Consider the following 72,089-nt stretch of genomic DNA (forward strand, 5'->3'; position numbering starts at 1 on the left):
TCAAGTACTAATCCGTCTGTTCTTTTGCCCCCGTTCACCGCGTCTATTGCTCGAACAGATGATAGTGAGTCAGGTGCAAACTATGATATTATTTTCGTCTATTTCATTAATAAACTGCAATGCTTTATATATTGCAAGCATTTCTGCGTTGTACGAGGAAAATGTGCTGTTTAATTTTGTACAATTTTTGCTATGCCGTGTTGAGGTATATAGAAGGCAATGCCCACGCCTCTAGTAGTCTTTGATGCATCCGTAAATACTTGTAAACAATGACCAAATTTTAGGTTAAGCATTTCATTGACTAATTTGTCTCAGATAGGTTATGTTTGTTTTCCTTTTTACTTTGATTATAATTTTCTAAGGTTGAGATACATTTAACTATTTTGTCTGTCATAAATAAGGGCAAGTCAAAATCCCAATATGTTTGTGTTGTTGTCCATAGTGTGTATATTAGGGTTATCTTGTTCTATATTGTTGTAAGAATTTATATACAGTGGTTGTTTCTTATGTATCCAGTATTGTGAATGAGTGCAGAGTAGATTTAGATAACTAATGCTGTTGAAAATAGGATGGTTTTTTTCTGTGACAATCTTGTATACAAGTCTATCTGTAAGCATTTGTCTTCTCAAGTTTAATGGCATGAGGGAGGATTCGATTTCTAGTGCAACAATTGGTGTAGATGTAAAAGCACCCAATGAAATTCTCATAGCCTGATTTTGTATAAAATTGAGTTTTTTCAATTCACTATAAGGTAGGTTACCATAAATAAAACAACAGTAGTCTAGTTTGGACCTTATTAAACTTTTGTATATTTGTAGGGCAAAATCTGGGTGTGCACCGTATCTACCACCTGTTATTGATTTAATTATATTTAGGTCTTTTAAACACTTTTTGAATACATTGTTAATTTGGGGTTTAAAAGTAAAAGCTTTATCCACTATAATGCCTAGTATCCTTAGACTGTCTACAATGGGCACTTTTTCGGTGTGAATAAGGAAAGGCGTTCTCAATTCATTATTTCTTTTTCTGGAAATTATGGATGGTATTACTTTTACTAGCATTAAATTCAAGGCCAATGCTTTTCAAAGTTAGTACACATGTTATTTAGGGTGCATTGCATTATTTCATGTAATATATCATTATTCTTACCGCAAGAATATATTACAATATCATCTGCGTATTGTAAGCACTTTACGTTTCTTTCAATTGTAACATTGTATGTCCGCTACATAAATAGAAAATAATAGAGGACTTAAACACGCTTCCTTGGGGTAAGCCCCTACATGTTTGTCTTGTAAAATTGGCTTTTGGCGTAATCATCTGTATTTGTCTATCCATCAGCCATTTCTGACAGTACGTCACAAATCTTTTTGGAATCCCAACTTTTGTTCATTTTATTTAATAATGTTGGTATATAAACTTTGTCATAGGCATTAGATATATCTAACGATGTTACAACTATATTTTCATTATGTGACAAAGCTATGTTGATGTCGCATATAAGATTATAAGAATGTAATCGTTACAGCCTCGTTTTTTTTTCTAAACCCATATTGGAAACTGGGTATAATGTTGTGCTTTTCAACTAACCATTCTAGTCTGTTTTTTACCATAGTATTAAATATTTTCATCATGCAAGGTATGAGTGATATCGGTCTGTATGAAGTGGATAAATGTTTTTCTTTATTTGGTTTTAACAGGGCTATTACTTTAAATTTTTTCCATACCTCTGGGATGTTACATTGTTCATTCCAAATCATATTGTATATATTAAGTAAATATTTTAACGCTATTAAAGGCATATGTCTTAACATGCTATATGTAATGCCATCTGGTCCTGGGGCCGTATCTTTATTTTTGGAATTTATAGCTATTTGTAATTCTTTTAATAGTAAAGTTAACTTCCAGATTATTATTTTGGTTTGTATTCCAATTTATTTTGGGCTTAAGTTCGGTTTCATGCGGACATAGTCTTGTATTATATTTTTCATAAAACTATTACATAGTTTCCTCATTATATTGTATATCTGACATGTTAATAGCAAAGTTTATTGTTACTTTTTAGTTTTTTAATTATTTGCCATGTATAAGAGGTGGTATTTTTTTCACTAATTAAATTACATATGTTTTTGCCATGCAGTTTGTTTTGCTAATCTAATTGTTTCTCTGGTGGTATACTGGGCATATTGATAATTTTGAAAATTCAGTGGTGTCATGTTGTGTTTGAATTTTAGAAAATGTTAATCTTCTGTGAGCGACAGCCCGGGAACAGTCTTCATTCCACCAAGGTTTTGGTGAGGACTTTCCACTTTTTATTTTAAATTTGGGAATGGCTAAATTAGCTGCATCTTCTAAAATGTTATATAAAATTTTAATACAAGGATCTTGTACATTTTCTAACACTTCTTTAAATTGTTTTTGAATAACTTCAGTATATAGTTCCCAATTGGCTTTTTTTCATATTTCTTTTATTATTTGTTACCCAAGTGTAGTGGGGGTTTTCGGTTACGATAGCTGAAGTTTGAAATGTTATAAAAATTGGTAAATGGTTGCTTCCTACAGAATCTGTTCCAACTTCCCAGTTTTTTGAGAATTGCATGTAATTTAGGTGATGCAAATGTTAAGTCAATAGTCGAAGACTGTTGATTATAGTGGGAATTGTTGTATGTAAATTATTATTTTTAATAAATAAATGCTGAGTTTGAATATGCATTGAAGATATCATTACCCCTTTTGTTTGCCTTTTTATCACTCCAATATGGATGGTGGGCATTAAAATCCCCACATAAGACAGTGAGAACCATTATCATTATTTAAATATGTGATCATTCCATAAATCAGGTGTTATCTTTTTGTCTGTAGCATATATATTAAATATTTGTATTGGATGATCATAGTTGTTGATTTTTATTGCTAAAACTTGTATTACATTGTCATTGTATGAATAGATTTTTGTAATGGATATTGATTTGTGTATTATAAATGCTACACCGCCATAGTTATCATTCCTACACAAGTTTGTTAGTTTTATAATTGTTGTCATTTAAATTGTCATTTTCGTTCATCCAGGTTTCCTGAATGACTCCAATGTGTATGTTATTTTTATTTAAAATATTTATCAATTCAAGGAATTTTTGGTTTTAAAGATCTGGCATTCCACTGTAATATTTTTAATTCATTTGGTTTTACCTGAGACATTTCTGTCAACTGTTTAAACCATGAGTAGAGTTTTTACTACTAGATGTTTTCATATTTTTATCAGTTGATTTGTTTTTTAGAAAGTATTTCCTGGTCCATGTACGGTATTAATATTTCTACCATTTGTTTTTTTTAAGGTGGCAGATAATGTTGTGCTGTTAATTTTGTAACGTATTTCAGCTAATTTTTCATGTAAGAGATTCTTAAAATGTTCTCTAATTTGAGGGTCAAGTTTGTAATCTGGCTTGTGTAAATTTTGTAGTGAAGTGGTTTTTATAGACTTTTTCTTGTGTTTTATTGGTAGTTTGGGGTCTACTTATGCTACTGTGAAATTTATCAAATTGTTTTGTTTGGGATTACTAAGTAATTTGTTATAAGTTTGATGCGGGCTGATTATTTTCAGATGTTACTTGGATTTTCATTAGAGGTGAGTATTTATTGTAATTAGGTAGGCCTGATTTGTGAGTTTGTAAAGGGTCACATGGGTGTATTGAGTTTTCAGGTAATCTAGGGAAAAAATTTTCATCCAAGTTAGTTCTGGTTATTTGAGCATATGATGGGTTTTTGTTATACTTTATGGATTTATAAGTAATGGGATACAAAAATACTAGCCGTATTGAAGTCTTCCTTAAATAGACTCATGCGGGTTTTTATTTTTCTCTGTCTGATATACTCAGGGCATTGTTTAGAGTTACTGCAGTGATCTGCAAAGCAGTAAATACATTTTATGGGATTTTCACATTGATCGGAATGATACTTATCTCCACAGCTGCGACAAAAGGCGCTGTCTCTCACACGGTGCACTTGCTACGTGCCCATATGCAAAGCAGCGGTAGCATTGTTTTACTGGAATTATATATGTTTCTACTTTAAGCCTTAGATAATTCATATAAACTACCTCTGGTAGTTCATCTGTATCAAATGTTTACTTTAACAAATTGACTATTGATCAGATCTTTACCTACTTTCTTTTTAATTCTTTGCACCGATAAGATGTCACATTCAGTTACCAAATCTGTCAAAATGTCATTTTCGGTTATATCCGAGTCTATGTTTTAAAACTCCTATGGAGGTTATTTTGTTTGAGGGTACAAAAACATTGTATTCAGGAAGATAAGGTGAGTTAACCAATTCATTGGCAGAAGTATAATTCTTACAGATAACTGATAAATTTTTACCTGAGCGGTTACTATATTCTATGTCATTATGATGGGTAATTAGAATTTTACCTACTTGAAATGGATTTATCTTTTTTTTATCTTTACGTTGAACTATTACTTCAAATGGTCCTTTATGTTCGGGTTTGTAAACACGTTGGATGTGTATTCGTTTAGTGTCTGGTGAGGGGGTTTTGTCATTATTAGAGGAATGTGTTTTTTCATTGTTAAGTGGCTAATGCTGTACGCTTTCGGTTTTGTGTTGGGGTTTGGTCTAAATGTTTAGGGTTGATTGTGTCTGTTTTCCATATTTGTATTCTGATTTAATTCAGCATTTAATGTTAATGATTCTGAATTGTCATCATTTGTACAATAATTATGTTCTATTATGGAGTTAATGGCTATTTCTGTTTCCCTAATGAGGGCAGTATCCTGTCCCGCCATGGCTAGACCTGTTGCTGTGCAATCAGGTCCAGCCTTACGGAAGCGAGGTGTGGGTTTGTATTAAATTGGATAAATGTTACTGTATGTCTAATAAAATGTATTTGTTTTACTTACGGTTTTTTTTTACACCACCTAACTTTACCAGGTTAGTTTTACATAATTACAAATTAGTTACAAATTACAGTGTAAGTTATAAAATTGCGTGCTGATACCGGTTAAAACACACTTTGATTATTCAACCACAGATGTCTATTCAACGAGGTACACTACGCGACTGCAGATTCAGCTTTCCAAATTGCAGTTCAAGCAAAGTAAACATTACGCACGTCATGCCCCAACACCTTTTTTAGTTGTTTTGTTATAAGTAACAGACAATAGGAGAATAGATTCCATTCTAAATTGATGTAATATATATATAAGGCTATTGCATTTATAAAATTTAATGTAAATAAAAGTCGTTTGACAGGTATTTGGTCTTCCGATCATATGTTAGTTTGCTTATTTAAACGCATATGTGACAGATACGGCCAAATACAAAATAATTGAATCGGAAAAAGTAAGCGCTCTATATATATTACAACAATTTAGAATGGAATCTATTACTTAGTATGTTAATTATTAGTATATCTATGAAATAAATTTATATTTGTTCTGTAGTGTAATGTTACTTACTTTATAGCAGGACATTAGGACTCAAAGATACGGTAAGTATGTAATATTATTTATGAAGGTTAAAGAAAGCTTCTCTACAAAGGCCCCTTAGTCCTTCCTATGTTATCCCGAAGAGAACGGCCACAAATAAAGAACCATTTTCCAGGCAATACATATGTTATCTATTCATGTCCTACTGTATGGCCTATCTTGTACTAAATATATTTCTTTATATGGTATATTCTTTAAAAAGATTTAATGCAGTGGGACTGTAATATTTTAATTACATTTCATATTTATCGCAATCGCAATCTCTGTTTGGTAAGTTTAAAACTTTGGATTCTAGCATATTCAAATTCTAAGCAGTTTATCTGAGGTGAAACAGCAGATAAAAATGTTGAGATCTTGAAAGATATTTCATATCGCGAGGTACAGTAAGGTTATGGATAAACGTTGACTTATACAACCGCGCGTGATGTCTAAGTTATCTCTACTACTAGCATGCGTTGTTTGTTACTGTCATGGACTGATCGTGTTCTGCATTAATTCATGGACTGATTACTGCATTAATGGCAAATTTATATTAATTATTTGGCGCGTTTTTTATTGAATTCTCCAATTATTTTTTAAAAGACAGTTATTTCTAACTCTGTATATTTAAAGCAATATTTATTTTCTCATCGTCGAATTGGATCTTTTCTTTTATTTTTTTATTTTAATTATTATACTTATACATTACGTGCAAAATGTTTCACTGTAATATTTGTTTAAAATCACTCTGTAATGTTAAAGCGAAAGTTTTTTGTGTTGATTGCAAAAATGGTTACCATGGTAAATGTGTTAATCTGAGCCCCGAGGATATTAATTATCTAACTGAACAGGGCGATGTGTGGCTTTGTGACCCTTGCTCCAAAACACGGCGTAAAAGTATGGTTCTCGAGACAAAAAGTAACGTTTCCTTACTTAGGAACGACTGAAAGTGGAAGCAAATCTTGAAGCCTCATTGAATACTTGTCATGAGGAACTCGCAGAGACAAAAGCAATGGTCAGCAAGCAGAGAGATGAGTTGGTTGCGTGGATGGAGACTGTTGAGAATCTGAGACAAGAGAATTCTACTCTACGTAAACAGGAGGACTTGGAGTTGCAACTGGAGGATATTGAACAATATTCTCGTATTAACACACTAGAGATCCACGGCATTCCGATTCAGAAAGGTGAGAATGTTGTCACTGTGGTCAAGGCTGTGGTACGGGCGCTTCACTACCCGGTTGACGACACGATGTTTGACGCTTATCATCGGCTTCGCGCTAGAGATGGAACGGGGTAGCCTCCTGGGATAGTCGTCAAGATGGTCCGGAGGCTGGACGCCGAGGCGCTGCTACAAAAACGACGAGTCAAACGCAATATCAACACCCACGACATCGGTTTGACATCGGCACCGGCGGAAGTTGAGTATGTGAATGAGTGCGACTCTTCAGCCAGGCGTAGACTTCTTCACGCGGCTCGACAAGTTAAAAAGGAAAAGGGATACACTTATCTTTGGATAAGGGGCGGAAAGATTCTTCTGAGAAAGGACCAAGGGGCGAAGGTAAAGGTTGTCTTGTCAACGGCGGACTTAAACAATTTGTAAGTGCATCTGTTTATTTTATCTACAGGTATTTGTATCATTTAAATTCAGGATAAGATATTTTGATTTGTATTTCCGTTTTGACCGCTATAAATAAGTTTTAGTAGTGACTAAAAATTCAGTTTTATTTATTTAATGATTTAAATTAAATAGTATTTAATTTATATTATTATAATTCTTTTATTAATTAATTACAGCATGTACGGATATTATAAATATGCCTAATAAATTCTAAAAATCATAACCTATTTTGATTTAATATTAAACTGAGGGAGATTTCACACAACTACATTACATTACATTAAATTTTACAATTCTTTATTTAATTTTATCATTTCAATTATTTGTTTATGCATGTTTTCACTACTTATTTACACACTTAATTCAAATCAAGAAATGTATCTATTCTAATTGCATTAAATATTGATGTATGTCACAAATGTGTTATTTTTACTTATATTAATTACTAGAAATATGTCTTATATAATGATTAAAATACAAATGTTTCGGTATAATACTTCTAAGTCAATGTCCAGTTTCTAAAGGGTTATTTTATTTTTCCATTACTGTCAATGTTTCCGTTAGAAAATTGTCAAACAACTATCATTATGAAATATTCATTTAATTTTTGTAATATTTCATCCAAGTTAACTTTTTAATATATTGTTGTCTAAGTTTCGATTTTATTTCATAAGAGCTATAAATGTTTTTGCAACTGAAAGTTGGTTGGAATTGTCTGATATCTATATGCATGTTCACGGAAAATTTTAGTAGTTTTGGAATTTCGTAATTTTCAAATATGTAAATGAAAATTCGTCTAACGGAATATGTTTTGTTATTTATATTTGCTGTGACTTCTGATGGCCACTATTAACAATCTCACCTGTTTCTTGGAAAATGACAGTTTAGTATTTTTTTCTTTTTTTTATCAAAATATACGAAGTATGCGGCAAAATTTTGAAATTTTAGTGGGTAAACTAAATTAATGATATTTAACATACGAGGAACAAGTAACTTTGAATATGATGTATACTATCATCACTTTACGTGCTCTGCGAGTAACGTTTGTAATTTTAAAAAGATTGAAAAAGTGGACGGATATAAATACCTTGGGTTTACCGTTGACTCAAATTTATCTTGGAAAAGTCATATAAATTCATTGAAGAAAGAGTTTTATAGAAGTTTGGGAAGCTTTTTATATATTGTGTGATGTATGTCCTACAAGCTTGATACTGAATGTTTACCACGCTTTAATAACACTCCAGACTAAGTTATGGGCTTGTATGCTGGGGAGGTACGTATATATCCACGCTGTATCCTCATTACATTTCAAAAACCATTTATCCGAATTATTACTAAATCAAATAATACTAATCATTCCTGGAAACTATTTTTAAATTAAAAAATATTCTCCTTGCGAAATCTTTAAATATATATGGTATTAAAACTATTTTTCATAAGAAGCTCAAACCCGGCCCTCACACGTAATATTAGATATAATTTCAGAAGTTTGCTTGTTCCGGTTCCAAAGCTTAATATAACTGTTTTCAAACATGTTTTTACTTTTAATGCTCCAAGATTGTTTAATCTTATTTCCGTTAAATTAGATCATTTAGCACGATTAAATCGTTTTTTTAGTTTAAAAATGTTTTTATTTTCGTTGGATAATTGCGAGTGCTTTCTGAAAATTGTTGAATGAAATAATGAATAATGTGTACATTTTATTATTATGTGTGTTTTTATCACCTTTTATCATTCAAATTAATCTTTTTATTTTTACGTCCATGACTTGTTTTATAAATGTTGTATGGTTTTCTTATTAATATATTATTTATGTAGCGGTTTCATTTCTTCTTGGAGTTTAGTTTTATTATGTTAGTTTAATCTGATGTGCATCCTTCATCGGGCCTTTGCCTATTGGATGCTCTATTTTATATCACAATAATTATCAAGTTTTGTTTTTTTTCTGTAAGTTCTTTTTGATTGTTTTCTACTTTTAATTTGTTTCAAAGATTACATATTTAATTATATTTAAGTTTGTAAATATTTCAATATAGGTAGTTTTATATTGTTTGTTGTTTTTGTTTTGTATAAATCTATTGTAAAGTTTGTAAATACTGTGAAATAAAATCTTTTTGAAATGAAATAATTCTCAATATAGGTATCTGTAAAAAATTGCGAAAATCACGATGTTAATTGAGTATGTCTGCGTGCGTATACTTATCCCGATTGATAAATAACTATATCGTCCATTTAAATTAAATGTTATATATTGCAAAGCTGTTTGCCTTCTTTGACGCAGCACTATAAATAATTATATAATAATCTATATCATGGAAAATAAAGTTTTATACAACTAAAGTATCCAATGTATAGCATATTACCAAATTATTGTATATTAATCATTTTAACGTTAAATTTAATTATTTACTTGCTCTGGGTACATGTACATCTGGAAGGCTATACGCGGCCTACACTCGTTATACAATTATTATCGAATGATTCGATATGTTATGAAACTTCGATATCCCATAATAATCGTACGTAACAGTAGTTATAATACATTAAAAACAAGAATAATACATTACAATTTTAATAACGTAAATTTAACAATAGCATTAACAAATAACAAAACCAACTATGACCTACATATCAGACAAACGTTACAATACTTACAGCCTGCCCGTGAGCAACTTCTTATGTGAAATAGAGGAAATTAGTCTCCCCATGTATAAACCAGGGGAGACTATATATATACCGGCAAGTGAGAGATCCGGGTTCGACTCCCAGCGGAGCAAGTACTTTTTGCGATTCAATGTTTATTGAAATTAATTAAGGCAATTGCCATTTATACAATTTAATGTAAATAAAAGTCGTTTGACAGGTATTTGGTCTTCCGATCATATGTTAGTTTGCTTATTTAAACGCATATGTGACAGATACGGCCAAATACAAAATAATTGAATCGGAAAAAGTGAGCGCTCTGTGGTGTAATGGTAGCACATTCACCCGTCAAGTGAGAGATCCGGGTTCGACTCTCGGCGGAGCAAGTACTTTTTGCGATTCAATGTTTATTGAAATTAAATAAGGCAATTGCCATTTATACAATTATACAATATATATATAGTACAATATTACATACAACTCTATCACAACTGTCTGTAATTTGTTAGTATATGATTGCAAATCAGCTGTTCTTTCTCAAAGCAGAAAAGAACTAGCAGAAACAATCTTCGTCTTTTTCTATTCATTGTCACAATGGCGACGTTAAGGTTATTCAATGTTTGTAAAAGTGGACAAAGTTTCTTGAAACCAGTGATTTGCAGTCATGTTGGTCAGGTGAGAACTAATTTCAAAAATGTTGGTTATAAAGAGCCAAGCATGGAATGGAATGATATTACTGATAGGGCAGCTGTCACAATGTTTTGGACCGAATTAGTTAGGGGCTTGGGTATGACTCTAGGGCATATGTTTAAAGAGCCAGCAACTATCAATTATCCATTTGAGAAAGGTCCACTGAGCCCTAGATTTAGAGGTGAGCATGCTCTAAGACGCTATCCTTCAGGTGAAGAGCGTTGTATTGCCTGTAAGTTGTGTGAAGCTATCTGTCCAGCTCAGGCTATAACCATTGAAGCAGAAGAAAGAGCAGATGGAAGCAGGCGAACAACTCGCTATGATATTGATATGACAAAATGTATTTATTGTGGATTCTGTCAGGAAGCATGTCCAGTTGATGCCATTGTCGAAGGACCAAACTTCGAATTTTCAACAGAGACCCACGAAGAGCTATTGTACAACAAGGAAAAACTTTTGAATAATGGTGACAAGTGGGAGTCGGAAATAGCATCTAACATCCATGCAGATCATCTGTACCGTTAAAAGTAACTGTAATAGTCTTGTCTAGAAACTATGTAGATAAAACAAGTACCTTCTTTAAGCTATATTTCATTTGTTAAAGAAAATTGTCTATACACTACTAGATCATTTTTCAGCTAGACTTTGGAATTTAACGGATAGCTCACCATTACAACAAAATATTAATTAGTAGATTTTTAATTTTTAAGTAAATGTTGTATTATATTAGCCGCAAAAGAAAATTTGTTATGATTTTGGAATGAGTTTACTATAAACTTTGTTAAATTGTCTTTTAATTGTTATTTAAACATTTATTTATTCCATTATAACTTAACCTTACAAAGATAGGCCTTCATATTTAACTTGTGTTTATGGATGAATTACTCTAATAAATGATTGGAGTATAAAATTGGTTTGTTTTACACCTATATACAACATTGCCTATGTTTATTTTCTATATGGTGGTAGGTTTATTCCCTTCATCTATTTAGTTTAAATGTATAGATAGGCCTAAACAAATGTTTGGAAGCTAGAGATGCTTACAGAAAAGTTTAATAATATACATTAGAGCAACAATTTCTTACCTCGCAGCACACTTACTATAATACTTTCATAATTTAGTCTTCAAACACTAATTCATTAATTTGCATAATTAACTACGATTATGTTCTGGCTGCAGTATAATAAGCCTCCAAAACTTGAATCTTGATATTTATTAGTAAAGAATCCTTGCTACAAGTTCTTAAACCAAATTACAGTATAAAAAGTAAAATGTTATGGCCAATAAAAACAATCTAGGATATATGTATTTATAAAATATAACAAACAAAATTGTATAACATTTACTTACTTTTTACTATTTTGAAGGATAAAAATGTGACACAAATAAAAGTATGTGCTTACCACAGCACTTGCTGCCATTTGAGATCTGCAGTATTAGTGCCTGTAACAAGTAATTCAGTGTTAATCTATTATCAGGATACTGTTGTTTCAGTAATAGCTGGGCTGAATGATTTGTTCTCATAACGATTTTTTTGTTTTGGTTATTCAGTGCCCATTAACAGCCGAGGCAATTTCACACAAGCAATGAGGCTAAGGAATGGAAATATGACAATATGCAATGTTATTATATAAAATAAATAGGTTTAGATTAGGTTATCGTAAATATGGGTACTTTGGGATTATACCGACCACACTAGTATGAAGAACACAAAAATAGAAATTTATAGAAACAAACATGATAGAACGAAAAAACAACTCTTCAATTACAAAATTACAAACTTACAAGCATTTCCAGGTATTGTGATCGTTAGTGTTGTCGCTGTTATCTTATCTTTCTCGAGAATCCTGATTACGGCAGACCGCGCGGCATCACGTGATTTGCACGGTACATAATTGCCTTTCCATTACAATTCAATTTATATTTCTGATTAGCCCCTCTAGAATTTGATATTTTACTGATAGGTACTATCTCGAGGGATGTTTTTCTTTCGTCGACATCAGCGCGGGGCAGCACCGAAGGTGCTGCCAAAGCCCGCGCTGATGGCCGGAGGCACTCGCATTTTGGGTGGCGGAATGTGATCAAGAATAAAAACAAGTTTTTAGTGTTTTTTTAATAAAGAGTTTAGTTTGGTAAATGTTTGTTTTTGTTGAATTTTTGTGTTTGGAGAAATGTAGAGGTAAAACACGGAAGTACAACAAAGCGATGCACCAGCTGAACGGGCGGCGAGACTCTGCAATCACGTTATCTACTAGACGCTCGACTTTGACCTCTGTCTGAGGATGGGGAGGGGTTTGCGATAAGACAATTCCTGTTTTATATTGACGAAATATTGTTCTACGCTAATCTAGTAATCAGTAGAAACGAAATGTGAAATAACGATTCATGTCTGGGTGTGGTCGGTATAATCCCAAAGTACCTAAATATGTTATTAGTAGTAGCAAAGTTAAACATAACCTTTACAAGCACTTAGGTGATGTAAGCTTGAATTTTGGTACTATCTCGAGGGATATTTTACCTTTTTTTGGCAGCAGTGTGGAGTAGCCATCAAAGCCCGTACTGATGGCCAGAGGCATATCCAATCGGTACTCTCCAATTTTAAATCACATCCTTAATCTTGTAACATGATCTGATATTGGAAAAGTTGGGCGATCTGGGACTTGATCTGTTGTCAAGAAAACACTAATCAGAAATGCCCCTCCCAATCAGTGCGGTCTTCGGTGGTGCCGAATTTGGGGCCACCCCGCACTTCTGGCAAAATAAGAAAAACATCCTTCGAGATAGTAACCAAATTCAAGCTCAGATCATGTATGTACTTTTTGAGGTTAAAGATAACCTTATTATATTTATTTTCAATAAACATTGAATCACAAAAAGTACTTGTTATATTTATAATGTATACGTATGCATTAGCTAATAAAAAATACTAGTAAAGGACTTTGTAGTACCCAATAATTGTGTTGAATTGTTCAATTTGAATTAACCCGTTTATAAATTTATTATTTTATCAGTCTATATTACATTGCAGCGAGTTAGTTATATTTTTGTATACTTACACGCTACTACGGTAACAGGTTACAGGAACGTAATAACACGTTATTTTGTAATAGGTTTTGACAAACAACAGTATTTTCCGTCTCTAGCGGCCATTACTCAAATATCATACACATGATTTACCTTTGTTTCAATTACTTAGGAACAATAATGTCACACTGAATTACGTTATAGACTTTTAAAATTGTATCATAGTGAAGCTACATTTTTATATGTCAAAAAATTGTTTATACTAAGTTTGAGCAGCGTAGTACTTACAATAATTTAACAAGGTAAATATGTCTCACAGCATTTCAATCGTTCTAAATGATGATTCAATATTATCAATCACTCAAGTGTTGGAGGCTTATTATACTGCAGCCTTTGCTCTTATTATGTTTCTGTCTTAAGGGTATCCATTATAGTATAGGGCAGCATTCTCAATTTAGAATACAACAGCTTTTAAGATTAAAAAAACTTTCAATGTTTACTCGTTAATCTACTGTTTGGAATTCCGTGGCACACCACTTGGGAATTGGTACACTAGTGTGTCATTAACCAAAACTCAACTAACCAAATTTCCAGGCCAACCTGGTTCTTACCAAAAATAGTATTTTATATTAAATGCTGCGGAAAAGAATTTTTTTTTTATTTATTACAGCTGGTAAAAGCTATTTGCCAAATATAAGAGACAACTTTCATGCAAGTGTAGATTTTCAATCTTTTGCACTAATATATAATAATAGTCATACTCAGTATTACAAAGACCTACTTCTTCCTACTTATATAGGGAACAATAAAAAAATTGCATACAAATTTACTAAGATAACAACTTACACTTTGTCTTTATCAATACGTAAAAAATTAAAATTTTTGTATAATTTATTAATTTAATAGTTTCAACAGATTTTATCATCTAAATAATTATTTATCATATCCTACTTTTTCCCCAACACAATTAAACAAAAATCATCCTATGTTTATTTTTGAATAAGCTGTGAATTATTTTGTGGATCACTAGACAAATACAAAAAAAATGAAAACTCAGTTATACATATACTTTTTTTTAATTTGGTATGATTGTTCTTATGTACACAAGGAACAATAAAAAAGATGCATATTAATAAAGTAAGGTCATAAAGTTAAATTTTTGTATTCCAAAGTTTTAAAAACTTTAGTTTTTGTTTATACTCTTTTATTTAAAAACAACATGTTTTATCATTCAAATAAATATTACCTTTCAAGTCTACTTTCTCCTCTACATAATGAAAGAACAATCATTTCATTATGTTTATTTTTTTAAGTTATGAATAACTTAGCTAAACACGACACAAACACCAAAAGAGTGCTTGGCACTGAGAGAGGTGACGTGCGTAAAATACTTGGCACTGATAGCCCCACCCTCTCAAAAATGCTTGGTACTCAAGGGGTTTCAATGTACAGATTTTCACTGTAAAATAAGGAATAGTTTTCTATAATTCTTATATACCAGGTACTTTGTTGGTTATCCAGTTGGCATCTTCTAGTGTTGGATCCATGAAAGTGCCCATAATAACCGAGACTAGAGTATCTCCTAATGAGAGAAACTGTATTGTAAGTAATTGTTATGTCCATGGTATTTCATTAACACATTCAATGCTGGCTGGATGATGCCCTACTCGCCCCATTCACTGAATCATTTTTATTCCTAAAGTAAACCAAAGATGATATAATATATATAACTTTATATATATATATATATATATATATATATAAAGTTTCACATGTGTTATGATGTTATTATACATGCACACATATGGGTGCCTATAGCTTGCTGTATCGAGTTTTCCCACACTGTGATATGGGCGTACATGGGTATTCATGTATATTTAAGAAGCGGTAGTCCTCTTTTAAATATTTTTGTACACTCATTATGTGTTTATTTTGTATTAAGACATTTTACCTTGATTTTATATGTTTATTTAATAGCAATTTATACTTTTAAAACTTAGTTTTAGCTTAAAAACCTAATGTATTGGTTTTAGTGTTTTATATTAGGACACAAAATAAATGAACATGAGGTTGAAACATTTAACTATAGCATGATATTTCTATACAGATATAACAACTTGGCAACCGACTTAATTACTTCTTTGGTTTACTTTTAAAAAACAAAAACAAGTCTAATTACACAATTCTAATTTTTTTTTTATAAGCCTCACCTGGTTTTATTGTTAGGACAAAAAATAAATAAACATGAAATTAGAACAACTAACAGATGCATGAAATAAGCTCTTCTAGGTACTAGCCACACACAGCTTGTTCATAATGCTGGCTAGCAAAACAAAGAACCAGCTGATTTATTAAAGTCATATAAAGTCAAAGTAATTTATAGTACTCAGAAACCCACTGAACATTTCTATGTTGTTGTTGAGTAAAATAAATTATTTCAGAGTAAGAAAAAAACAATACAAATTACAATTTCCACAGCACACTGTTAGTACATATGTGAAGCCCTGTCAGCACAAGCAGCAGTCAGCATGTTAAAAAATTCTGTTGTAAAAGTTATTGCCTGAAAGACTGACATAAACCAGAGTGTTATCAGAAGCAGTATCAGTTCATAATACAATATACATATGTATCACTTTTGTCCATTCCTGAGCATAAAATCTGACCAGCCATTTTATATTACAACATGTGTATTAAGTTGTGGCAAATTATTCTGTTTACTATACAAAATTGTAGGAGTAAATTCATTTCCTATTGTCTAATTTATTCTTATGTCACAACGTTTATTCATTTTGTTAAGTTTTAGGCAAGAAATTAATTATGTGCTGCTTTTAAATCCCAAACATTATCTACCTGAGCTACCATAAACCTGACATACACTCAATATATCTAATATTACTCGTAAAACCCATATCATTACTACATTCAATGTTCTGCGTTCATCCAAATGGATTACCAAGTAATTATTGCAAGTGATTATAGTGTATATTCTCAGAAAAAATTAGTGAGGCATACATTTAGTTTTTTTGAGTATAAAACATCTCAATTATTTTTCGCTGTGCTCGCACTGGCCCTAAATTTCAAGATATGTAGGTTACGATGTTATTTGGTATATCTATTACCTTCAAATGTATTTATAGACACAAAATTAAGCTTTTTGAGTAATTTTATGTAATTTAAACCATTTTTACTATTTAATGAGCCACAAATGATAAAACTTAAGTCAAATTCAGTATTGAAAAAGTTTCCTTTTAGAACAGCAAGAAAATTTGTTAGTTTCAAATTATAATTAGATGCGGTTTTAAATTTCTATCAATTAAAAATTTGAAAATGAGTCCGAGCATATATGGCGCTCAAAAGAAAGAGCTAACATTTTGTTTTTGGTTCTTAAACAAGACAAGGAAGAAATTCCACTTATATATATTGAAGGTTGACAACTAGGGTTTGGTTATCTAATATGTATATATCCAAAGATTTGCAGTTAAATTGTATTTTGTAACAAAAATTAAAACTAACAAAACACAAATATCTCTTTTCTTCCATAAATAATGTTTTCATCGATAATTGAATAAAAATTTAACTTCAGCAGGTTCATAACCAGCATCCTTCAAGAACAGGTATGAAAAGAACATCAAAATCTTTACAGTCATACAGAGTGTCCCAGACCACCCATCCACTATTTATATAAGAACAACAGTATGAGCTATAGAAACGCCACATGAATAAACCCATTATCTAAGCTATCAGCTATTCCGTAAAGTTTGAACTATTTCAATTTACTAGGAGTTTACTATTTATAAGGAGTTTTTGAATAGAGGGTCATGGTTTGAATCTCGTAAAGTTCAAATGTAAACATAGGTCAAGTTATAATAGTTTAACTTAACCCTTTGAATGCCACAAGGCAAAAAATTTTGTACAAAAGAAATGCACTAGCAACTATATTGCAAGTCATATGCGAAAAATGCCAGGGAATAATAAGAAGTATTACCGGGCTTCCGGAAAAAGAATATATTTTTTTTATTTTTCATACTATTTTTATGAAACAGGTATCAAAATGTTTGTAAAAAAATTGTATTACAATAAAATGTTACAAAACAAATGAAACAACATAAAATAATATTAGTTTTGGAATGTCAAAACCAAAAAATGTATAAAGCAATTTTTATTTTTTAGTTTTTATTTTTTTTACAAATTAATAAGAAACAATTTTACTATGGGAAGAATTTTTTTAATATTCTTTATAACATTGTTAATGTGAAAAAAAATAATGGTTAACTTTTTTATATAATTACTATAGTTACATAACAATGCTTGAAATTATGTACATAAAGAAAAAATCATTTTTCAGTACCGGTAACACAACACTAAAACAAAAATAATTAATGCATTACTTACATTTATCCTTTGGTTCTAAGGTATATCTAATATATAGTCTTCATATTTTCCCCAAAAATATGTACACACACACACACGCGCGCGCGCGCGCGCGCGCACGCACGCACGCACGCACGCACGGGAGATATCAATTAAACAAAATCATTTTAGAGATCCTAACTCCTAACCTCAAAACGATATAAACACAACCATATGACCGAACGTATTATTTTAGATATTACGCATACTATACGTAGCGAGTTGTTTACGCGCAAACGATGTTACGCGTCCGGTTGATCACCGCCAGCTGTTGTTGCTTCTATTATTCTGTGTTTTTTTTTATCTTTACTAATATAAAGTACTATGTGAACTATTATTTATCTATTGCAGGATAGTTAACAAATAAAACAATATTGGTTGTGAAAAGAATTCATGAAAAATAAAGCGTTAAAAATTACGATAACAGACGGCGACGACGGATCGTCGCCTGGCACTTTTCGCACAGTAAGTCGGCGACGATCGATCGTCGCCGCGGCACTTTTCGCAAGGGTTTTTGGCGACGATGTATCGTCGCCGTGGCACGCAAAGGGTTAAATACAAATATTTTAAAATTTGTCGTACGTCTTAATTTGTTTCAAAATGTCAAAAAATGGAATGTTTTATATTTCCCAATATTAAAATTAGGGTTGTTATTATCATTCAATCAGTTTAATTTATTATTCTAGATAAAAAAAAACCTTAAAAACAAAACGTTTTAATGCAACCCCATACTCCTAAGCCTTGAAAAATCTAAATTTGAATTAATAAAAAATTTCAAACTTAATGATAGGCTGTGTTTTACGTTAAATTACAGGTATTTTCAAAATTTATATTTACAATTTTGCCAAATTTTGTAACATTTTTTAAATAGCTGATAAACACTGTTCTATCCAAAAATTAAAGTATTGATTAAACTGAAAAGCCTTTCAGTTGAAAAATGACTGAAATAAAGTAAAAGTTACCAGTAACAATAATTGAAAATGGCTTGATAAAATAATTTATAATAGCTGATTATTTTGTAGTTAATACAGAAATGTTACTAATTAATACATCATTCACACACGTCAGACTGCTAAAGCGCTGTAGTACTTAAACAATGAAAAATTTAAATTAAATTATAAAAAACCATTACTAGCTGCCATTAATTCAAAAATATTGCTAAGGATTTTTTGTTATGTTATTGAAAACGGAATATGTGTACAAGCGCGCTGAACATACACATACGGTAATTCTAAGCAATATATGGGTCAACCTCGATTTTTCTCATATTACAATATAATGTTCCAATAGTCAATTAGAAAAGGAAATGAGTAGAATTTCTTGCCGGAAAGCAGTTATAGGGAGCAGGCAACCGCCAGACGGTCATATATTGCTTAGAGTTACCTATTAGTGATCAGGGGCACTGACGTGATCTGGGCTTCAAATTTGGAACTACTCGAGTTAATTTTTTTTCTAAAAGAGCAAGCAGCGCGAAGCGCTGCGCAGCGGGCAGGCATCGTGCGTGATCCTTTTTTTTATTAAAAATTTCTGATAAATTGTTATTACATATTACAATATAATGTAGGTAATGTATGTAAAACAGTTTTAAACACATAATTACATGCTGGAAAGCAAAGTAAACCAATATAATCCGCCCAATACAAAATCTCCGTAAAAATCTGGTAAAGGAATCTGTGTCATTCCTTTGGCCTGAATCAATTCAGTATATACGAAGATCACGCACGATGCTTGCCCGCTGCGCAGCGCTTCGCGCTGCTTGCTCTTTTAGAAAAAAAATTAACTCGAGTAGTTCCAAATTTGAAGCCCAGATCACGTCAGTGCCCCTGATCACTAATAGGTAATTCTCGCGGTTGCCTGCTCCCTATAACTGCTTTCCAGCAAGAAATTCTAGTCATTTCCTTTTCTAATTGACTATTGGAACATTATATTGTAATATGAGTTGCCTGCTCCCTATAACTGCTTTCCGGCAATAAATTCTAGTCATTTCCTTTTCTAATTGACTATTGGAACATTATATTGTAATATGAGAAAAATCGAGGTTGACCCATATATTGCTTAGAATTACCGCTCTATCTTAAGTGATGATAAGTATTTTAATAAGAGAGCAAACGAACTACTAGCAATCAACTACTATACAATAACTGTCTGGCTATAATACATGTTAACACTTTCACTGCAGCTCTATCTTGGAAAAAGACCTAAATTTAAACTCCCTGGAGGCCAGCCGAGACACTACACAATTCCATGTCCCTTTACAAGCTTGTGTAAAATTTTATAGATTCTCCCATTCCATCTGGAACATGTGACCTTATTGGCACACAAAATTCCTGGAGTTAATTGAGAAAAGACGGCACTCATCTTTCCTGAATTCCAACAGCACAATGGAGCAAATACAACAGCTGGGTAACCGTCTATAGTCACCTGAACGTTTTCTCCTGTTTCAGTTGAAAGCCTATGTTATGTTAGGTACACTCTGCAGTAGTTGAGTGACATTTTTGTACATAAGTTATCTTGTTTCTGTTATTCTCTAAAGAAAGTATTGTGTTGTTGGTTGTTAATAATAAAATTGTTTTCTTGTTATTTCCTTTTTGATACCCATGCTATGTTAATAATATTTCTTACTAATTTATTTACTTCTTGTATGTGGTTTTTTTAATACGAGCTGTTTTTTTCTGACAATTTTTAGTTGTGTATTTTGTTAAATTATACAGTTATTTAACTTTGATATATTGTTGTGAGTCAGCTATCAATATTGTAGAATTTGGATGTATGCTCCTTGGAAATAAAGAAATGATAAGTATCTTGAGTTATGATAAGTACTTTAGTAAAATAGCAAGCACGCTAAGGCTTCTGTCCCAATCAACGTGCTCTTTTATGGGTAAGCAAAGATTAATTCTAGTTTCAATGCTCCCACAACACAAATAACTTCTTCATTACAGATGGAAAATGTGGCATTTTTTATTCTTACAATCACATTTCTCTCCCTTTATGCCTCACTTGATACACAATATCTTAAATCTTTCCCATAGATAATAATCTGCTACAGTGAGACCTAAAGATACCTATATATTTTTATATGTCCCACCCTGGAAGAACTTGTGTTATGTATCTAAATAATATTGCAACTGATTTACAAGGTGCAGTTTTCAGTTGTTATCATCTAATCGTGCATTGTGTCGAAGTAACAAATAAGACTAGCACTAGATGATGAACTGACAAATTTACATGCCAAAGTGCATGCACAACGTAAAGAGATTGTTTAGATATTGCAAGGGGAGCCATATTATCAAACACTCATAGATTACTATTTAACTAATATAAAAGCAACAAACAAAAATACGAAAGTCATGGAAGCGATTAATTATTTTCCCGACATTGAAAAAAGGTTGTTAGATGGAAGTGACAGAGGTTCAAGACACAACCAATCGCAAAAGCTGGTGAGACGCATTGTAACTATCAAATGTTAAATGAGCATTCATTAACTTTAGTTCATTTAAATGCACAGTAATGGATGGAATTTTCCTGGTCTCAATCTCGAAGCTACAGGGGTAGGCAGGTCCTATCAGTGGTACTTGGGGAAGCGCAATAAACTTAGGTTGACGTGTTGGAAACTAAGAGCCCTTATAATCTAATCATGAATAAGGGTAGGGTCCAATAAGCGGACCCGGTTTTTTATATCGAAATTGGCAAACGATATTACTTAATCATAACCATCGATATAATCAATCGATACTGATGAATTATTTTTAACAACTTAAATAATCTATATGAACAGCTGTAAACACTTTCAAATAATACAATTAAGGTAATATTTTAAATTTCACGTAACATTGTGTATTAAAATGGCCGTCAATCTTAGGAAGCTTCACGAAATTGCTTTAAAAGACGATAAAATATGTTTTTTATGGCTTCAGGATGTTGGGTTAGTACCTAAGAATCCATTATGTGATATTTGTGGAAAGGTAACAAATGTAACTGTCAGAGGAGCTAACATGGTCGTCTTCAGATGCAAAAAAAGAAGGTAATGGTGGACACAACTTTAGTAAAAACGTTTTCGTTCTGTTTCATTTAGTTAAAGTTATGAGTTTCCCTGATTTTGGTTATGTTCATTTATTATTTGTTATCATTAAATTCACATTTTAATTTAAACATATGATTGTTATTACTTTTATATCGATTGATAGTCTATGATTCGATATAAAAAACCGGGTCCGCTTATTGGACCGTACCCATGAATAACGATATATCGTATATATACATGTGTGTGTGTGTTTGTATACATAATTAAATTGGTCTAATAAAACTCACATTGATGTATGGAATAAAGTAAAATATCAAGGAATTTTACATAATTTTCGAGGTATTAGTCACTTCCATTTTAAAATTCTCCTTGGTACATAAAAATAAAATACATTTCCTTTGTCGTAGATAATTTCGTTATGATGACCTAATCAAAAATTTGTTTGTCAAAAAGTGGTTATTTTCTGCTTGACTCCTCCACTTTCAGTGTAACAGTAAAATCCTTAATTTCCAGTGGTCTCGTTTCGTAATCTACATTTTTCCGAAATACTGAACTTTTCAGTATCAGCACTGAGGATAAAGACACTCTTTCAGAGTCATATTTCAGTTAATCTTGGCACTCTAGTCAAGAATATAGATCGAAAAAGTTACATTAGTTAAAAATGTCATTGGTAGTTTCGTGATTCGCTTCCGGTGCATAGAGTAAAATTATCCTATGTTCGGGAATGTTTTACCCATCACTATATTCACTGTAATGTAAAGTTTTCTTTTAGACCTAATAGATTTTGAAGTACCAGCATTGGTTACTTTTGTTTTATTATTTCTGGATATTAAAAATGGTTCCATATGTTTCTTGATGTGTACATATCTAGGTATAAAATAAAACATTAATATTACTTCTAGTTTTTACCGTTGTAAGGGCTAGTGTAAAAATATCATTTTTTTATCAATGTTACATTCTTCAATGTGATTACGTAAATGCCAACTTTGGTCAGTGTAAAATAACATTTTTAAGATATTGTTTATTTCCGGTTTGGCATTTCTGGATATTTAGAGACAATTCTAGTGTCAGTAGTTCAATTTATCTTTAGTCCTCGTCAATAATATAAATACATGAATTTGAAAAGCCAACATCAGCCACACAGTATCTGTTTGATGGCGTGATGTACACTTTTAATTTTTAATATCGGAATAAGCTGAGTTTTTTTTTTTCTTTTAAGCCTCAGCTCTTGGCTATGCTGGCTTGTTTTTGGTCATTGTGGTTGCTATTCCTATCATGATTGGACCTCCTTGGTCTTGAACCCGTAAACTGAGTTCAGTACCCAATTTCAAGTCTCTAGATTATTTTATTCTCCGAGTGCTGAAGACATAGAGACATGTATGAAATTTTGGTAGCACCCATATGACAGTCTAGCAGGTGTTCTGGTACACAGGTTTTACAAATCATTACCAGAAAGCTGGTTGTAAACACGTGTTTGATTTAAAACAGTCGATTAGACCAGTTTAAAATTATTCCAATGCACTTCTTGAGGTAGGTAGTTTTAAGAAGTTTTGACAACCTTTCACTCAACTTAAAAACTGTCGCTGAACGAAATCTAAAGAATATTTGCATTTTAACAAACTTGGGCTTTATTTTGCAATGCTGACTGTCTATATTTTGGTTTAGTATTATCAGGGTGGAGAACTCTTCACAGATATTTCCTTCGCACATTATATATAAATGGACCATCAGACGCTAAACTATTGTAATTATTTATAATGTTTGTTTTCCCTGTATGCTTCCTTACTTTCTTTTTCTTTCATATTTGTTGTAAATATGTATACAGTTATTTATCTGAAGAACTGTATTTAGATACACAACAAATCATAAATGCTTTGAATCACTATACAATGGCTTGTTCTTAGATTTTTAAAGACAATAACCTGTTTCTGTGGATATATATATATATATATATATATATATATATATATATATATATATATATATATATATATATATATATATATATATATATACCTTCATCAACATGCGCTCTTTTCGGTGTAGTACATTTTATTGTATTAGTTACACAGAAGATCAATCATTCATACAAACTAGGTGTGCTGAGGTATGTAGGAGTATATCAGTTCTGACGTCAGCGTCACGCAACATTGATTGTTGCCATTAAAATATATTATTACCTGACTCTTTCGATCCACAGAGAGCAGTCCGAGCGCTCACTTTTTCCGTATCTCAATTTACGAGTATAACATTGGATGAGTTATTAGTCGAGTCAACGAACGGCCAAATGATGGGTCTAGAAGGAAAGTCAATAACTGGAGAAACCAACTATGGGACGTTGTTCGGGGTTCCTGGTGCTATAACATACTAAAATTCAAACTCATTTTCGTCTATATGTCAGTAGGGGCAAGTCCTAGAGGACATTAACATGTATATAACATTAAAGATGATGTACAAACATGTTAAAAAATAACTATAAAATGCGTTTGGATGCGAATTTATATTATTTTTAAAATGATATACTTCCGTAATGTTATGATTAATCAAACCGGACATATCAAATTCAAATGATTTTTAGTTTTGATAATATATTTTAAAACATGGAACCAATTTTAATCATCCAAATGTGAACAAAACATTAGCACTCAAAGTTGTAATTTTAAATGTATAAATAAATATGAATAGAGCCGTTCGTCTGTATCTTGCGGCAATTCTTCCTGTATTTGGATAACCATTCTTCCCATATTTAAACGACGGAAAAAGCAGAAAAATATATTTCTGTTGAAAAACACATATAAATTACAATTGTTCATCAATTCCACTAAATAACTATTTTTGAAATCTTACTGTAGGTTGGTCAATTCAATATTAATAATAATTATTTTTAACCACAATTTAATTTTTTTTAATTAATTAGGTTGCAAAATAAATTGTTCAGTTTGTATAATTAAATACAAACGAGCTAAGACAAGAAATCACAGTTTTTAAATTCCTTCAAAGGTTAAAAAAATAATATCATAAATCATTATGAGTTGAAAACAAGAAATACCTAAGGTAAGGTTTGTATATTTTATAGTTTAAGCTGAACTGTTTCCTTGTGGGTTCGTGGATAGTATACAAGGTCTACCATTTAGCAAATTAGAAAAAAAGTATTGTTTGAGGTTATGTTGTATCGGTGTATGTATATTGTTTATACGTTTAGATTGGTGTAAGTAACATTGATTTCTTTTTCATTTCAGTAAACTTATTAATTGGACATTATGTCGCTCTACGATGATTTCGACGCAATTAAGCAAAAGTCTGATCACGTAGCTGGGTGGTCATCTGGAATAAAACTGTTTCAGTCACAATTGCAACTTAAAAAGGCTTCTCAAACTCAGGTATACCCTAATATAAAATTGTGTATTTTAGCATTAGTTATCATATTTTTGCCACTTTATAAATAAGTATATAAGTGTTTGTCTTAACAAATTTTGTTATACTGTATATCAAAACAAGTGATTGTAATATTAGCCTACACGTTTCTTTACACTATTTCCTTTATTATTTATTTTCTTAGTCTTTCTTTTTTTCTATATCCCAACTGTTGAACAATGATATTGAAAACCGTAGATGTATTACTTATTTATTTCCACGCCAATGTAATTTTAACGAACCTTAACCATAATCTAAATCTGCAATTAATTAATTACATGGCTGCAGTATAATAAGCAGTCACCACAACAATTGAATCAACTATCGAAAAAAAGTTTGACATATAGATATTCATAATTAATATTTTCCAGCTGTCTTTATTTTACAGAATAAAAATATCGTTTAAAATTAAGTTAATTCAAATAAAGTCATTTGTGGTATGTAGGTATTATCTGGAGACCACTATAGTTGGTACAGTTTTACCGGGAGCCTATAAAACTACATTATTACTAATAACGGACTTTATTTGTAGACCACTCCTAGATCGTCCCAACTTTTCTGACGTCAGATCACGCTTGACGATTTGGGGCATGACAAAGTTAAGAATAATATTCAATTAAAATTTAATTTAATATTGAATATTGAGGTCGGGAAAGTACCAATCGGAAATGCCCCTGGCCATCAGTGCAGGCTTCGGTGGTACCTTCATCGCCACCCCATACTTCTGGCATAAAAATAATCAGCAGGTTGAGGAACTTGGGGCACAGGTAGGAAGGTTCTCTTCAAAGATGGTCAAATGATGTGTCGGTAGAGTAAAGTTCGAGGCCTGTTGAGTTTCATATTTGGGGTCTATTGGTACCTCTCTGTAGCTGTAGAGTGCTAGCGTAAGGGGCCACCTCTAAGATGTACAAGAAAACACTGTTAGAACCTTCAATTCTTTAAATTTTTGTTGAAACCTGTTTCTGTTGTTGAGCTCTGCAAGCAGTCTAATAATAGCTTTTTTTCTGGTGCACCAAGACACGCTACAAGTTTGTTGCTGATGAGTTGCCCCAAACTCCGAGTCCGTACCACAGGTGTAATTCAAAGATTGCATGACATGCAATTTTTGCTACTCTGTTACTATACTTATGGATTTTATCCTCTTGATGACATAGAGGCTGCTACTTAATTTACGGCATAGGTTGTCAATATGAGGGGTCCATGTCAGTTGCTCATCAATATAGTTAATCCCAAATACTTGGCCTTTTTCGGATGCTTCTTTATCTGGGAGTCATCCTACTTGGTCTCTTTTCCTGCCAAACACCAGTTGTTGGGTTTTATCTTCATTTACAACCAGGCTATTACTATGGCAGTATTGTATAGCCATATTTAATGCCACTGATGAACGGAATTCGAGCATGTCAGGTAGCTTTTCACTGAGAATGAGGACTGTATCGTCTGCATACATTAGTGTTTCGTTATATTCCACCAGATATTCTGGGAGGTCATTTGTTAACAAGATAAAGAGTACGGGACCCAGTACAGAGGCCTTGTGGGACACCTCTTATCACTGGTAGTGGTTTTGATCTCACTATTTTTGTTACTCCTTTGTCTGTGTGTTTTAGCTCAACTATTTGAGTTCTTCCTGTTAAAAAACTTTTGGACCAGTTTGCAGTAACTCCATTTATACCCAAGATCTTTATTTTGTTCATCAGTTGAGTATAGTCCAGGCAGTCTAAAGCGTTGCTAAAGTCAAGTAGGCTGTTATGATGTGTTGCCAGCTTCGAGATTACCCAGGAGAAACTCAACAAGGGTGATGATGGCTGATGTGGTAGATTTTCCCTTGAGAAAGTCCTGTTGATGTGGGGGTCATTTGCAGTATTAGTAAAAGATACATTAAGGTAGTTAGCAATTAGATTAGGATCTTGAATTTTGGCTCATCTATATTCAGCTCCATTGTTACTTGTGTATTGTTGGTAGATTTCCGCTCAGTATTGATTATGCTCCACAGTACTTTACTTTTGTCATTAGCTTCTTTTATAGTATTTGCAGATGCTTGGCGTCTAAAGGTCTTTTTAAATCATAATATCTTATCCATCATGTCTTTTTTAAACTCTTCTGTACCATTCAGAATGTATCTCTCCTGGGCCTCTAAGAATGCTTGCTTAAGCTGTGAGGCCTCATGGTCAAAGATGTTATTGAGCTTTTGTTTATTTCTTGTTTTCCCCATGGGGCAGGTAAGATCAATTGCCTGTTTGGCTAAATATCTTGTATGCACTCTTCTGAGCAAGCACAATTTCCCAGGATTCTTGTTTGAGGACAGTTTTGAGATGTGTGATGTTCCTATAATTAAAATGTCTACGGTAAGATACTGAAATCTGGGGAGCTGGAGCAGTGTTATATTTTACAAAGTTGTGCTGTGTGGTCAGATAAACCAGTGTGAAGGATGTCTACTGTTACGTCAACTGGTTGGAGATTGGTGCAGACACAGCCAATTGAGCTGGTTGTTGTTTGAGTTATTCTTGTCGGGGGTACAGTAAAATTATACAAGTCATATTATAGCCTAATAGGGTTTAATTTCATTTGACTTGGTCACGGTTTGGTGACAGTACGTCTATATTTATGTCTTCTATAAGAATAACAGGGCTATTCCATGTGGGTATGTTATCGATTGTTTGTAAAATTATATAATATATTATCAGTGACAAGTTCAGATGTCCTTGAGTTCTATAGATGCCAACAATATGAAGGTTTTGGTGACCTTGCTTGATTTGTACTGATGCTATTTCACAGTGGAGCTCCACACTGAAGTTTGGTATGTGTGCTGGTCTGACAGTGTAGCCAAAATTATTGTTTTTATAGATAGCTACACCCCTTTTTGGTAATTGGTTCTACTGTATTCTAAAATTAATGAATATTAGTATTTAAAATTTCTGGTTGTTTTAAGCCATGTTCAGTCAAGATTAGGATTTCAGGTTTTGTGGAGGTTAAGAAGTGGTTTAACCTTTCTATTTTGTTTGATAGTCTGTCCATGTTTTGGTGCAGTATTATTATATGTCTTTTGGCAGTTATGTTGATATGTTTTAGAGGCCTAGTTGTAATTTTTGGTGTACACTATGATGCTGCTATAAGTTTTCTTCTTTTTCGATTGTTCCTAAAAATTAGTTTAGTTGGGTGGAATTCAAAGCAGCATTCATGTGTGTTGTATTCAGTTTTTTAGTTGGAGTTTGGTTGTTTCTCCCTGTTAGTGGTTGAATGTCTGCTGTAGTGTTCAGTTTGTTGGTTGGAGTTTGGCTGTTTCTCCCTGTTGGTGGTTATTCAATATTATCAATTAGTTGTTCCTCATAGTATTTTTAGTTTATTATTTTGTAGTGTTCTATGTGTTTGTTGAAAAACTCTTCGATGCTTTCACTGGGTTCTCAAAGTTTTGCAAAGATTGGCGGAGATGTGACAACTGCAGTTGTAGATAAAATTCCAGTAGTGATTTGGATTTTATGGATTGTTCCCGTGGAGTGATTGTATGACCCTTTAGTTTCTTTCTTGTCATTATGATGTGCGATTGCTTGAGCTTTTGCCACTTGCAGAGATACACTGAAATGATTTTTTCCTCAGTTTGCATTCTTTTTTTTCCAATGATATATGCCCTACTACATAAAACACTAAAATTATTGTTTATTTACTCCTTTGTTATTTTTTCAATTTTAAAACCAAAACTTTAATATAAAAAAATTTATTACTAATTGTAAAAAGTCATTTATAAAAAATAAATAAATAACAGTAGGTAGGATTTATTTCCAGTCTATTTAAAAATTATAGTTTTATGTCAGCTAAATAAATAATTTTAGATTTACAATTGTTTCCATATACAACATTTATAAAATCAACCATGCCAACTCACTTATACACAACTTAAATCTTGTAAAAACTGTAACTATGCTAATATTACATCTAAACCTAATAAATAGAATCCTAATAAAATATATGTTATATCTTGTGATTTTATATGATGTCATACTACGAGGGTCTTCCAGAAAGTAAAGAACGTTTTGTTATAAGTCAATAAAAACAAAAGATAAGAGCATGAAAATTTATTTATAAATACTTATAAACTTACTCTATTTTTCTACAAAATCGCCGGAACTGTCAAGGCACTTGTTGTAGCGTGGCACCAGTTTTTCTATACCGACGTTATACTGTTCTGCCGCCAAGGAATGAAGCCACGTTTTTACTCCTTCTTTGAGGTCTTCGTCACCCAAAAAGTTTTTTCCGCCTAAAAACACTTTCAACTTTGGAAACAAGTGATAGTCACTCGGAGCCAGATCTGGACTATACGGAGGGTGTCCGAAGATTTGCCATTTGAAAGAATTGAGTTCTGCTTTGGTTCGTGCACTGCAATGAGGCCGAGCATTGTCGTGGATCAGCACCACTTTCGACGACAGCATTCCGCGTCGTTTGTTCTGAATAGCGCGGAATGGAAAAGAGACCTTGCATGAAGCCAATGCAAGGTCTCGATGTAGGCCTCTGAGTTGATTGTTTCGCCTCTCGGCATGAACTCCACATGGATTAGGCCTTTTCGGTCCCAAAAAACTGTTGCCATCAATTTCCTGGTGTTCAAATTTGGTTTTTCTTTCCTGTTTTTTGTTGGTGAATTCGAGTGATGCCATTCCATTGACTGGAGCTTTGTTTCCGGGGTTCGATAGGAAACCCAAGTTTCGTCACCCGTTACGATGCGGTCAAGAAACGCATCACCTTCTTCGTCATACTGAGTCAAAAACTCAAGAGCTGCTCCCATCCGTTTAGTCTTGTGGACATCAGTAAGAATCTTAGGCACCCAACGAGCACACATTTTCTGATAACCAAGACGTTCAGTCACTATTTCGTGCAAAAGCGACCTTGAAATTTGTGGAAAAAATTCCACTAGACCACTCAAAGTGAAACGACGGTTTTTTTGAATTTTTCCATCAACTTTCGCTGCCAACTCGTCAGTAACGAGTGACGGCCTTCCACTTCGTTCCTCGTCGTGCACATTAGTTCGACCTTCCTTAAATTGAATGCACCATTTTCTCACTGATGACTCGTTCATCGCATTGTCACCGTAAACTGCCTTAATTTTCCTATAAATTTCAATAGGTCGAACATTCTGTGCATTCAGAAACCGTATCACACTACGCAGTTCACACTTGGCGGGATTTTCAATTAACGCCGCCATTTTAAACTTTCACAGGAGACGCAAACGTGACCTCACGGTACCGCTACTCAGCTCACACTGAGGCAAAAGGTGTGGCTAACGAACAAGCTATCTACCGCGGTGGTGGGGGAACTGCGCCGCCCGTGATGCGCAATCGTTCTTTACTTTCTGGAAGACCCTCGTAGCTAATTAATCAATTTAAATTCATCAACTTTTACCTAGCTCAAGACAGTTACTGTATTTTATAATTGTTTTATGGTGTAAAACTTTATTTAGATACTTGTCATACATTCTTGAGAAAAGTGATAGATTCATCCAGTCATTGGTTCTGGGGATTCCACCATTGCAAGAATATGAGGAATAGGTACAACACATGTGCCCTCTTTCTTAGGCCAACAAAATTATGGTGACGGTCCGCAGGGATATAGAAACTGTACTGTGATATCTTTTTCTTCATCTCACCTGTGTTCACTTCACTCACCATGCTAAACTACCAGAAGCTATCATATACACAAGCAATGAAACATCCAGGATACAAATCTTCCAATTTAATGAAAAACGTTTCCTGATTGTTAAATAAATTAAAAACCATTGCTGATTCATCATTCTTCTAGCCTCAATCTAGTGGTTGAAAATGATGAAATGATATTGTTCCAGGTAAAGTTTGAATATCTTTAAATGACTGTACAGAGTAGAACAAGTTAGTTGAACTTCTTCTTTAGAAATAAAGTAAAAATTGGTTTTTTTAAATCTTGGTTTTGCAAAATCAAACAGTTCAGTCACTGTTAATATTTGTTGTTCTATTTGTTTGAAGATTTTCCCTCCAAACTAAACAGTTCACAGGACCTCGTGTCCCGTCACATTCCATTTTATTATGGCTAGTGGCAAAAAATGACCACGGAGCTTTAATTTCAAATTGTCTTTCATGTACACATAGGTTTATAAAATTGTATTTACTTTTATACAATGATGGCAGCACACCCATCACTAAAGTAATGAATCTCTTTGATGTGTGGATACGTCTCTTTCAAAAAGACAGTCAACTTTGTTTGGATTTATTAAACCATATTTACATCATGTTTGAGGTCATCAGATATGATACATAGAGGTAGAACAAGTGGTTTGTTGCATGCATCCTTGCAGTGTATTATTATAGGATGGATTGTGTGAATCTGAAGTCCAGTGGTAACCTTGGGTTTCTTCTTGTATCATGCAAGCATACACGATTTCACTTAAGTCCATTGAATTGACAGCTACTTTAGGAAGAGTGTTTTCTTTTAAACTTTTAAAAGTTGATGATTGTAATTTAGCAATGTAAGAATTGGGTATTAATTTGGTTATTTTCAACTAAATATTCAATAAATTCATCAGCAGAGCTTGAACAGTTGATCATTTCAGTTCGATCTGTGGAAACCCACTGACTGTATTGAATAATGTCGTCATCATCATAGTTTTTAAACTTTGAAAATAAATCTTACCTACCAACTGTTATTTTTTTTTTTTTTTTATAAATGATTTTTTACACTTAGTAATAATTTCTTTTTAATATTAAAATTTTAGTTTTACAATTGAAAAAAATAACAAAGGAGTAAAAAAAAACCACTAATTTTAATGTTTTATGTGGTAGAGCGTATATATCATAGAATAAAAACAAAAAAAATTATTTTTTAATTATCTTTTTCCCTTTTGCAGGTATTTCATTTTTTTTAAACTGCATTTTGTTTAAAACATAACTTACATAAATGAATAAAACAACCATGCCAAGTTTTATCAAAATCCGAGATGGTGGGTGTCATTGTGTGGTTGAACTGACATGGAATGACCCTATATTAAAATCACTTGTTACATGCTAGGTTGGATGGGCTATGATTAAGATGGTATAAAATCTGATGGAACAAAATAGCAAAAATGACTAGCCGTTCAACAAGCCATTTAAGATGAAATAGGTTTATCTTCACTGTCACAAAAGCAAAATTTGGTCCCTAAAATATCAAAATGTGATGTATATAAAGAGGACTTATTCAAATATTTGTTTAATGTAACTATTGGATTCTTGTAGTATCGAGCCATAATATTACTGGTGTATTGTTACTAGTCCCTAGCATAACATATTGGCTGGCAGTAGTACAATTATGACTAATGAACTCAGGAACATTGAACCAGATTTATATTGCATTGTTATTAATCCCTGTGACAAACAAGACTGGCACTAGTGTAATTTTTATAGTATTAATTTGTATTATGTGTTACAGCCTAGAAGAGAGGCATTACGGAAAGCTAACAATGTTTTGGCTCCAGTCATAGATTTGAAGTCAAAGAAGGAAGACGATGACTCCAATTCCAATTCAAGTTTTGGCAGCTACTCTAAAGTGAGACTTCTTCTTTTGTACACAATATATATTTTTTTAAGTGTAGAGAACTATACTTACTAAAGGTGTTTGTTTTATTAAAGAAATAGACTTTGACTTTCTTTATTTTGTCTCCTGGTAATAAAAAAATAATTAAACAATTATTGTAATAGGACTTAAGATAGGCTATTGAATTTGTTGACTTTACCCTGTTCAGGAATGCGGTTATAACCGTCAACCTACCTAAGTCCTAGCAAAATTATCATTAGTGGACTACAGGCAGTAAAGAACACTCTACTGAAATACAAAATTTATTGAAACATTATAAAAGACCAAAAGAATAAATTATTTGTACGTTCTAAACATTAAAACTGTACATTTAGTTTTTAAAGAATTTTGGCAAAGTATAATAGTTTTTTAAACACAAGTTCAAATCTAAAAGGTTAACAAAAGTATGATATCCTTCACAAAGCTAAGTCCAACAACACCTTCATCCTTTCAAGCTTTGCTTCACTCAATTTATGCAAACCAACCAAACTTTCAGAATAAAACCTTAAAGGGCAGCCATTAACTGTGTGCTCCATAGGTTGAGGCATGTTACCACAATATAAGTAGTGCTCTTTTACACTGAGATGATGTTTCAGAGCCAAAGGCAATTTTGAGATCTTGAGCACTCCTCTTAAGACAAACTGACTTGAAAATCATAGTCCGAAAATGCTCTCTAAATAACTCCATGAAATTGATCTTTCTGAATAGACAACACAAGTATTCTGGTAACCCAAGTTGCTCTACCAGGTGCTAAATGGCACTCGGGCGATCAGATAAAAATTATAAGATAATTGCAGTGTGCACTATTTATCAGTATCTCAAAACTTACAGAGTGACCCTCATATATGTAAATCTGATAAAGAACAGTGTCTGCCCTTGCTTTTCATTCTGTATACGCTATATCATCCTATTTCCTTGGTTTAGTATAGGGATTATATTAGTTTTTATGTACCTAATAAGTGTAGTATCCCTCATCATTGCAAATGGAACTCCCACCTCAAATGGTTTTTGAAAGAAAAATTTCACTTTGTTTTTTGGTATATTGCTTTGTAATTCCATTTGTTCAGGGTCTCACTGTTCTTCCTTGCTTCCTCGAATTGTAATCCATTGTGGTCCGCTCAGTCCCTCCATTTTTATTCCTTCAGCTACTGTAAATATATCATCCTACATTATAAACAAAGTCAATTTCGGGCATCATACATGTGCACAATTACAAATTATAATTATTAAGAAGTATTTGAAATAAAACAATTGGTCACTATAGTAAAAGTTAGATACTACTACTGTCATTGCCATTTGCATCACTCATAAGATAGCTGAATGGCATCTTTACAGTATTAATTTAAAACAAACACTCCAATAATATATCATTTTTTTTATTTCTGTGAGGCCTTTTGTACTCAATGAGCACATCATCAGACCCACATAAGTTATGAGCACATCATCTTAAAACCCCATAGTTATGTGGGTCTGATGATGTGCTCATTGAGTACAAAAGGCCTCACAGAAATAAAAAATTATATATTATTGGAGTGTTTGTTTTAAATTAATAACTAATTCCAATAAGAACAGAGGTTCTAGAATGTATCTTTACAGTAAATAATATTAACCATCCAAAAAATCTTCACAAACTTTTGATAAACGGCTTTCCTGTCTTTTTGGCAGTAAACTTCCTCTTGGTCCTAAAAGGTTTAAGTGAAATTTGCAGGAATTTTATACTAAGAATTCCGCTGGTACTTAATGCAATACATTGAATAATGTGGTTTCAGATTCAAACAGAGTAATTGTCTTACCCCTCATTTGTCAGACCGTCAAGTTTACCATTATTCCATAATTGATGGTAGCTGCTAACTATGTGTTTCTGCTGGTTTCAGGATGCTAGAGGTCTCACCTTCTCGCCCCACCAGAATAATGTTACTGGCAGTTTCCAGGACATGGACTGGAACTTTGATGGTGTTGAGTATGATCCGATGTGGCCGAATGATTATGAGAAAGTTGTGAAAGGTAAATTAGCTATGGACATGATATAGCACTACTTGTATTATTAGATATACCTCTCAAACATGTAGATCATTTCAACAATATTGTTTTTAATTTTCAAGTATGTACTTTATTATGATAATAAATATATGTTTTAAAATTTTTCCTGTATTCACATAATTTATGTTTATGAAAATATTTAGTTATCACATAGTAAAAAATTACATGTATACTATTCTAAATTATAAAATAAAAGGTTCAAGGAAAGTTATCAAGCCTTTTGTTTTTGACACTAATAAAATTTAAAATGCAGGAATAAGCCTTTTAAATTTTACTTTAAATGTAGAACAATTAAAGACAAGCAAAATAAAATTAAAATTTTAGCTCTAGCTATTCTATAAGTGGATATATTATCGTTTAAACAGATGTTAGTAAATTTCATCACAGCGTTTTTTAGTCAGACAGACACGAGTTGTCAGCATTCAGACAGTCAGTTGACTTAGCGCTTGATGCTCATTGCTCGTCTAGTTACATACGTCTGTAACAGTTAAAGGTTTCATCCTAAACATGTGAAAGCACAAATACCTTAAAAATACTGTTAAATACACAATGTTTCCATGATTAAATTTCTTTTACAAATATTGAACAGTGGTAACTATTGATCAAAGAATGTAAGGTATACCATTGACATATACTCTTTCCCTTTCAAAAATGCTTAGGAAAATAATAGCCAATAGTCCTCTGTCAAGAGTCAGAAATGACATCAATCTTCATTCACTTTTGCATATTCTGGATATAATAATTATAGTGTCAATTGATTCAAATAAATAGTTAATCAAATTATTCTATGCTATGTAATTATTTTAGCAAAATGCTTTTTTTTATTATTACCTATAAACATTTTTTTTAATATCATATCAATATAATTAGATATCAATTCAATCTAGCACTATGCATTAGTTGATTTGTTTCTATATCTTGCACTTGTAAAAGCTTATGAATTTTATCATTACTAGAATTATGTGCAGATTGTCACATGACGTTCGTTCAAGGTTAGTCAATATTGGCTACAGGTAGACCATTTACAAAAAGACCCTGGGTGATATGAGTTTACGCAGGGTGGGGTAAATACCCCTCTGACGCTGTGATGCCGCCCTCTTCCAGTATCCCCACCACTGCTCTGCATTTGCTCTATCAGATCATCTTATTGATTCGGCTTAGTCGGTCTCGTTCACTGCTATGATTCGTTCAGTACAGAGTTAATGAAACCTTCCCGCTAGAGCGTGTTATACCGGTCAGCATATTGTATAGTAAATGGATTGATATATAACAATAAATGTATTGTTTTAGGAATCTAGTAAATGTAAATAGATCTATTAAAACTGATAAAAAATGTAATTGTAAGTTATCAGATGCATTACTAAATATTTTAAATGTTCATACTTATAATCAATGGATTTATCATAAGTAAGGTTATTCCCTTACAAATGTTTTAAATAAATTACTAAAAATTAAACAGACACATTGCTGGTTTGAAAATAATTTATTTTTATAAATAACAAGATATTTTATGTCCAATCATATAACTTCCCACAACTTTTCATAATACCCAGACTCCCTACTCCCCCTGTTGAGTTATATGATTATAGTTTTATTCTTAATCGGTTAGCAGTGAATGAAAGGAAGGACTGAACAATTTTGGGGACCTAGTGTAACCAAACGCATAAACTTTATAATTTTAGTTAGTTCCATACGATGTTAAGCTATTTTTCATGGATAGGGGTTTTAAAATAAACTTAATTATAATATTGGAAAGTTTAACAATCGTTAAAAATAATATATCTGATTTGAAAAAATATCAAATTTATTCAGTTGGCAGGAAAAAGTGAACGAAACGTTTGAGGTGATCACTCGTTCACCCGTTTGGATTGAACAGGTCAATACCGAATGACATCTCTATTGGTCACTGCCACTGTGTGGCTAACTTCACAATAGAATGCAAGCTCCCTGGATACATCTATGGCTACATTAATCTGTGCAATTAATATTTTACGCTTATACTGCGACACTTGTATATGCCTACACACAAAAATGTAATAAAAATGTTATAGCCGCAGTGTAAACAAAACTTTGCGTGACACGATTCACACAGCTGATAACAGATACAAACATGTGCTGGTCCCACTCCCCACCACAATCCCCCGCCGGAGGGGGACCCTCCTGCGCGGTATTTGCTTCTGCTCAGGTTTCCTTGCAAGCGGTTTATCTATAGTTTCCCATTACATCACCATTATGTTTCACGTTTTCCAGTGTGGTTCGTCACTGTCTTCATTGCTGTTAAAACCAAATTGACTAGTAACCCAACTAAGAATTACAAATAGTTAAAATGGATAATCTTAAAGCACACAACCTTGAAATTAACTCTGTTGGGTGGACTTCTATTATAAGTAGAGACTTGACACAAAACTTGATAAAAAGAAGGTATAATAAAGAAAAAGCTGTTTTTTCTGTACAGTTTCTGGGTAATTTAACCCTAGATTTGTCGGATTGACACTCTAAAGTGTGTAGATGGATAGTACCAGCATTGATGTGTAATGTGTCGATGACATTTTTCATAATATTATCAATATTCTGAACGGAAAGTCTGTTTATTTCAGTACTAAATGAAAAATTAGATTTCATAACATAACATACAGAGATTTCCCTCGCCTGGATGCAATATTACTTTCATAGTTGAAAATATATAACATAAAACGGTTTTTCACATTCAAATTTTTCCACTTCACATAATTCGTAAATAAATAATTCTTAGGAAAAGTTTATTCCACACATTTTCAAAATTATTTATATTTCTATATTCCATATTAAATTGGGCAACTTTGGTGTATTTTGGATTTCTTTCAAAACATTTATTATTATACTAAAATAGTGCCACAAATTGTTGATGTAAATTTTTGAAAAACAGAGAAAACAGTCTTCATTTGTCTTATGTGAGCAATTAAAAAAAAATCATATTTATTCTTTCACTTAACATAATCCTAATCTTCATTACCTTAGAAAAAACAATGTACAGTTAGAGCAAATCTTGTTTGTGTGGCGGTATAAAAACCAATAAGCTTGCAAAGTGCTGAAAATCGGGTGACCATTTGGAACATTTAACATTGCACAGGTCTAAATGTTAATCTTTTTACCAACTTCTTGAATTTTTTGTTTACATTTTTCAAACATCATGTACCTTTAATACATAATAGTCAAAAAAGCTCCTCCGAACTCAAATCTTGGACACAAGAGTGGTTATAGGTGGAACTAATTTTGTAATGGCATTTATTACGGTATCAACTAAATATAAGTATAACAAAAACTTCTTATATAGTTTAACCTAAATATATTATTTTATACTTAGTAAGTGATTTTTCCAGTATTCTCAATTATACAATTTTTTATAATCTACTAAGTTTACTAGATAAATTTATTAGTGAATATTTTCTAGTGAGTGGTGGTCTACTACTGTAGAGATGGTTCATGACTTTTGTTTATGTTACAGTTGGTAATATTTTTATTTTCCAGCATCGTACGCTGCTGTTGCTTATAGCTATCAACAAAATTAATCTTTCTTGTTTTTGCAGATCTGAGAGAAATAAGGGAAAGGGAGAAGGAAAGGGAGGATGAAGAACGAAGAAAAAGAAGAGAAGACAGAGCTAGACCAAGAGAAAGGTAAGAAAGAAAATGTTAACCTCTATAATTCTTGGTTACATCAAGTGAGACAGAAACAGTATGTTGGTAGTGAAGCCTGTAGGCAACGTATTCTTGAATCAACCAATAAGAATCATGTGACGTTGCCAAGTTGTTTCCTAACTTTGACGATGCTTGGCCAATACCACTAGAACAAAGTCCTGAGTGCTCTTGCACAGTAAACCTGCGGGTTTCCACATAATGTAAAGGAAAATAGCACTGGTAGTTTGGCTGAAGTAAATATTTTACATTATTTATCTGGTAAGTAAGGAGTATTCCAAAAATGGCCTGTTAAACAGTCATTAAATGTATATCTTGCAATGTTAGTTGAATTATAGGTACTAGATTACCTCAGACTCATAATAATTTAAAATACAATCATTTACAATTACTGTCATTTAAAACCCAAGTATTAATGTTTGCTCTAGGTCTAAAGTTTTATCTTAACATTAAAGCATGTGTTGTATTGGATGAGGGTCATATTAACACCTCAAAATTATTAATTATGCAATGGCCCAGGTCGTTTCTGTAGTCACCAGAGTGTACTTTTTACACTGTTCCTGTCCTGCGTTTTTCAACCCATTCCGACAAAATACTTTGCAATACTTAATATGATTCGACACTATTAAAACAGCAGTTTTTAAATCAAATAAATTTTGACGCTAAAACACAGAAAATACATTTTGTCATTAATCTAAGTTGACGGTACAACACTGTCCCGACATGATAAGGATATTATCTACTTTGTAATACTTACCATATATTTATACTTTAGAATGAATTAACATTGTATTGTTCATCATTTCAATTAGATGTAGTTTTAAAGCCAGCTGCGTTGTTTAAAAAAATAAGTAATCGAAATATATATTTCTGAAATATTACTTATTGCAAATTGGATTTTTTAGAGAACCAGATGATTCAGAACTCTTAGATTGTCTGGTTTAATAGTTGTACTACAGTATGTTTATTCTTTAGACGTTTAGTCTGTTAGCTAAATAAAAAAAACATTAATTACATTTTAAACTAGTGAGGGTTTTAAGCTATTACACTTACGTTTGAAAAATCATATCTTCCATATATATTTGTAGTGTAGTGCATTGCTCTCCTAGACTTCCACTAAAGAGCTGTTCCGAGCCCATCTTTGTAAGCTGTAAACTTGTCTTGACCATGGCTCTTGCTCTGCTTTTGTCCACTAGTGAGCCATAGGTTATTTGGGGTCTTATGATCTCACAATATATTAGGCTACGTGCAGTTTTATGCCCCAGTAAAAAACAGTGGGAAAAACAAAGAATTCTACACCTTGCCGTACCCTCTTAAAAACCTTTTGGGGGAACAAATAATGCTAAGAAAATCCAAAACAAATTTAGTATTTCCTTACAAGTTCAAAAAATGAAAACCTCAAAACCCAACCCCACAATCTATACAACCATGTATGATACCAGCATATCTACTCAACAGAGCTCGGAAACCAATAAGGTATCCATGCCTTTGATCTCTAATAACACTAATAAGATAGACAAACTCCCCCCTACTTCTGCTAAACTCCGAGACAAAAATGAAAGCATAGAAGAATTTTTTAATAAAAATCTAGCCAGTAAAATCACATCTAACCAAAATCAGCCTGGGAAAACCCGTCAAGATCCAACAATAAAACTCTCGACTAATGCAACAACAGGAGAATCAGACAAACTCCGTCAAAAAAACTGCACAACCAAAGTCAAACTCCAACTGAAGAACTGTCCAATACTACCGAATATGACAATTATGACAGTGACTCCAGCAACATTGCAGGATCACCTTTTTTATCACCAAATAAACTTGTTAATGTCCATCCAAACTCTCATTTTTTAGAAGAGAATCATCAAAAAAAGAAAAGATACAAAACAAAAATATTCTGGAACAAAATATTAGTGTAGCACAAGCAGAGAGATCCAGGATCATCACACAAAAATATTTTTAAAAATCCATCCATCAAGTCTCCTCATTCTGCATCAAAACACACAAGAAATTTCAAATAAAATTAATAGACTTCAACATCTAGTTCAAAAAATTAAGCCAAACGTACTAATTCTGACAGAGCATGGTCTTAAACGAGACCAAATAGAAAACACCGTAATCACAGGATACTATCTCAAGGCCCACTTCTGTAGAACAGAACATAGGAAAAGGTGGGGTTGCTATCTATGTTGACAAAAACCTTGTGAGGCATACAGAAGAACTTATTGTTTGTCCAGTTCTGCAGAGAGATTACGCTTGAGGCTGCTCTGATCAAAATCAGGCCTTAAACAATCAGTTATCCACATTCTTGGTACATACAGATCTCCTAACGGAGATTTTGATTTAGCGCTAGAAACAGTGTCTAATATAATCACTAGTACAAGAATAGACTACTATCCTCTGGTCATAATGGGGGACATAAACGTTGACATTTTAAATCCTGACAGAAGAAGTACTTTATTAGATGAGACTCTGGCCTCTCATAACAGCAAGAGGGTACAACTTCCAGCGACCAGAAATTACCCCAACTACACAATCCTCTATCGACTGGATTTGTTCTAATATTGACACTGAGAAGCTTGACACAAAGGTTATCCATGCTGGCATCTCAGACCATACTGCCCAAAGCTGTGAGGTCAACTTCGCAGTAATACAGGATAATCCACTCAGAATGAGTCGCTGCCTCAGAAGAAAAAATCTTCAAGAGCTCAAATGCATACTTGGGGAAGAGAACTGGTCAAACATTCTGCAAACTGAAGATGCTGACGAAGCTTTTGAAAGATTGAGCTCTACTCTACGACTTGCCATGGATGGCAGCATGCCCTCAGAGGAAATTTAAAACACGCCATAAACTAAAACCTAAATATTTTGCTGACCAAGAAGCCAATAGACTAAAGGACAGATACCTGATAGCCCTTAGTAAATATGAAATGACAGGATCTATTGATGACAAGGAAGAGTCAATAAGATGTAAAAAAAACTATGACCTACGACTGAAACTCCTCAGAAAACAAGCGGCATCAGACCACATTGCCCGTGCCGACAATAAATCCCAAGGCTATGTGGGAAGTTATAAACACAACATGGTCCAAGAGAAAGGAAAGTCATGAACGAAATAAAGCTAGAAGTTAATGGAAAAATCATTGACAACTCTGTAGAAGTAGCAGACCATCTAAACTCTCACTTTTTACACATAGCTGAAAAAACGTTAGAAAAAAAATAATGGAATAATAAGAACTTTTTTACCACCTGTACAGCCAACACTTCAACAGCTCATAAACCTTCGAGAAACAAATGAAAATGAAGTCAGAACAATCATTTAACAACCTCAAATCAAAAAACTCATCAGGTTTAGATGAGATTTCTTCAAAAAATACTCAAATTTTGCCCTGAAGAACTTGCACTGCCCCTCGTCGACATATTCAATAAGTCTTTCAGAAGTGGTAAAGTTCCTTCAGCTCTAAAAACTATCAAAAGTGTATCCAAAATATAAAAATGAAGCTACTTAGATCCCAGTAATTATAGACCTAATCTCTCTTGTATCCACTTTCTCAAAACTGTGCGAAAGAATTGTTCTCAGAAGGCTACTGGACCACTGCGAAAAACATAATCTACTGACAAACTGTCAACATGGCTTTACTAAAGGCAGGTCTACCACCACTGCTATAATAAAAATGGTAGAGTCCCTCTTATAGATAGTATTGAAGAAGGGAATTTAACTACTGGAATTTTCCTAGACTTTAGTAAAGCGTTTTGACTGTCTTAGCCATGATCTCATCATCCGGAAACTGGAAAACTTAGGAGTAGCAGGAACAGCTAAAAAATTGGTTCCAAAGTTACCTTGGAGGACGAAAACAACTGGTTGAGCTAAGCAAAACAGAAAATGGAATATCCAATTATGTAAGATCTAGTCTCCTACCTGTAAACCGAGGTGTCCCCCAAGGATCTGTTCTTGGACCAGTACTCTTCATCCTTTTCACTAACGACTTACCTCAATACATTGGTGATGCATGCTTAACCTTGATGTATGCTGACGACACAACCTTGATGTTTAGTGAAAACCTCAACTGAAAAATATGGCAATCACATCCTACCTATCCCTCAACATGACTATCAGTACTGTCATAACAATGACTTAGCAGTAAACACTACCAAAACTGCCCAAATAGCTTTTGGAAGGAGATCTGAATGTGTGCCATGTATACCAGATGTTGCAATGAATGACGAAGTCAAGTTTTTGGGCATAACTCTGGATAAAAACTTATCCTGGACTTCTCATGTAGACAAACTCTGTGGGAAGCTAAGTTCCAGCCTCTATGCAATTAAAAACATCAAAGCTTCTACTGATGAAACAACTACAAGAGCTGCTTATTTCGCTTTGTTTGAGGCTCACATAAGATATGGTTTAGTAGCATGGGGAGGAACATCAGCTGGTCAGATTCAAAAGGGTTCTCAAAAAACAAAAAACCGCAGTCAGAACACTTGCAGGACTGCAACCACCAAACAGCTGTAGAGAAGCCTTTAGAACCCATAAGATCCTCACTATCGTATCACTATACATTCAAGAAACTGTGATGCACGCAGTAAGAGAGGGCCTACCAAAGCGGGGTGAAGTTCATCAGTACAACCTCAGAGACACTACTTTGTATGACCTTCCAGCCCACCGACTGTCACAGTTCGAAAAGAAGCCTACATACATCGGGAGGAAGCTTCACAACCACCTGCCATCAGAGCTGAGAGACAAAGGAGAGAATGAACTCAAACCAGCACTACACAAATGGCTTGCTGACCGCCCCTTCTACTCCATAGAAGAATTTTTTTCAAAGAGTATTTGACATTTAAATTTTACAATGTAACCTTTTATATCATTACAAAAACTTTATATTTTGTAAAAAAAACACTTGTAGTGTTTACTATGACGCTAATACTGTTCTCAATGAGCATGTTAATAAAGAATTTTTGTCTATTGTCTATTGTCTATTGTCTATTGCCAGTTCGTGTCAACAAAGCCTCTGGACGTCATGAGGCCCCATTTCAACTTATAAAGCACATGATTTAGGTACTTGTTCTATGTCAGTTTGCAATATAGGATCAGCCCTAAATATTATATTTATTCTAATATATATATATATATATATATATATATATATATATATATATATATATAACACTTATACTGATGTACAATGGCTCATTTCATAGCCATTTGTATTACGGCATTAGACTGTGGGGTAATTCCAGTATAGCATAAGACGTTTTTGTTTGGCAGAAAAAAGCAATTAGAATATTAGCTGGATTATCTTATTAAGAGTCTTGTAGACCACATCTTTTAAGGTTTAAAATTATGACTTTTGGTATGTACATATATTTTCTATAACCTAATATATGTAAAGAAAATAAAGATAGATTTGAAACACAATGTACACTCCATGAGTATGATACCAGATCAAAAGATAATTTTAGAACTACTATAAGGCTAGATAGTTATTATAATAGCCATAAATACCAGCAATTAAAACTATTTAATAAGCTTCCTCTTTTTGTTAGAGCTTTACCTTTAAAACAGTTTAAATCAAATATGTCATGAGTGGCTTAAGCTTAGGGAATTATACAGTGTTGAGGCGTATATGAAATATGATATGCTGTAAATAAGAAAAAATAAGTATACTCCATAATTTATTATATTTATTTAACATTTTAGATTTTAATTCCATGTCTCTTTGTGGAATTCCATGTTTTATTTATTTGAGTAGTTTATTATAACAGATATTACTAGAAACTAGTGTATATTTATACGATATCACTTGAATCAGGCTGAAAATTTGTTATTTTGACAAAGTCTATTGTAATCTTTGGAGTACTTAATGGCCAATAAAACTTCTGATTTCCGAGACAACAGGATAATTAACACTGATTTAATTAGGAAAAAGACTCAAAGTTCTCTTTTCTGGTGAAGGGTACTAATGTTTTTGTGGGATTGAACTGCAAGTCCCTCTATAAATCAACACATGTATACTCAACCAAGACCAGTTTATTATAACAACATACTCAAGTTTATTGTTTTTGACTCATGTTAAAACCTTTTCAGTTCTATAATTGTTTAAAAGTATCTGAGTATTGTTATACTGCAAAATTATCATATTTATGAAATTTAGAGAATGATAAAATACTAAATTCATTAAGATATGAATGACTTAATTTTCCCTTGAATGCTGTAAGATCAGCTACTGTCCTTTTTTTAATTCATTGAATCTCATTTAGTCTTATATAAAGAAAAAGAGGTTGTTTAATCATGTGTTGTAGTCGGTTCGAGCCTGGAGGTCCCCCAGAGGAACGACCTCGCAAGCCTATGATACCTAATGTTCCCACCGGTTTTGCTGGAACTGCACGGCACGACAGTGAAGAGGAAGAGGAAGAAACAGAGCGGGAGAGACCGAGGGCAGGGGGAGTGGCCATTGCACCTCCTCCCTCACTGCAGGAGCCATCCCCCTCTCCCCCTGTTGACACTCTTAGAACGCCTGCAGCTTGTGGAGCTTCTGTAGCTGCCAAAATTATGGCCAAGTACGGCTTCAAGGTATGACTAATCACTTCAGTCATAATTATTCTTACTATAGATTTTCCACAAATTAAATAATTACAAACAAATTAACTGATAATTTTGTTCAGAGTGATAAATTTGAATGTAATATGTTTGTTACTTTGTATAGTTTGTTATACGTATAATGTGCTTATTTGAGAATTGTTAGTTGTTGGAAAAACCATTGAGTAATACAGACATTTGGGTAAGCTGTTAACAAAAACTTTTCATTCTATTTTTTTGAGACCAAGGAAAATTTTTATTTTTTCCCCAAAATTAATAGAGTTTTTAATAAAGTTAGAAAAATTTTTATTGTTTTATAAATGATAAAATCTAATTAGTTTTAATAAATTTATATAAAAGGTGCATGCAGTGAAACTTGGATAGTTAGAATTATTCAAGGTTTCATATTATGCAGACTTTTGTTATAACTATAGAAATATCAAGAGACTAGGAGAAAAGTTAAATTTATTCAAAATTTGAAAGAAAATGTTTCAGTTATCAAAATTTGAGTATACATTATACAAGGGTTATCAAGAAAGTAGATTACGCTCTGTAACTGCATGAGTATCGTGGTCATTTTGATGTTAGGGAGTTTCTCCGTTCAGTGGCTATCCCACCGTGCGAGTTTGAGGTTACTGTCACTCCTTGTTGTTTTACAATAGCAGTTTAAAATGTGTGACGCAATAGAAAACCTTGCGAGTTGTAAAGTGCGGTCGGTAATACAGTTTTTGTTGGCTAAGCACAATAAACCAATTGAGATTTATCACAAACTCTGTGAAGTTTATGGGAACGATGTGATTACTGAAGGTAGAGTGCATTAATGTTTAAAAATGGCTGAACTAATGTACATGATGACGAACGAAATGTACGGCCAAGCATTGTGACCAATGAAATTGTCTCTAAAGTCGATGAGAAGATTAAAGAAGACTGCCGATTCACAATAACAGGACTCTCACTTAGTTTTCCTCAAATGTCAAGGAGTTCATTACCCAAAATTGTTATGCAGAAATTGGTTACCAAAATTTTTGTGCAAGATGGATATCGAAAATCAACACTTGGCAAATTGGACTCATGAAGTCCTGGATTCTTTTAAGTGGGAGGTGTTTCACATCTGCCTTACAGTCCGAACCTTGCACCCAGCAACTACCACCTATTTCCAACAATGAAGACCTAGCTTGCAACACAGTGCTTTGATGGCAACGTGGAATTTCAGCAGGGTATGACTACCTGGTTGAAATTGCAGGTGGCAGAATTTTATAATGCTGGAATTTCAAAACTATTTTACTGCTATAAGTGCCTTGATTTGTATGGTGACTATGTTGAAAAATAGTATTTTAGTGTCATAGTGTCACTTTTAAATGTATGTAATACAATTTTTTCTTGTACTTTGTTTATATCAAAACGTAATCTACTTTCTGGATTCTACGATCTAGTCCTCTTATATAATAAAGCCTTGTTTATCAGGATTAATTGTATCTGGAAGTGATGTGGATTAACAAAAATCCAGATAAAACAGTAATATAGTAAAAGAACATCAGATCACATTTAATACAACCAAAAAGATTATTGTTTACAGTTTAGACAATTTGTCTCTCTTTTGTTTAACTTTAGTACACTGCTTCTGAAAGTACAGTGTTTTAAGGCCACCTTATCCTCTATTTAAGTGTCAGATGTGTCACTCAGAATAACCAGCAGTCAATTGTGATTGTGTCCATACTATACGTGGGTTAAGTTTAGGGGATTTTGACATCAGGACTTGGAATTGTTCTGTCTGATACATGTGTGTTGCTACGCAAATTCTGAACACAAACATGTGTTAATATAGAAAATCCAATTACACTGAAATTCAACAAAATAACTTATTTTTCAAAACATTGCACTCCCTCCACTATGTAAAATCTATCCAAGTAATCTGAATATATGTATATATAAATCCACATTATGGCGTACATGTAAGACATTTTTTAGACAATGTCTTTCCACATAAGTGGATTGGTAGAAGGGGAACAATAGAATGGCCTGCCCGTTCTCCAGATTTGTCCCCTTTAGACTACTTCTTTTGGGGCTACCTCAAAGAAAAAGTGTAAAACCTCAAAATTTGGATGAGTTGAGAAACCGTATTGTAAGAGAAGCTCAGGGTGTTCCTGTCCAAGCTTTAAACAATGCGATATCAGCGTTCTACAATCGATTGGGTTATTGTCAGCAAACTGAAGGCAAACACTTTGAACATTTGTTATAACTGTTTTGGTAAGTGATTTGAAGTAAAAGAAGTAAAATAAAAGATTAAGTGTCTCAGTTTTCTCTAACAACCAGAATGTTTGCATTTGAAAAATTCTGTATTTTATAATCTTTGAGTGTCCGCCATTTTGTAATGCGTCAACTGTTTTACGTCAGATTTTCGCCAAAATGTTTCTAATTAAAAAGAGCTTTAATTTGATGTACGACTCGACCTATGCTTCTATTTAAGAATTTTCACCAACCCCTAGCGGGACGTCCCCCATAAGCAGGATATCATGGTGAAATACATAAAATAATAGTTTTATATGAGCAAAAGCTTGATGTAAATTTTGGTTCTTATATTGTAATTAGTTCAAAAGTTATTAGACCGTCCCGGGACTTTTCAGCACCCCTGTATGTTATAAATTATGCAAAAAAGTTTGGCTAAGAGCATGCACCTAAGTGATATTCTGTGAAATATCCAAGTGTAGAGGAACAAGTTTTATTACAAGGGGAAATTTTATTGTTGGTCTACCTTCAAAGGTTATAAGTAGGATTTACGAAACCTTATAAGTATAAAACCTATATAAATGGACAGTATGCACTTTTGAAACTCAAAAATCTAGAGGTTGGAGATTAAAAATCATATGTTATTATTAAATGGCAGACTTTTAGTTAGTGTCTCTTTTGGATGTTGTAGGAGGGTCAGGGTCTGGGGAAGAAAGAACAGGGTATTTCAATGGCTCTGCAAGTGGAGAAAACCTCCAAAAGAGGTGGTAGGATAATCCACGAGAAGGAGATGATGCCTCCACCTCCGCCCGCTGTCAATACTCCCCCTCACCGTGATGGGGCTCAGCCTGAGGCCCGTGATGAACCTTCCATCACAGAGATCATGCGGAGTCCGTCCAAGGTGGTTCTGCTCAGGGTATGTAGTATGAGGCAACAGTGTGGGATAATGTGGATGAATTATGTACACAATATGTCTATAAATACTGGGCCTATATTTTATATAAGTTAGATAAAATAACAAAGTTAAATTGGCGTGAGGTTATGAATAATTAAGCACAATGTGCTTGGATCAGGTATAACAACATAATTAGATTGCTTGTCAACTTGTTAAATTACTGAACAATAACTGTCTAGCTGTAATACATGTTTTTATCATCTTCACTCCTGCTTTATGTTGTGTGACATTCTGTACTTTTAAACATCAAGTACACAATAGAGCTACAGTCGCGGTGTTCACAAAATAATGTATTATTTCACTGCCTGCTTCATAGTCTCAGAACTGATATTCTTTTTGTCGGATCATATTTCAAACTCCAGTAGTTACATTGGGCTAATAAACAATACAGTACCTAACAAAAAACCATATTCTTTACTATGAATTGTAACCTTGCCTTTGAAGACCTAAAGTTTATTTTCTGTAAGGAAAACTTCATTTTATAAATACATTTAATTTTACTTGTTTGAAGAATTTTAGAAGAGTTCATCAAACTTGAATTACACTGATGCTTATAGAACTGAATATTCATTTAAATGCATAATGTTTAGACATTGATGAATTAAATAACAAAATGTTGTTATTAACGCCTGGTTAGCGTTACAGAGAGTGATGTCAGCTATTTTTGTAAAGTAATGGTTGAAGTGTTCAGTTATTTCCAAAGGGTCCTGGATCAGTTTTTCATTGATTATAAGTTTAAGTGGTTCGTCCTTTTTACTGTTATTGCATTTTTCGTAGTTAATAACCTCCCAAACAGCCCTTTGTTTGTTATGTGAGTTATTAATGAAGTCTGAGGTTGACTGTTTCCTCACTTTTTTCAAGTAGAGGTCATAGTTCTTTTTTCTGATAGCTGTTTCTATTTTATCACCCTCACTGCCAGTTGTTAATTCCATTTCCAGGGATCTTAGAAAATGTTTTCTCAACCTTTCAGATTCTTCATTGGTTGCTTTGAATTTTGATTTTATTTTCGGGTGGGATTTTTTGTGTGGACATGTTGCATTAAGAGTTTGAATGAGTATTTCATGAAAATATTCATAGGATTCTTCCACAGAAGGGGAGTTATATACATTTTGCCATGTCTCTAAATGAAGCAGGTTTTTGAAGTAATCTAGGTTTTTCTGTGAGAAATGTCTATTGGTTAAAATGGGCAAAGGTAATTTTTTGTTCGGAATACTAGCTGAGCAGAGCTGAGCTTTGTGGTCTGATAGGCCAGTGATAATTAAATCAGCGTCAATTTTACCTATGTCAAGGTTAGAGCAGACAAAGTCAATTGATGATTTAGAGTTCAGAGTTACTCTAGTGGGTGGGAGATCTATCCTGGTGATGTTATGACTGGCCAACATGTCTAAGTTTTTGGTTTTTATAGTCATGATTCAGCCCATCTACATTAATGTCATCCATGATTATAGTAGGACATTTTCATGTTGGAATAAGGTCCAGAGTACTAGATAAAATGTCAAGGGCATTGTCAAGGCTTCCACTTGGTGGTCTGTAGACTCCAATTACATAGATTGTGGTTTTGCCAATAGTCACATGTACTATGTGAGTTTCACACGTAAGTTCACAGGCAAGCTCAGTTGTTAAATTGTGTACTTGGTTTCCTAGTGTTTCACTGGAAAAAATTGCTACACCTCCTTTTCTGCAGGTATGCCGAGAGAAGCCTCCTATTAAGTTGTAGCCTGGCAGTCTAGTACTTGAGAGCTGGAACTCTTTAAGACCATGCTCTGACAAGATCACCAGGTCAGGTGAATGAAGTTCTAGAATATGTGTCAATCTGTTAATTTTCCCACCTAAGCAGTCTATGTTTTAATGAAATATCCTTAGTTGATTTCCTTGGTCAATAAGGTTGTGATTAGTTTTTGTCTGCTTTTTTTGGGAGTGAGGGTTTCTAAAAAATTATTTTCAAGAGTGTTTGCAGGATCAGCTTCTGAGTGGGAGGAGGAGATTTGTACAGGAGCGGAGTGTGGTCTGGTGAGAGTACAGAAGTAGTTGTTATTTATGTTTTTGTAAAACTCTATGTATCTATTAAAAAATGCTTCTATGTCTTCATCATTGGGACGGATTTTTGCAGTTGATGGTGGGTATTGTATCTGTGTTAAATGAGGAGTGCAGTTCAGTTTTTTCTGAGTGGTTTGTCTGGCTCCAACTATGTCAATTTCTGTAGAACAGTTAGGTCCTTACTATGTCCTTACTGTATGAATCCGAAATTTAAAATTCTCTCTAATCTCACTCATATATTCTTCTCATATGGATCAGATTTACTTTATCAATTCAACACAAACCATTGTAACTTGATAGCTATCAGTTGATATTACGTTTGTTGACAGAACATGGTGGGTCCAGGAGAAGTGGACCAGGATCTGGAACCAGAAGTGAAGGATGAATGTAACACCAAGTATGGAGAAGTTATCAAGGTAGTCATCTACGAGTTGCCCAATGCACCATCTGACGAGGCTGTCCGGATATTTGTGGAATTTAAGAGAATTGAGTCTGCTATCAAAGGTAAGTCCCAGTTGAAACATACAATTAAAGAACAAAGAGTGGTTAGATGTTACTAATCACCACTGAGTCAACTAATTATTATAGAAATGTTCATTATTCCTGCTCTATTTGCTAGAAAGGAATAAAACTTCTCTTGACGACAGGAAACAAGTAAATGAACACAATACATATAATAAATAGAATACTCATATTATAAATTAAAATGTTCTCTTATTTTGCCTTTATAAGAAAAAAAAGTTTCTATTGTTTTTAAATAATTTATTAGAAATGCAGTACAATCCCAGTCGTTATATAAAGTAGCTCATCATGAAATATTACTTTAAAAAATGTATGTATTGTGGGTTTCTTTCTTGAATGTTACTTAAAAATAAGAACTAACTGTTTATTTACTTATAGTTTTCTATTTATATTATTAGATATTCTGTTTTTAAAATATCAGTCTTTCAGAGTTTAAGTGTAAGCTAAATATAATTAATACAATAGCTAATGCGTTTCGAGAGAATACTGCTTACATTATTTAAAATCCTAACCCCTCTAATTTAAATAATAAAAAATTAAGTACATCGTTCAGCGTGAACTTTTGTTGCAGCCGTTGTGGACTTGAATGGGAGGTTTTTCGGCGGACGTCAGGTGAAGGCAGGTTTCTATGTGTGGGAGAAGTTTAACAACCTGGAGCTTTTAGACTAATAGAATCAAATGTGGATTGTAATTTAAATTGTAAATATCTTCTTCCATGTGATTGTATTTTACTTTTTCAATACACGTGTTTAAAGTTAATGAGTTTTATTTATTACTAATTAAAATAAAATTCAATATTTCACAAGAAATATAAATTTTGTGAGTAATTTATTAATATTAAGGCCCATATATATATATATATATATATATATATATATATATATATATATATTTGTGGAATTTAAGAGAATTGAGTCTGCTATCAAAGGTAAGTCAAAGGTAAGTGCACATATATATGCAATGTGTATGTCCTTACTCTGTATAGTAATGTTTTACTATGATTATTTCTTTTACTTTGATTAACAAGCCTGTCTATAAAGTAATAATCCTTATATACCTTTATAAGTTCACATGCTATAGATAGTTCTTTTCGTATTAATTAACCCATATGTCTTTCACGAGCGTTCATAGTTCGTCAGATTTTGTATTTCAATGTTTACTGAATATGATTTCTAAATTATTGGGAAATTTTCAATAGGAATAAGCTGGGAATTTGAAAATGGTTTTGAGTGGTCATCTTGACTGCGATGTGAACAAAATTGGCGCTAACATTGCAGTATGAGTCTGAATCATAAGATTAGTGGAAAAGAGGGGAGGCTCAATACAAGTTGATAGTCCTCTTTATTCGTTAAAAATTGTATTGTTATGCTTATTTGTTATATCATTTTAGGTTTGTATAATAATTTTACCAAAAAGTCGATTTATTGTCCTTTTTTATTTGACAAAAAATTATACTTTTTACGAATAGTAAAACAAAAAGCAAAATTTTAATAAAAATCATTGTTATACATAGTTGTATCAAGTAAGATCAAAACATATAAAACTGACTGAAAATGGTTATACAGTTCAATAATCTAAGTTATTAATGACATGATCCAGTTCAAACTATGGGTGTATGCATAACAAAGAATACTTCAAAAATAGTATGCGATTGTCCACTGAAACATTACTAGAAAATAACACCATTCAGTAACAGGTGCTTACAGTGTTCACATGCCAAATAAAGTAGTAAAATCAAACTTAACAAGACAGCTGACTATGACATCTACACGCTTTTGGGATTGCCCAATACTTGTCAACAGGTTGATACATTGACTGTGGCAGACACAGTGAAAGTGTTAACTATTATAATATGAATAATATTATTTTAATATTATTAGACATGTATTATATTTATTGTACTGTAGTTTGACATTTTGACTACGGTAGATGCCCTAGAGTGCTCGTTATATTATGAGACTAAGTTACCATTGCTCAGTATAGTTTTAAACTTTTATACATTACAGTTTTTATCACATGTATAAAACTATTTTTTATTAAGGAATAGAATTAGGCATAACTTATTACTCTAGTACCCATTTTAGTTGATGTTTTGAACACACCTAAAACTCTTTAAACACCTGATATCTTATCTGTTTTGATTGAAACTGTGGATAATAGCATCATATGTATTTAAGCCATTGAAATGGAAAAAGGTACTGTTGTATAAATATTTTGTAATATTTTTAAAGTGAATAGAAAGATCTCTGACATTGCTTTGTGATCAGCTGTCAGTGACTTTTGGAATATTGTTCATTCCCTTGCTATGATTTCGGGAGTTTTTGCTCTTATATGAATATGCTTTATTTGTGTTTGCTGAATGCAGTGTAAGACCAATAATAACTGAGCTGTGAGTGAAAACATTAGTGCTGATAAAAAAATGACGAAGATCCATATCCTACTACTAAGATATTGAAGACACCCTATGGATTACTTCATTGAATATCATCTTGGTTGTTACTATCGATCACAGCTATGGATCGTAAATTTGAAATTTTTAACATCACATAATAATATATATATCAAATTTTAAGCCAGTTGCAGTAGTAAAAGCTGGTAAAAACAACTGATCAGCAGTGCAACATAGCGGAGAGTAAATTTAGCAGATTCTTCAACTGCAATCTATTGAATATTTATAACCACGTTTGAGAAAACTAAAGAGTCATCATTAAAAACATTCAATAGACTAGTAATGTCCTTAGACACACCAAATTACAAGGTTAAGCAAATTATGAGCTTAATTACATGGTTAAGCTCACATTGTCTACAAGTCATTATTATAACTATTAGGAGGTAAAATTAAAAGTAGACAGCTTTTGTAACTTGAGCTTGCCATCACATCATGCTGGCCCATCTACTGCAAGATGAGATATTTCGCAATGGGTTAAATCATCAAAATATAAAATTGTTTTGTCAACATGAAACGAATTTGTATCGTTTTGCCTAATCAGAATAAGTTTCAAGAAAATGTTTAAACTATCCCTGTTTTGACCAGATCATACGCTGTGTCAATCATACTTAGCCTTATTTCAAAAATGTTTTGTAAATTTCATCTATATTTTCAAAATTTTCATATAATTTGAAAATACCGAGTACTTTTTATACCGAGATAAAATAAAAAGTGACCGAAAACATCAACATATTCTAGTCTATAACATAATATATTTCTCATTATTATTTGCTGTATTCAACATTGTTATTACTGTCACTATAGCTACACATATTTACAATTGAAATCCACTTATGTTTAAATATATTTTTTAGTGTGGAAAGTCTTGAAACATTCTTTCTTTCTTCGCACGTTCTTTGCATATGGAAATTTTGCACTTGCTTGTGTCTCTTGCAGCCTTGCCTGATTATTTTTTTCAGTTATCAAAGAGCATAATAAAATTTGTATTACTATTTTGCTTATATTTGTTATTTGAGTACAAAAAAAAAACAATGTCAACGAATTACTTTCATCTCCAAGAATTCCATCAGTAATAAAATCAGAATCATTATCTGTGTGGTCTTGGAATAAATCATCACTTCATTTGAAAATCTGAGTAACCCTTCTAGCATTCCATTGTCTTCAATACTGTCACGATTCATTTTATTTACTCACAAAACAATCGTAAACTAAAGTAATAGCAATGCAAACAACAAATTATAGCAGACAACAACAAACGGCTGCCACAACGTGATGACAAGTTCATAAACAAACCACTTTTATCCTGATTATCCAGATGACTGCCAACAACAAAAATGTTGTTATGATCTATAAAAATAGATCATAATCTATAGAGTATGAAATAAATACATGGAAATAGGGAATGACTATCAGTTCCAAAGTCCAAATACGTCTAAATGTATTTTTATTACTGTAAAAGTTGGTGCCGACAAAAGACGTTGTTGGCAGTCAATAGAATTCCATGCATGACGTCAAATGATGTTGCCGGCAGTGAAAGTGTTAAGAGGAAGGTGAACTGGAGCTAAATTTAACATTTATAACAAATTCAAAGATATAAGGTTGTATTCATCTTCTTAAATTTTTTACTTTTGTACAGTCTGTATAAATCTGTTACTTGAAATTGTACACTAGTAGAATTATACTTATGTTCATAAAATTCTTAAAGCAGGTACTGTAGATGAATAAAAAATTTGTTGCATTGTGCTTCGGGATGTTTTCTTTATTAATTAGAATGTCATGAATTTTAATCATACTGCTTGTGCAGTCTAAATAAATATTGTCTTTTGGTCATAACCTTACATTATTGTCTTGATATTTATAGAATAATAAATTACAAACAGTAAATTTTATAAAACTTTAATAAGAAAAACTGGATAAGTTAATACTGTTAACCATTACACTAGATAATTCAACAAATCAAATCAAACTGGACATAATATATACAGAATACACCAGTTACACACTATAAAGTGAGCATTTTAAATATATTAATTTAAACACAAGCATCTTATAATTTATAAGTTAAAAATCCAGTCTATCACAGCTTTTACAACTATCTTGCTAAACTCCAAATTTATTAAAAATACAACAAACACATTGTGCCCTTACAGGTAATATCTAAATGCAAGATAACACAAATATTAAAAAGGAATTGTATAAATTACAGTATACACAAATAGAGCGAATCTGGACCCAAACTTTTGGTAGCATATGTTTACAATGAGCCTTGATCACTAATAACTCAACATTGTACCTCTTTCATTCTGGTCCAAGCAACTAGAACTTCTAATTAACATTTAATAATTCAATATATGAAGTTTGTCCGGACAATATAAAAAAACACTCTGTGGTAACAGAGCTTCATTCCTTCCACAACAAAGAACATTCTTCGAAAGAGTTGCAATTTATATTTGTTTCTTTCAGAAAATGTTTTAATTTTAAGAATACAAATAGTTCAAGTGAGTTTTATCAAGTCTTTAGGGAAAATGCTCATTGATACTGAAAAGTTGATTTTTGTCATGTTTTACCAATAAATAGTGCGTAAAACTGAATGAATGAACTAGTGCATTGTCAGGATCAAAGTTATAACCTCAACCTCTTCACAGTTTAGAATATTTTGTCACTTTTTAAACAGACATAATCTAATTTGATGATGTATCCTAACTGATCTAAGGATACATCTCCTAACGGATTATTGTCTAATTTTGTAAATACAAAAATCACAGGGACTTGTACCAGATATGTGGAGTTGCTGACAAGTTAATTTATGTCATGATTCACCAAGAAATGTTAGATAAAACTAGAATGTGTGAGTCAGTACACTGTCATGGTAAAGGATCTAGGTGTAAAGTCTCCACTGGTCCAATACAATATTTTATTTGTAAATTCCCCATAGACTAATTAACGGCTTTCCTTATCAAATAAATCAAAACTCTAAAATCAAGAATAACAGGAGGAAAATTGGATGCAAATTAACAGTTCTGTCATATGGAACAATGCTAGTGTATGAAAATGTACCAAGAAAAGAAACTGATCAATCATGTGGCAGAGTGCCAACACCATGAGGTAGAGATAACTGGACGATTTCCCCTCTACTAAACATACTCCACCAGGACAATTACTTGCTCTCAATACCAGATATAGTTGAAGGTTAGTTCCTTTCTAAACAAACTTCGTACTCTGACCAGGTGATACATTAATATAATAGATTGCTTCACTCTATGAGATATTGTTCTAGACTCGTTAACATCATAATATTTATATAATATCTATAAGTTTCTATCTTTGTCATTTGGAGCTTGCTTCACTATTAACTACTAAATGTACATAGGCAACACATATTTGACTAAACAAAAAATCTTTGTCTAATATCATGTACTTATATATTTGAATTTAATATTGTCAAATATTAACATGTTCAGGTTTTCTTCAAAGTAAACTAATAAAATAATATTCTAACAAATCATAGTAAAATTCGTAAACATTTTATGCTGATCCTAATTTAGTACTAAGCATGTTTAAAATTTCTATCAATAAATAGAATAAATTCTATTGTTTTCCTGTTCTTGTCAAGAAATGCTGTTCAGTCTTGGAATCTGTCATCAGTTTTGAGTCGGCGTTATCATTTGCATTCAGGAGCCTGGAACAACATTTCAATAGCTGAGGTTAAGAATTAAATATTTTAAGAAAAAGTTAGTATATTACAACTCTTAGTCTTGTAGAATAGACTGACTAACACCAGAACATGATTATATGAAATTCATCACAGATATACCCACAACACCTGAAATAAATAAACAGTAAACCAAATCCATATAATCTAGGGTTTTAGACCATATATTCTAGATCTTAGCAACAATTATATAGTTTGTTACTATTAATCTAAAAGTTTGTTTTTGTTTGTTACTGCTCATAAAGATGTTTATTGTTGGAAATAGATATTTTTCGATACCTCTATTAGTTTTTTATTTATTTAGATAAAATTAAAGTTACTTAGCAACATATTTTAATGTACTTTATCACTTTAAATAAAAGAACTCAGATCTGAGTGTAATTGATATAAGATTTTTGGATCTCCTGTTTATTTAGTTTTTGCATAGGCTATTCACTGAGAACCTTAACGTAGGGATGTATTGTCATAGGAAGTCCGTTGTGAATCAATCTATTTTTCTTTTATTCTAGTAATTCTTGCGTAAAATTGCTTGTTCTTAAGATATTCAAAGTTTAAAAATTGTAATGGCCGTTATTTTGAAAATATTAAATATACTACCATGATACTTTTTGCAGTAACTGGCCTTGTTACTTATAACATTTGAGCAAAGTTTGGTATGATTTAGTTTATTAGTTTTTAGGATATTAATCTTTTTATAAATAACACAAATAGACAGACAGATGGGAAACTAAGCACCGGAGGCCCAAGCTAATATGGTGAAATGTGTTTGTCTTGACCTGAGCAACATTATGATGTACCTCTTTGTCCAGAGAGTTACAGGATACATGTATGTTTCATTTGCAGGATGAATCCTAGACCCTACATTTAGTCCTAAAAGGCCTAATGTTTTGTTTTGCAAACAGTAGGACAACGTACCATATGTGCTCTGCTGATTATTCTGCTTCCCCACAGAATCTGCATTCAACAGACTGGCTTAACCCTTACCGCGCTATGCACTCAAATGCTAAATGTACCCAAAAAGCTGAAACTTATGTAAAAAATACAAATTTTAAATTTTAAAAGCTATGTTTGGTTTTAGGTTCTGTAATGTTAAAATAAAACAAAAATTAATAAAATTCTAATTATAATGTTGTATTAGCAAAATTATATACATATTTGTAAATAAAAAAATCAAAATTTTACCTAAAAATTTTCTTTTGTATGATATGCTTCAAAACAGTCTTCTACATGAAGTGCTGGGGTTGATGTGCATGTTTTGCAGAAATATGGTGTGTCACGTCTATGTCCGTTCTGCATACAAACAACACACCTTCTCCTTTTTTCTGCCTTTGATGGGAAATGCCGCCCACTTAGCCGCTCGTGAAGGGGCCCAGCTGGCGCGCGCCGTCGTCTCTTCTCTCTCCGTAGACTTGCCTTCTCTGCCACAAGATCTTCAACAAGGCTCTCCCTGAATTCCTCATGTGACATTGGTCTTCGGCCGTGTGTAGTTTGTATACTCTTATACAACAAATAAGAGTTTACAATTGCTACTTCTAGTAGCCAGAAAAATATTTTCCTATACCACTTCTTTGTTTTGCGCATGAATTGGTAATTGGATATGAAGTGGTCACTTCTATCAACAGCACCCATGTGCTTTGTATAATCTAGGACGACATTAGGTTTTGGTATTGGAGGTTGATTGGGCCATTTACTTGGAACAATTGTCATATCGTGTTTGCTCCCTTTGCTCTTAGTGCTGAGCATGGTAACAACTCTCTTGTCCCTCCAACTCACAACTAAGGTGTCTCCTTTTCGGTACGAAAATAAATCACCTTTTTTCATTTTTTTATATTTTTCTTTGAGTCCACGTGGCATTCCAACCCTATGCGTCATTACAGTGCCCGTGAGATGGCAATGAGTTTTCAATAGCTCTGCGGCTAATTCCGGACTTGTATAGTAGCGGTCGGTATATACATGAAGACCGCGTTTGGGATTAGTTACATCTTTATAGATTACAGAATCACTGAGAACTTTCACAATTTGAGTGGTTTTCAATAGATTTGAACCAGAAATCAAGGTTTCTTTTCCAAAATATGGAATGAAATTATAAACATAACCGTTATCACAGTCTGAGACAACAAAAAGTTTCATTCCAAATTTTACAGGTTTCTGAGGGTTATAAACCTTGAAACTAATATTTCCCTTGAAGGAAACTGTGCTTTCATCAATAGCTACGGAATTAGTTGGATTATAAAACAATTGACACATTTTCTTTATATGATCAATAATAGGTCTCACAAGAAACCCTTTATCTCTTGGTAGTTGCGTTTCGTTGTGGTTAAAATGGATGTTCCAAAATATATTGAGAAACTCGTCCTTAGAAAAAACATCGCTGAAAAATGGCATCCGCTTAACCCACTTAGTAGAGAAATAATTATTTATATTAGACATAGTTAAAAGGCCCATGTTGATGATAACTCCTAAGAAAGCTTTCAAATCTACTTCAGATATGTCTGTCCATTTTTGTAGGCGAGAATTTGGTGACAAAAAACGTGTTTTTTTGTATTAGCAAAATAGTTAGTCTCATCACAAATGTATTTTAACAAGTCATCATTAAAAAATAAAGCAAAATAGTCCATTGGTTTTGTCTTATGATCAAAGCTGGTGGGCAAGTTAGGCCCAGTATTTACACTATAAATCGGAATAGTAGTAGAAGGTCCTTGATCGAAATTGGTTACATCTATCCATTCATTATCATTTGTGGGAATAGGCCTATAGTTCCTCATGAAAGTTGACATACCTGGTAATCCGTCATTATTTTGATTACCGCCACTAGTACTTGGTAATCCTTCATTTGGAACACCACTTTCACTGTCTGTGTCACTGTTAGTTATATTGTGCAAAATCACATCGTCCATATCGAAATCTTCTGGTTCATTTGGATAAAAAGCACTCGAAAAGGATGTGTCCATTATCCCCTCAACAAAACTATCAAACTCCGGATCGTCTGGATTCGCCATATTTTCACAAAAGAAACACTAATACTAATAAAAACTAACTGATACTAAATAACCATTATTATAACACATAAACTACATCACACTACAAATAAACACTACTATAAAAATGTCTTTGTACACTAAAATAATATTGTAACTGAATAAAAATAGAAAACGAGTAAGCAACGATCCGTAGTTGAAAGCGAGATACAAGTGACTGACGGCTGGCAGTACACGCACGCAGACCCTGAGTCAACCGCGCTGCCTGGAGTGTCGCCGTGAAGCTCCAGACACAAAAACAATAAATAATATTTTGTCTGTCGACAAGGAACGGTCCGTGTCCACGTGTTGGGTTGCCCAGGCCATAAATCAACCTTCCCCTTCGTTCTAGCACGTTTGTTGTAAACAACACGTCATTTGTAGCCAATAAACTGAATGCACTCAGCATCTGAGAGTTCACAGCGTTTCAGTAACATGTGAACCTCACTCAGCGTTTGAGTGCATCGCGCGGTAAGGGTTAATCCCATCTTCATTAGAAACTCCCAATGAGAGCTGCATTCTGAGCACCGCATGTTTAAACTCCTTGTTTAGGTCTAGGAGTTAGGTTCATCCTTTAGCATAGGGAGATATCTGACATTTTCCTATTCATATACTAGAGGTCTGCTGTAAGAGAAGGCAACCCCAAAGCCCAGCTCTGGCCCAACCATAAACCTTTCAGGGTATTTTTTGGCCAGAGTGGCTGCATCCCAGCCTCTGACAATTCTGTGGCCTCTTAGCTACTATGCTTTGTTCTACTTTTGGTCATCATACAAGAGCTGCATATGTGACTATTAGTTTTATTATGATTTCATAGATCCAATATATTATCTTAGGATTTAATCTCTATTTACAACCAAAGAGCCTTTACAAGCACCAACAGTTTTTATTGCTTTAGATACAATATTCCTTAAATGGTAATTCTACATTAGCCAATTGTTACTGCCAAATAAAAATCACATTTCTATTATGATTCTTCACATAAAAATATATATGATCCATCACATATCTAATCATGGTTGTTTTGTGTGTATGGACTATTCTAATACACTCCAGAACAGGTTGATTAAATTTTAAAATCTACTTGGTAGCCACTATTAGTAGTGTAGTATTCCCATAAAAGTTACTAACATAAAATATATAATTAACATTTTTATTTTATAATGTAACAAGACTCAAAAATAGCACAACACTTAAACCATGTTTTGGTTTTTGGTTTACCAACAAAATTGTTTTCATAGGAAATAATTGGAATCATAGATAAGGTGTAGTTTACATTTCATAACTTGACAAATAACATTTATTTGGTTTGTTTTTATTACATTTTTCAAAAATAAAATATGTTAACTGGGCCACGTTAGTTAAATGTGACGTATTAACACATGTAGCCTAACTATCGTAGCACATACATGATTTTATAGTGACTTGGTGTGTAGGCTTTTATTATTTAAATTAAACAATTATATGAAAACCAATCTAATAAAAAAATGTGAATGTATCATGTAGCAAGACATATCAACATTTTACATGTAGACTTTTAATAATATTGTATGAAAATTCATTTCTACAAAGAGAGGAATAAGTTCTATGCTGGTGCCTGTCCAAACATGGAATTTGACTGAGCATCATTAACGCCTATCACCCAGTAGGCTGACACAGTTTCTCTTGAGTCGGCGGGGCAGGAGGGGGGGATGTAAACATTTCTTTTCTGTATGATTTGTGTCTGTCTACCTGTTTTCAAGATATCTCAAGAATAAAATTAGCTATGCACTTAAAAGTATTGCATGCAACCTCATCGGAACTTGTTACATGGAACATGATATGTTATACTCCTACCTTGTTTACTTGTTTATTTATAAAACATGTCTTAGGCTACAAACCAACTATGTTTAATAAACATTTTTTACATATTAAAATGAGCAATTAGGTGGAATAATGCTTTTACAATTCACAATACTAAATCCATTTCGTTTATGACTCCCAACTAGTATGATCTATTTACCTCTGGTAGAATTCTGCAAATCTCCTTCCATAAGTTTTTCAAAATAGCTGGCTGTCCATCTCGTTTCTGAAAAAAATTGAATATCAAATATTAGGGCTGAAAGACAGGGATTATTGCTAATGGATATAAAAATCAGCAGACTTACCTTGAAAACTTCCTTCTAGAGTCCACTGATCTGAAAGGAACACATAAAAGTATATATATTTAGAAATTTTCGATTGCACTGCACGATCTTTCTCAACCAGTACAAAACAATTCCAGTTGTCTGTCCAGTATGGGTTGCAGGGTGACTTCAACAACTTACCGCAGCCCGATGCCTGTCTTAAAAAACCTAAACCAATTTCTAATTGGGACCCTCCACAACTACCTCTAGAACATCCCATTGAATTGTATACAAACTACATTACAAGACATTACCTAATCATAATCTCACCAAAAAGGAAGATCTCGACTCCAATTGCTGAAAAACCAGATCAAAATTCTATCTGCTGGCATTTCCATCACCGCAGTGATGAACACAACTGACTATATAGATGACGCCTAAAGACAACTTGGGGACACCTCTGACAATCTGAAACTCCTGATTAATCCCAAACCAAACCACACCATAGTTTTACATCTTGCCAAATAATCACAAGAACCTAGTCCTCCTCTCCTGAGATACCTATAGCTGTGAGTTGTAACTCTGTCACTGAACACGTTTCAGCATATTTAGATTCCCAATTAAAATCAAAAGTCACTGAACTGCCTTTGTATATTAAGCACGACAACTATTTCTTGGAAGGCCTAAGCACCCTCAACACGATCCTTGTAACCATAGACGTCACTTTATAGAAATATCCCACACACCAAGGCCTCGCAGCATTGGTATTTTTCTGGAACAAATATCCTAACAAAGAACCATCAACTGCTTTTATAGTAAACCTAGCAGGTTTCATACTTCGGAACAACAACTTCCAGTTAGAAGGAAAGAACGTCCTGCAAGTGAGAGAAACTGCAATGGAACTAGTATGGCACCATTCCATGCCAATATCTACATGGGCAAGCTTGAACAGGCTTTTCTGAAAAAACAACTTAACCTCCCAATGTGTTGGTTCCAATATATCAACATCATTTTTATGTATGGACTACCGGGTAAGATTCTTTACACAACTTTCTGGAAAAACCTCAACAAATTCAGCTCTCTACAGTTGATCAATATAGCCTCCACAACAGACATAGTGTTTTTAGATGTCAACATTAAACCCAAAAACGTCTTATTACAGACTAGAGTCCATTTCAAACCATCTACAATACCATCACTTTAATTGTTGCCACCCTAACAACACCAAAATATCCATCCTATTCAGTTAAGCAGTAAGAGGACAATGCATATGTTCCAATGAGAATGAATTAAATACTTGAAACAACACCATCACTGAAGCCTTTGTACAGCGGTGATATCCAAGGAATTTAGTCCGGAACCAAATCCGCCTTGCCCTTTCTAACAATAGGCCTTCACCAAAAACCAAATCTGATAATTTCCTGTATCACAAAAACATTTAACCATGGCCTACAACACCTAAACTCCATGTTGAAAGATACCTTCGAAGTTCTACAAGCCTCTTCCCACATGAAGGATTTCCTAACTACTGCTCCCACTGCCACTTTTAAACAACTTCCTAATCCGAAAAGTCTACTTGTTAATTCTAACATCCCTGATCCTAACACATCTAACAGTAAAAACAATGCCAATACAAGTCATAACTCATTCCCATACAACTGGAAAGCTTCCTACTGGTTAACGATTACAGTACAATAACAAATTTCTAAATATGTGTATTGTTATTTGCGTTTGTTTTCCTTTCAAACCAGTAGACCCTACAAGAAAGTTTTCAAGGTAGGCCTGCTGAGTTTCCTATTCATTACCAATAAGTACTATTAAATACGAGGTGTGTTTTTTAAGTACGGTCTGTTTTGTTGTAGACACTAGTAATTCACGAGCATACCACAACGAGCGTGACTTCCAGTATACCTCAGGAACAACTGCACTCAGTTACAGCTCTGTAGATAACCTGTACGGTTCTGTACTTTCAAAATGTTTAAGACTATCAACTCGTACGCCACGTTTAAGCAACAGTGATACAGTTTTTGTCAGCAAAATTCATCAACATATCCGCAGAGTGCACTGTTAACGGTGATACTGTTATGAGTGAAAGCAAAGTGCGTGATTGGGTACGACAATTCAAAGATGGCCATGACAACATCTATGATAGGACCGCCTTTCTTTGGTTTCAGACGATTTGGTGGCTTCAGTTGAAGCAAGAATACGTGAGAACAGGCGCTTCACAATAACAGGTCTCTCAAACAAATTTCCTGATATGTCAAGTTCAGTGCTTTACAACATTGTTTCTGAACACCTTAAGTTTAGGAAACTGTGCTCCCGTTCAGACCTGAAACTCCTAACAGAGGACCACAAAAACCAAAGATTTGAATGTGCGATGAAGTTCTTGACTCATTATCACGAAGAAGATGACGGTTTTTTGAGTCAGATCGTAACTGGAGGTAAAACATAGATTTCGCATATCACGCCCGAATCGAAGCAACAGAGCATTATCCATTCCAATGCCACACAAACATTTGCCTGTAAAGGTGAAGGCCAAACAGACCCTGTCCCAGCGCAAAATCATGGTGTCGGTGTTTTGTTGGTTGACGTCATGCAACAAGGAACCACTATCAATACAGAAACATACTGCCAACACTAAGAAAGCTATGCAGAGTGATGCAAAACAAAAAACGCAGCATGTTGACAAAGGGAATTGTCACACTGCACGTCAGACCCGTGATTTATTGAACTGTTTAGGCTAGGAAATTTTTGACCACCCACCCTACAGTCCTGATCTTGTGCCAAGCAATTACCATCTGTTCCTCTACCTCACAAAAAACCTCATTGGCAACTGTTACAATGATGAAGGTAACGTGAAAACGGCAGTGACCTCTTGGTTATCAGAGCAGGTGGCAAGTTTTTATGAAGAGGATATTTTTTTATTGGTTGAGAGGTATATTAAGTGTTTGAACAAACTTGACAACTACATTGAAAAATAGAATTTTCTGAAAATGAATTTACTTTTTTGAAATAACCTTTCATTGTGTACTTATATTCAAATGGATCCTACATAATAAACACACCTCATATATTACACATAATTTAAACTGAGCACAAAATAGTTCTGTCCAGACCAGAGTACAGCTGAGTGTTAATACTTACTATTCACGGAATGGTGTCAAGTAAGTAGTGAAGCTGGTTCTAATTACTTGTGTCTTCTGTTAACCAATGTTAAGAACACTGTTTATTTTGTTTTGTACTAGGTCTCCTTTTTTTTATGTTGCTTCTATAGAAATGAAATGAAATGAAAAGGATTTTATTGACAGGCAGAGTTGACTATAAAATACCCTATACCACATTATAACGTTAGCTGCTGGTTGTGGTTGTGCTAGGCTCCATTCCTGGGACTAAAATATAAATTTCAGTGTCTAAATGGTAATACATTGTTAAATATATGATTATTGGTCAATACTAATGGTCTAATAATGTATATTTAATATAGATTTTCATATGAGAGTTTCATTTTGTAACCATTTAAAACTATTCTGAGAGATTCCAACGTAATCATTGTCTTATGACTTCATTAAATAGCAATGTTATAGTAGTATGCACTGCACCACATTGTGTCTAGCTTTTAAATTAATTGAGCAATTCAGAAAGCTTTACAGATTATAATGTAACATCTGCAGAACTAATATTTATCCACAATTTCTTTTCACAAGAATGATCAATGCCCCATATGACACAACAAATAGCTATATTGGTTGTATCAATCAATGTTTCTTTTTTTTAACTACTTGAAAGGTTAGAAATACTATAAAAATCAAGAGAACTTACATGGTTCAAAAGTATTGTGGGCACGAATGAGATCTTTGGATTGAGAGCGTTAGTAGAGTCTCCATGTTCCTTGAGTAAGTCATTTCCTTCCTTACCCTTGGCACAGTCTAGAATTGGGCTCCAGTTCACACCAAACTTGGTAGAGCACTGTAACAAATGTGTGTTACATTAGCTAACATTTTATTATATGCATTAATTCTTTGTATACTGCCCAATAACACAAAAAATAAGCCAAGAATTTCACATTATTTACAAGAAATTTACAGAGGTACAGGAAATTGTTTTAAATGTAAATAATGTCTTATTTTACCAGGCACAGTTTAATTTACGAAGTACAAGACATATCCTCTACATTTTATTTCTATTTTGATAGATTATAAAATGAGTTTACAGAATATAAGCCTTTTACTAGAAAAATGTATGTATATATTTGTATTGCATATTTAAAACTAAATAAAATTTTAAAACCGTCTCAACACATGATAAAAATAATATAGTGTTATAAACCTAGATATATTCTTATAGAGGGTATATTATTTATGTGCAACTACACAAAACTATAACAAAAATTACCATTTTTATGGATAATCAGCTTTCATCAGAGTTTAGTGCATGGCAACATAAAATGGAGAGGCCATTTCACAACGACATCAAAAACATCCAAGGATGTCCACTGTCATGCCAATTTACAATGTATGTGGGCTTATTTGTAATGGATGTCATTTTCCTGCCCATTCCCACCTTTGTTGCATCAGTATATATATATCGTATGGGGGACAAAGGCAGCTATCCATAAATAAATAAATTAAAAATTACAATTATTAAAAAGTACGTAAGAACAAAGTTCTTGAGTCATAAATTAAAAATAATATTAAAATCTCCCGTCACAAAGCTAAATCCAAATTACTGAGGCCAGTTTAGAGATCCATCCTCTAAAACCACTCAGACCAGCCAGACCACCAGAAAACAATCGCAAAGGGCAGTCGTTTACAATGTGCTCAATTGTCTGAGAGTTTGCGCCACAATCACACGTCTGGTCGTCAGTAATACCCCACTTGAATTTCCAGTGATTGCTTCTCCCAACCCCAGTTCGAAAACGATTCAATAAAACCCATTCCTTTTCGAGGAATTTCCAAGCCACCCGCTGCTTTCGTAGGATCGGATATCAAGAACTTGTTCCGTCCATCGAATGATTCCCAGGATGACGCCCAGTTAGCATTAGGCGTAAAGTTCTCCTCTATCAACTGGGATGCTGTTCGTAGTGATGGCTTGCGTGATTTGAGCCGGCTATCTTGCTGAGGAAGGTCGCGCGTAACGGGCAATTCGGGATTGGACACGATCTTATTGAACTCTCTCAGAAGAGCCTCTTTGCGTCTAATCTCAGGTGGTGCTATATTGCTCAGCACTGGGAGCCAAGGTGTTGGTGTTGCCATGAGAGTTCCAGTAATTGTCCTCATGGCCCTATTAAGAACGACAACGACCTCTCGCACATGTGCACTATTAAGCCACACAGGAGCACAATATTCAGCAGCGGAGTACACAAGGGACAAAGAAGTGGTACGCAGTACTTTAGCGTTGGCTCCCCAAGTTGATCCAGCAAGATGCTGTACTATATTAGCCCTTGTTTTCAGCTTTGCTGCTGTCTTTTGAAGGTGACTTTTAAAAGTGAGAGATCGGTCTAAGGTAACTCCCAGATACTGTGGATGTTCATTATGTTTCAATTTGACACCATCAAGAGTTTATATTTAACTTGTAGTTCGCCAGTCTGTTATTTAGGTGGAAAACATGACTACTTCAGTTTTTATTAGGATTTGGATTTAGCTTCCAGGCTCTAAAATAATCTGCGAGGACTGAAAGATCATCAGTGAGTGCCTGTTCTGTTTTCTTTATGTCATTATGTTGGTAGGCTAAGGCAATATCATCCGCATAAATAAACTTTCTGGATAACGTTGTTGGGATGTCGGCAGAGTACACGTTGAACAACAAAGGAGCAAGTACTGAGCCCTGTGGAAGGGCCGTTTTTAAGTTGCCTGAAAGAACTTTCCTCACGGCCAAGGCATACTTTTATAAGCCTGTCGCTAATCATTGAATTAAGAAGCCGCAGAAGGAAAGGGCAAGGAATTAGATTATAGAGCTTTACTAAAAGGCCTTTTCTCCAGACAGTGTCGTAAGCTGCAGTAAGGTCTATAAAGGCTGTAGAGGTTTTTGCTCTCTTTTCAAAACCATTCTCAATAAAAGTTGTTAGCGCAAGCACCTGGTCGCAGCAGTTACGACCAGGTCTAAAGCCAGCTTGATCTATAGGAATGCTGCATTGAGAAATGGGAAATATTCTATTATAGATCAACCTCTCCAGCAGCTTATAACACACACTCAACAGGGCTATGGGCCTATAGCTCTCAATACGCTCTGGGTCTTTGTTGGGCTTCAAAACTGCGATTATTTTAGATCTTTTAAAAATGCTGCAGGCAGGTTACCTGTAGCCAGTATTTCGTTGAACACTGTAAGAAGCCAGTATTTAACTTTGATTCCTGAGTACTTTAGGAATTCTGGGAAGACATTATCGATACCGGCTGCCTTCCCAACTGACAGAGCGGAGATGGCCACTTCAATTTCATCAAGTTCAAATGCTCTCGATATTTCCCGTTGCATCAGTTAAAATGTCAGTATTCAATAACAAAATGATGTTTTCTAATGTGCCGTGGTGTTGTGATAAATATTGTAAAGGCATGTCATGGCTGGACTGTAAGATTATAGTGATGAAGCAGTACTGTTGTACAGTGTTAAAGATCAAAATAATTCATCCAATAAACAAAAAACACGAAACCTTTGGTGAGTGCCATTTGATCTGTAATCTGGGATTCAATGATGACAGGTTCATACCTATTTCATATTAAATGTTCCAAGCGTAATATATACTCAATTGGCTCTGCTGAGAAAATTATACAAGCTTAAAACTTATATAGGAAGCTAATCCCTCATTTTGGTGCTCAAGCCTAGAAAAAAGCCACAACAGTGAGAATTCATTTTCTTAATTATTCAGTAAAAAGGAACTTCCTTGGCATTACTTATTATATACTTTTAATTCTTTTGATATGATAAACATTGACTCAGAAATATCAACAGGTAATTAAGTGTTAATTTATTTTACATTTCATTTGTTTACATTTACCTAAACATCTTTTCTAGTCTCGTGGTACACAATTACTATGATTTCTTTGAATTGTGTTTTAACATAGGGCTATATTGTATACATTTACATAGTAGTCCTAGTAGTTATTTTGTTCCTTGAACAACAATGGTCAGTGAGTCATAACACAAGTGGTCTGGAGCATAGTGCCTTCCCTCACATAACCACATGTTTGTAGGGCGACTGTGCATGCCCGTCCACTTTGATTTGTGTCCAGATTTTCCAAGCTAATCATTATACAAGCGATCTGTGTGAGCACGTCTGTGGACATCAGTATGAATGGCTCCATTTAAATGCATGTAAAGTAATTTTAGTTCAATTCCCATCCACAGACACCCATGAATGCCAATGTGGTGCAACCAGAAATTGTCTAAAATATACATATTTTCAAGTCAAACATTGTTTAGAAACCCATGATATTCCTTTCATTTCGTTATCCACCTATGGGCTTTCAGGAATATTTGATCATGATATGTTCACATATCTTCCGATATATTAAAAGTTTGCTCCCAAAGGGTTAAAATTTTTTAAATTTTAATATTTTGAAACAAATTTATTTTTTTAAATATAGAACACAATGTTACATAATAATCACTACCCATTACAATTTCTTACAAAGTTGTGCCTGTAAGATCAGCCTAACACAAGAATACTGGCAGCTCACCTCAGCTCCTGCACCTTCAATGTCTCCGTGGTCCTCCATCAGACAGGAGATTACTCGTAGACTCTTCATTTCGTCCTCAACTTTGTTGATAGCACAGGCATGCACCTTATTGCCAAAACATTCTGAGGAACCGTGTTGACACTCAAACTCGTAACTTCCCCTCGAAGTCAATCGAGTCTGCAATTTTAAACAATCTTTATGAATGCATTGTCTTTTTATATATAAATACGTAACTCTTGCAACCCAGTTGTCATTAACAATCTTATTTTAGTATAATAAATTGCCAATGCAAGCTACCAAAAAATATCTTTAGCCAAAACAATGCTATTCATAATAAATTACCTTTTAAGAAATATAAATGACCTTATCTTACCTAGCTTTATAACAAAATTATTTGAAAAACATAGTTTATATACCTGTATTTGTTTTTTAACTCCTTGCCTTTTTACTTGAAAAGTGTTGTCTTTAACTGATGACAGGGAATTCCTGACTAAAATTTGAAAGTTTCTTATTTTAAAATAATACTGTTGTGTTCAAGAATATTTAAAAGGGAAAAAATGTAGACCTCTACAATTATTTTAGGTTACATATTTAATTCTGTTTTGATTTATTAATTTTATTTATCACATTTTATATACATGTATCTTGAAGATTGTCCATGCATTTTGTTTTTTAAAATAAATGAATTGATTGATTGATTAATCCAGCAGAGGTCAGTCATGAAATGATTGTGAGAAGTGTCAGTCTACCTCTGTCACACCACATAAATCTACTTAAAATGAAAGTTAAATAGTTAACTATCCCACAGTAGTCTACAGCAAGAAGACACCATACCCCAGCTTTCCCATACAGTATTACATGTACTATGATGAGAATATGCCTTTCACGTAATGTGAAGGAAACAGGATTTTTCCGGACATTTGCCATCGTTCAGTGAAACAAGAAAACAGTAACACTACGTTTCGAGATCTGCAATCTGATCTCTTCTTCAGGTAAAGAACTAACCTAATACATAATTACAAACTAAGTTAAAATAAACAAATCTTACTAAAGCGTTGTGGCACGCCTAAGTCAGGAATCACAACCTACATGTTGTTGTCAACTTCACTAACACTAAAGACATGCACTTAATACAAAACTATACAAAACACTAATCATTAAAAGTAAACTACGGAAACAGGTCACAATGCGTCTTCACTCGTCTACTGACCACCTACGACTGACCAGAGGGACTAGCCAATGGCAATCGTGACGGCTGGCTAAAACAAGATGGCGGAAATACAAGGGAAGGGGAACAGGAATGGGCCCTTTCGTTATTATTGGTTCATGCGAGATGAACTTCTTAAAACCATATTGTGACTCCGCATTGGTTTATTACAAATACCCGATCCGTTTGATACTTTTGGTTTTCTCTTTAGTTCATTTTTTAGAATTGGCAACCAAAGCGGCCTAATCTCGACTGATGGTTGACTGATTGGTTGGTCTGCCAATTTAATGTATGTTGCCTCAATTAATTTCCTTTTGAAGAAATGTGGTTCCCGGTGTATTATGTGGGCTTCATCCCAATTCATATGATGGTCTTCGGACCAACAATGGTGTGCAATTTTTGACTTTTCTGTGAAACCCTTTCTCGTGTTTTCTTTGTGTTCTTTTATCCTTACGTTTAGTGGTCTTTTTGTCTTCACTGAACGATGGCAAATGTCCGGAAAAAATCCTGTTTCCTTCACAATCCTTCCATCGTCAAAAACAACCTTTAAACAAAGAATTTCACGTAATGTACCTCAGTTTTCTTGTAAAGTATCAGATGTAACATGCAGCAAGATGTCTTACCTCAGCTTTCCCATAAGGTATCAGATGTAACATGCAGTAAGAAGATGTCTTACCTCAGCTTTCCCATAAGGTATCAGATGTAACATGCAGTAAGAAGATGTCTTACCTCAGCTTTCCCATAAGGTATCAGATGTAGCTGGAGCAAGTGAGGTGCCTTCTCAAAGGATGGAAGAAGATGATTGTGAATAAAGCTCTTGGAGTCAGGGCACAAACACTCATAAAACACAGTGACCAAAACCTTCTTGCCACCACTGAGCTGGGGAAATTTCTCCTAAAAAAAGAAATTTACTGCACTTTGCTCATCCAAAATACAAAGGTTCAATATTCTATAATTAAATACAGTAAGGAGTAAATTCTGATTATTATTTTATAAAGTGAAATTTTAGCATTCAAAACATTTATACAGATTTTTTTAA

General features: G+C 33.4%; 3 protein-coding genes across 4 annotated transcripts in view; 2 read left to right on the forward strand and 1 right to left on the reverse strand.

Annotated features, from left to right (window-relative positions):
- Positions 1-10,311: 10,311 nt before the first annotated feature.
- LOC124354631 (NADH-ubiquinone oxidoreductase subunit 8-like) lies at positions 10,312-11,341 on the forward strand. Its single transcript, XM_046805246.1, has one exon. It carries the CDS (start codon positions 10,336-10,338, stop codon positions 10,954-10,956), a length of 621 nt encoding a protein of 206 aa, XP_046661202.1. The 5' UTR covers positions 10,312-10,335; the 3' UTR covers positions 10,957-11,341.
- A 13,447-nt stretch (positions 11,342-24,788) lies between these two features.
- Positions 24,789-51,652, forward strand: LOC124354632 (splicing factor 45). Of its 2 annotated transcripts, XM_046805248.1 has the most exons (9): positions 24,789-24,941; positions 25,127-25,267; positions 32,721-32,837; positions 34,739-34,868; positions 38,471-38,558; positions 44,877-45,147; positions 48,071-48,295; positions 50,701-50,875; positions 51,465-51,652. In XM_046805248.1, exons 2-9 carry the CDS (start codon positions 25,148-25,150, stop codon positions 51,560-51,562), a joined length of 1,224 nt encoding a protein of 407 aa, XP_046661204.1. In that variant the 5' UTR covers positions 24,789-24,941; positions 25,127-25,147; the 3' UTR covers positions 51,563-51,652. The 2 variants fall into 2 exon arrangements, with proteins under 2 accessions (XP_046661204.1, XP_046661203.1); XM_046805247.1 differs by lacking the exon at positions 24,789-24,941 and having other exon boundaries at positions 25,025-25,267.
- A 3,570-nt stretch (positions 51,653-55,222) lies between these two features.
- The window catches only part of LOC124354633 (gamma-interferon-inducible lysosomal thiol reductase-like), a 22,815-nt gene continuing 5,948 nt past the window's right edge, over positions 55,223-72,089 (reverse strand). Inside the window, exons 2-6 of the mRNA XM_046805249.1 lie at positions 71,780-71,944; positions 69,844-70,020; positions 65,993-66,139; positions 62,071-62,136; positions 55,223-57,021 (exon numbers count right to left, since the gene is read on the reverse strand). Of these exons, the coding sequence (XP_046661205.1) occupies positions 57,004-57,021; positions 62,071-62,136; positions 65,993-66,139; positions 69,844-70,020; positions 71,780-71,944 (573 nt within the window). The 3' untranslated portion in view covers positions 55,223-57,003. The remainder of the gene's footprint in view (positions 57,022-62,070; positions 62,137-65,992; positions 66,140-69,843; positions 70,021-71,779; positions 71,945-72,089) is intronic.

The sequence above is a fragment of the Homalodisca vitripennis genome, chromosome 2 (assembly GCF_021130785.1).
Source record: "Homalodisca vitripennis isolate AUS2020 chromosome 2, UT_GWSS_2.1, whole genome shotgun sequence".
Taxonomy (NCBI): Eukaryota; Metazoa; Arthropoda; class Insecta; order Hemiptera; family Cicadellidae; genus Homalodisca; species Homalodisca vitripennis.

Excerpts from the sequence above, each read along its gene's own strand:
- LOC124354631 (XM_046805246.1), top strand. The coding sequence starts at position 10,336 with ATGGCGACGTTAAGGTTATTCAATGTTTGTAAAAGTGGACAAAGTTTC.
- LOC124354632 (XM_046805248.1), top strand. The coding sequence starts at position 25,148 with ATGTCGCTCTACGATGATTTCGACGCAATTAAGCAAAAGTCTGATCAC. Across the intron at positions 25,268-32,720 it reads AAAAGGCTTCTCAAACTCAG|CCTAGAAGAGAGGCATTACG; the intron begins GTATACCCTAAT and ends TATGTGTTACAG. Across the intron at positions 48,296-50,700 it reads CCAAGGTGGTTCTGCTCAGG|AACATGGTGGGTCCAGGAGA; the intron begins GTATGTAGTATG and ends GTTTGTTGACAG.